The sequence below is a fragment of the Gossypium raimondii genome, chromosome 11 (assembly GCF_025698545.1).
Source record: "Gossypium raimondii isolate GPD5lz chromosome 11, ASM2569854v1, whole genome shotgun sequence".
In the NCBI taxonomy this organism is placed as follows: Eukaryota; Viridiplantae; Streptophyta; class Magnoliopsida; order Malvales; family Malvaceae; genus Gossypium; species Gossypium raimondii.
In genome coordinates, this window is record NC_068575.1 from 24,809,358 (window position 1) to 24,881,446 (window position 72,089).

The 72,089-nt window shown below is 34.1% G+C and overlaps 4 protein-coding genes across 12 annotated transcripts; all 4 read right to left on the minus strand.

Annotated features, from left to right (window-relative positions):
* Positions 1 to 18,932: 18,932 nt before the first annotated feature.
* LOC105785388 (uncharacterized) lies at positions 18,933 to 23,552 on the minus strand. The gene is made up of 3 exons (XM_012611466.2): positions 23,009 to 23,552; positions 20,801 to 22,313; positions 18,933 to 20,171 (listed from the first exon to the last, which is right to left on the minus strand). The coding sequence occupies exons 1-3, from the start codon at positions 23,388 to 23,390 to the stop codon at positions 19,046 to 19,048; spliced, it is 3,021 nt and encodes a 1,006-aa protein (XP_012466920.1). The 5' UTR covers positions 23,391 to 23,552; the 3' UTR covers positions 18,933 to 19,045.
* A 1,230-nt stretch (positions 23,553 to 24,782) lies between these two features.
* Positions 24,783 to 38,431, minus strand: LOC105785385 (uncharacterized). 3 transcript variants are annotated; one of them, XR_008190702.1, is made up of 8 exons: positions 38,357 to 38,431; positions 38,145 to 38,206; positions 28,571 to 28,597; positions 28,017 to 28,114; positions 26,032 to 26,155; positions 25,567 to 25,883; positions 25,384 to 25,438; positions 24,783 to 25,208 (listed from the first exon to the last, which is right to left on the minus strand). XR_008190702.1 is itself a non-coding variant. In XM_052623261.1 (6 exons), the coding sequence occupies exons 4-6, from the start codon at positions 28,028 to 28,030 to the stop codon at positions 25,641 to 25,643; spliced, it is 381 nt and encodes a 126-aa protein (XP_052479221.1). In that variant the 5' UTR covers positions 28,031 to 28,114; positions 28,571 to 28,597; positions 38,109 to 38,206; positions 38,357 to 38,431; the 3' UTR covers positions 25,632 to 25,640. The 3 variants fall into 3 exon arrangements, 1 of the variants encoding a protein (XP_052479221.1); XR_008190701.1 differs by lacking the exons at positions 38,145 to 38,206; positions 38,357 to 38,431 and adding an exon at positions 29,077 to 29,628; XM_052623261.1 differs by lacking the exons at positions 24,783 to 25,208; positions 25,384 to 25,438 and having other exon boundaries at positions 25,632 to 25,883; positions 38,109 to 38,206.
* A 544-nt stretch (positions 38,432 to 38,975) lies between these two features.
* Positions 38,976 to 41,517, minus strand: LOC105785386 (EH domain-containing protein 1-like). 7 transcript variants are annotated; one of them, XM_052623178.1, is made up of 8 exons: positions 41,399 to 41,517; positions 40,530 to 41,278; positions 40,387 to 40,442; positions 40,254 to 40,296; positions 40,106 to 40,167; positions 39,705 to 39,818; positions 39,489 to 39,591; positions 38,981 to 39,386 (listed from the first exon to the last, which is right to left on the minus strand). In XM_052623178.1, exons 3-8 carry the CDS (start codon positions 40,411 to 40,413, stop codon positions 39,274 to 39,276), a joined length of 462 nt encoding a protein of 153 aa, XP_052479138.1. In that variant the 5' UTR covers positions 40,414 to 40,442; positions 40,530 to 41,278; positions 41,399 to 41,517; the 3' UTR covers positions 38,981 to 39,273. The 7 variants fall into 7 exon arrangements, with proteins under 7 accessions (XP_052479142.1, XP_052479138.1, XP_052479139.1 ...); XM_052623179.1 differs by having other exon boundaries at positions 41,460 to 41,481; XM_052623177.1 differs by lacking the exon at positions 41,399 to 41,517 and having other exon boundaries at positions 40,530 to 40,659; positions 40,931 to 41,392.
* A 10,329-nt stretch (positions 41,518 to 51,846) lies between these two features.
* Positions 51,847 to 53,794, minus strand: LOC105785387 (ATP synthase subunit delta', mitochondrial). Its single transcript, XM_012611465.2, has 2 exons — positions 53,351 to 53,794; positions 51,847 to 52,160 (listed from the first exon to the last, which is right to left on the minus strand). The coding sequence occupies exons 1-2, from the start codon at positions 53,609 to 53,611 to the stop codon at positions 52,110 to 52,112; spliced, it is 312 nt and encodes a 103-aa protein (XP_012466919.1). The 5' UTR covers positions 53,612 to 53,794; the 3' UTR covers positions 51,847 to 52,109.
* Positions 53,795 to 72,089: the final 18,295 nt, after the last annotated feature.

Genomic DNA, 72,089 nt, shown 5'->3' on the forward strand with positions numbered 1-72,089 from the left:
CGTTAATTAAGCTCAGGGACTAAATTACAGAAGTCCAATCGCTATTGAGTTTTAATTGAGAAAATGCTTGGAGACCTAGATATAAATCATCCAAAGGGCCAAAATGGAACCAATTATTAATATGAGATAGTGGAGGATGATGATGGTTTCAAATTAATCTTACAAATAAATAAATAAACCTTAATTAATAAACTAATCATGATTAACTAAGTTAATTAAATGTTAATAAAACTATAAATAGCCAAATTAGGGGATGGAAAGATGACATTATTGTCCTCCTTCCGAAGACGTAATCCATTAAAGAAAAAAAAAAGAAAAACCTTAAGTTCCAAGCACATTCGAACAACCATTTTCCATAGTTAAGCAAGTTATTTTCTTCAATTTTTTATAGATTATTAATCATGGGAGCTTGATTTAGATAACCCATATAACATTTTCTTCAATTGTTAGATATTTAGCAAGTTGTCATTAGAGAAATTGGTGAATTAGGTCTAAAATTAAATAAAATGCAAAATATGCTTGATTATGTGTTTGAATGTAAATTTGATGTAGATTAATAATTTTTTTGTAGTTGAACTATCAAATATAGATAAAGACAACATCGAACCATCTCAAGGGAAAGGAAAAGCGAGAATCGTAGATGAGTGACAATTTTGATTTGTACTCTTATGATTTGAGTTCAATATATATATATGATTGTTGCATACTAGATATTGAGGTAAGATTGTCATTTGTCTCATGAATTGATTTGTGTTTGATGATATTAAATGCCAAGAATTGAATTGAAATAGAATATCATGATTGAGCATGACATTAGACTATGAATTGTGATTACAGACATGTAAATTATATGAGATTGGAGTACCTTATTAACTGTTCAGGCAGAGTCAGATATAGTTAGCATGCCATAGGATTAGATTCTGTACGAGTTTATTCTTCAGTTATATTTCGATAATGCACTATGTGTCAGTATAATTACTTTGGTCTGATGTACTATATGCCAGTATGATTACTTTGGTCCTTCTGATGATGCATTCTGGTGCCAGATTGATGTATTGGTTGGATTTCCATGTATTCGTCTTGAATTTGAGTCCGGTTAATAAGGATTATAAAACATGAACTTGAAAAAAATTATATTTGAATTGAAATAATTATATGAAATGGTACTATTTGTACATAAATGTGAAATGTGACTAAAGACAGCATGTGAAAGATCATGTGAATTGGTTAAAAATGAGCCCCGGGGTGAAACCGAATATGAATGAGTCAATAGACTCGAGAGAGAATGAGATTGTAATATGATGACCAATTTCCATTGAATGAATATGAGATTGAACATCATATTGGTATATACATGTATGCATAAATGATGTATTGAATTGGTATGAACTATAATAAGAATGACTGTATATTTTGGTTAATAGAAAGTATGGCATGAAATGTTTATATTGATTACCAATTGACATGGTATATGAAATTGGTATATGATTCATGAACATGTGAATTGAAATAGTTTAAACTTAATCATACATTGATTGAAATATCATTATGGTTATGCTCATTTTATGACTTGAATCATGAAGGTACCAGTGAGCTTTATCACTTAACATACAGTTGGTTTATTTTGTGTACATGTAATAGTAGAACTCAAATACTCGAGGAGTGACCCGGTATCTGATCCACAACTCTCGACTCAAGAATGTTTGTATAGTTCCTTTATGTTTCGATATATAACATGTACCTAAGTTTTGAGTCAATTTTGTATCTTGGATGGTCATTTTGAAAATTTGGATAATTGATAACAACTTGAACTTAAGCATATGGTTTGTTAAATACGTATGTAAATGGTACAATGTTGGAATGGTTGAAATGATGCATTCAGTCTTTTATTTTATGTGTTGTGAATTCGTACTATATGAACATTTTGAAAACAGTAAGTGATGTTGTGATGTCAGACCCTTAACGTTGTGACGAGAAATCGATAGAGAGTGGCATCGCGATCACAGACCTCCGATGTCGTGACATTAGCTCGATAACTTTGATATTTTACATTCTAGTTTTCAATTGACCTCAGGTTATCGAAAGAGCTTTTGTAAGCTCATTTAAACCCCAGAATTGATCATATAACATGTCGGGATTGCATATTGAACATTGTAACATGTATAAATAGTTGAGTGAAATTGAATTGAGACCATAGTTTCTCCGAGAATGAATGTGGTATTCCGTAACTAGGACTTGTTGGTTGGGTTAGGTATCAAGTGTTACATTCAGTCGGTACCAAAGTTATAGGTTTAATCGATTCTCAGACTAAATCGAGCTTAGAATTGAGTCTAGATTTCATGCCAAGGTAAAGTCAAGTTTGAGTTAAGATTTGGATGCTAATTATGAAATTTTCTATTTTATAGCAAAAAATTTCTTAAGAATCGAGAAATCTTGTTGAAGAAAAAATTAAAAGCAACAATCACTCAGTAGAGGGTGAGAATTGAGTTGAGATCGAAACACAAGATATCGATCAAGCCAGTGCTAAATGAAATAACGCTAATAGGCCTCGTCGTGAGGGTCAAGGTGATGAGAATTTACTCTACACAATAGCAGATGTACTCAAAAGAGTAGCGGGAGCTATTCCTCAAGCTACACTGACAACTGGAGCCTGGCGGCCCTGATAAAAAAGTTGTGAAAGTATATAGCAATGGAATTGAAAGGATAGAAAGGCGTTGATCCTTCCTCGGTTGAAATATGGTTGATTTCAATTGAGCGAGTTCTCCAACAGTTAGAATGTTCATCGCCCGAGCGTGTTACGTGTGCAGTATCTCTTCTAAAGAATGGGCATATCAATGGTGGTTAACAGTCACCCAGGATGCGTTAGCTAATCAAGTTACTTGGATGTTCTTCTAGTTTGAGTTTCGAAAGAAATATGTCAGCAAACTATATATGGAAGATAGAAAGCAAGAATTAATGATCCAAGCCAATGATGCATGATGAAATTGCCTAATTGTCAGTAAGGTATTTTATCTCCAAAATGGATTTGGTTGAACCCCTTGGTGAAATTAGCAAGGGGTTTCTTTTACCGCTATCTTACTTCCAAGAGACTTTATGTGGATTTGAGGGTTGTTTTATTGGCTAAGAAATGGCTCACAAAAATCTTGGCTTGCTCATCGAAATTGTTTATAGACCTTGGTTGCAGTGTGTTATACCTACTTATAGCCTGTCCTCAGAGTGTAAATGAGAATACAATGCATTTCAACTCGTTAGAGGCCCCTAATATCTCCATATAAATCTTGAACTACGAGAGGTGGTTTGTGGAGTCTTTTCCCCCATTGAATCTCACTTTGGGGATTTTGAAATTTGCAAGATATCTTGTAATGATTATGTGAAGAGTTAGGGGATCCTTTTCCTCAAACGTTCATTCAATGTAGTCGAGCTGTTTGGTCGGTAAATCTTACATTTCCTTATGCAGAGCTCTGCCTCATTTTTCCACACTACTTCTCTACCTAAAACATATTGAAGGACATATTTTGGGTCCCTCTATCATGGCATTGTTCTATTGGTCTCTATGTTTACCTATATACCTTCTCATTGGGGCACGTCACGATTTTAACCATGGTTCTACTCTTGAGAAATAGAAGAAGCCTCTATTTTTCAAGGCTAAGGGTTTATATACCCTTAGCTATGATCCCAATATGCCATGTGTCATCTTTCCATAGTTGAGCCCAAAGCATGTTGGGTAAGTGATCTCTGACCATATTTCTAGGTAGAGTGGTGATTGAACATTAATAATTATTTGTAACACCCCCGACCTGGCCTAGGAGTTTCAGCTAAGTCAAAGGCATTACATTCAATCACCGAAGTGATCCCGTAAAGCCATTCTTTTTACTTAGGTCCATTTGATTGAAAATCACTCTTTAGTTTTTAGGAAAAACATTCTTTAGTTTGAACTGAATTTATTTAGTAATTCAATTACAATAATATTAATGTGAGGATTTAAATAAAACGATGAAAAAGCTTTCAAAAAAAGTATTATATATACTTTGAGTATTTTATAAAGCAGCGGGAAGCAAATAATATTTTTTTAAACTGAATGGCATGCAAATACTAGTAGCAATATTTAAATGTCATGCATAAAATAAATAACTAAAAATTCCAAAAATAATTGATTAAGGGCAATTTTAAAGAAAACTTAATAGTAGAACTTAATAAAAAAAAAGACTTGCTAATTCGAGGGTCATCCGATGCCGATTTGAATCATATTTTATGCATTACCTGAGAGGTAAAGAAAAGGGGGGATGAGCTTGCAACGGCTCAGTGTGAGACTAATATTAAATCATTATATATATAATAATTTAGGCATAATAAGAGGAACATATAATAAATCAATACATATATAGAATATATTATGATGCATATTTATGTATTAATTTAATGTTTTAATTTCCCACTCGTCCATCCAAACTGCCTTCGAGCATTGCTCGACACACTATCCCACATAACACATAACAATAATTGACCATCCCGGATTTGATTTTCGATGGTGGTCATTCACTGGTCACTGTGACGATGACTATTACTACCACCCCGGTTTGGTCCAATTTTCATGGTGTTTTAAAATGACCATCTCGTCCTGTTCGATTTAGATGGTTTTACACATAAACTATCGTTCAGATTGGCCTAGTTTGGAGGCTTTTTAGCCTAACATTCTAGCTTATCCATTTTGGATGACATTGCCGCCTACTTCATGTAGTATTGACTTTCGGTGTGGACTTAATTGCCACTGTCTCCAACGGAACTCCTCCGTCCTCTATTCCCAATTTCACGTAATATGCATGTATACTCATCATATCATACTCATTATCAAAATTTGATACTATGCTTATTTAGCACATTTACTATCACAACTTATCATCAAATGACATGTAATCACGCATTCAATCAATCTCACATATAAACACATATATTTGGTGCGCGTAAAAAGAATAACAATAACAGATATACAAGGGTTCATAGCATACATAGAGTTCACACATAGCATGTATAGTGTTTGCATCACTAAATATGTATAACTCACCTATTAAGCAGTTAAAGATCGTATATAATTTTTATTGGTTCACATATAATCTCTATGTGCTCACGTTACAATTCCTACAGTGTTCGCATGATATCTCCTCTAGGTTCGCATATTATACAGTTCACATAACAACTCTTTTAATTTCCTAACACTACAATTAATCACAGATAATGTTTTAAGTTTAGATCTCACACCTGAATTGAAGACTTAAAAACCTTATCTTTGGAGAGACTGATGATCTACTCGAGAAAAGAGGGATGATTTTGAAGATTTTGAATTCCTTAATTGAAAATTGATTTTAAAATGGAAGAGAAAAACAAAGAACCCAAGAATTTAGAAGAATTTTGCAATATGAGTTTTGAAGAAAAATAGAGAATAAATAGAGGGAATGAGGAAAATTCTATTAGGATTTGAAAAGCAGTAATTTGAATTCTAATTAGGATAAGAAGATAAAAAAATATAGATTATTTCTATTTGAATTTATTTAAAAATATATATATAATTTCAAATTAGGATAAAAAGATAAAAAGAAAATGGAATTTTAATTTTAAACAATGCTAATATATGAATTCTAGTTGAGATTGGATTGGTGTGAATTCCTAAGGTTTACAAAAGTTTGGGGCATTACTATAAATTTTTCAAAGTTTGAGGCGTGACTGTAATTTTCCAAAGTTTGCCGAATTAAAAAGAGAGCAAAAGTAGAAGACAGAACTTGAACACAAGTCTGATGAGAAGGTTAGCACCTTAACCAATAAGATATTGGCCAATTCTTGTACGCTTAATTATTGTTATTCCTTCTTGCTGAAGGATTGTCTATTTTTCAAAACAAAATGTAAGAATAGGATTTGAACCTATGACCACAAGAGAAAGACAAGACTTCTTTAACACTTGCACTATATCTTATTTCTTGATTTTTTAGTCAATGTATATATTTATTTGGGGCTCAACTTACCTATTCCCTATTACCTTATATAATTACTCAATTTTTCTAGTTCGTTTAACTATTATAGTTTGTTTTAATACCCCCTATTTTAGTTCATATATAATTACTAATACACATAGTCAAGACTCACTATTAATATTTTATTATACCTCTTTTTCAATTAGATCCTAACTCAATTAATATTCACTATTTCCAAATAGTGATCAGATGAGCAACCATATACACATTGAAACCTACAGGAGGATTGCAGTTCTCAAAATCCCACCATACCGAAACCTTTACGTGCCATGAAACCTCCTCATGGCTCCATCACGAAGAATAGGAATGCAAAGGCTGGTTATGGGAAGCGGAGAAATGAGAAATGAAGATTGAGAATGAATATAGAGATGGAGAAGGAAGAGAAGGTGAAAAGGAAATGAGGGTTCTAAGATGGACACCCTGTAGTTCATTAGAGAAATTTACAGATATCAACCTTGAATCTAGTAATATCACTTACGAACCACAAAAAATAGATAAGTAACTTGGAGAATTGTAAGCATTAGTATTAATCAAGAAAATTGCAACTACGAGAAAGTAAAGATAATCATAATGTATCTATCCCCTTCACATTGTGGAACACCCCAGTTTTATTGATTTTGTGAGAACTCTTCAACCCCAATTCCATATGATAAGTTTCAACACTATTCAAGGAGATTGTGTCGCTATGTACTTGAAAGAGAAGTAGAGCCTTATCAATTTTATCAACAAAATTCCAGGAAGGGTCAGCCTTACATTAGATGTGTGGATTTCAAATCAAATTGTGGGCAATGTTTCCCTAACAGGACTATTTGTTGATACTGAATGGGATTTGCATTGCTGCCATCTTAATGTAGTTAGTGTACCTTTTCGTTTTTGGGTGTTATTTTCTATTTGGTTGTTAGAAAAATGAATGGGAAAGGTTGAGTTTGATTTAGCGCCAGGTGATGGTTTTTTTTTTATTTGAAAGAAAAGTTTAAAAAACTTTTGTTTTGTTTTCGAGAAAATGAGGAAATTTCATTGAAATTTTGACGGCATTGGAGTTATAGTACGTGACCATGAAGGTTTGCTCCATTAATTAATGTCCTGGTCCTGAAATTTTCAATTATGAAATTATGAAAATTTTAACTTTACTAATATTTAAGAATTTTTTACAATTATGAAATTTTTTATTAGCTTGCACTCATCAAGAATAAATCTAGACAAATATTTGTCCATATTCAAATGAACCTGAACAACCATTTTTCAAGGTTCATTCCAGACGTATATTTTTTTTATTAATTTTTATTTTTTAAATTTTTTTGTTGATATGGCATGCCATGTTAATTTCATTTGCCACGTTAGCACAGTTAATGGTCAAACTGATGAACTGATGATTTTCGTTAACAAAAGGGCTTAGTTGATTTTTTTTATTTTTTTTATTTTTTAAAAGGGGCATGTTTTACCGTTAAGCCAAAATGAAAAGTATGTGTCTCTAGCCTTTACTTTTCAACTAAGGCAACTTTGGTATGATTTTGTAGTGGCATATTTGAGATACAACATCTATACTACTAATAAAATTCTTGACTAAGTTGGTGTCACGGGTTAACCGAGTGCCAACTCGATTAAAAAATTACTAATATACCATTTTACTAAATGACTACTATTATTATTTTTATAGCCTTTTGTCTTTTCATACTTTTATATAGTTTTTAAATAAAAGAACTAAAAGTAACATGTTTAAGGATTGAACTCATATTTAATAAATTTATAAACAAATTCTTTATCATTATACCAATAAGTTTATGGCCTTCCGTATGTTTTAAATCCGTGATTTTTACATGCATACGCATGTGTCAGGGTTTCTAATATAAATAAATCCCAAGTAACTAGCCTTTGATCCAATTGTTCGGGATACCAAAACTTATATAATGTCAGACTCAGATTTTAATATTCAAGCTATTATTATTTATGAGAAAAAATATTATTTACAGAATCTATTGATAATAAATTAGTAATAACAATATTTAATAAAAAAACCAATATTTAATGATAGAGCAAATAAATTGACCATGTTCGAAGTTTTTGGAGGTATGTGATTTTGCTATTTCAACAACCAATTTACCTAAAATTCAAGTTATAGTAAAGGAATTAAAGTAGGAGAAAAAATATTAGGGTTTAAGATTTTGTATAAAATAAAAAAAAAAGAAAATGGAGTACATATAAGATGAGACGTCGATACTAATGAATATCAAAATCTCGGCTAGACCCACCACTACACCAGCACAGGATTTTAGTGGCGTTTTTTAGGCCTTTAGCGGCGCTTCTTAACGCCACTAAATCCATTTCCGGCGCTTGAAGAAGCGCCACAAAAAATGCCGCTAACGACAACGTCGCTAACTTTTGCGGGGCTTACAGAAAAAACGCCACTAAAGATCATGTTCTTTAGCGGCGCTAAAAAAATACACGCCAGTAAAGATCATGTTCTTTAGCGGCGCTTTGGAAGAAAACGCCTGTAAAAGTAGTGTTCTTTAGCGGCGCTTGTTTCACAAACGCCACTGTTTTGATATGACTTTTAGCGGCGCTTTTTTAAAAAACGCCACTAATTTTGGGATTTTTTTAAAATAAAATATTTTGTTTTTTTCAGCCCTCCTGCAACAACAAATCAAAAGCAACCAGATCTAAACTAACCAAAAACAATAAATTTATATAATATTTCAAATTAAATGAATAAAATAATATTAATTGATATAAATAAAAGTGAATTTCAGACTTTTCTTTACAAAAACGTTAAAAGTATTTATGCAACATACACTATGATTGGCGGAAGTCTGATCTTTGAAACATCTTCATCATAATCAAGTCTTTGTTGAAGTTCGTCGTACTTTTTTCTCTGCTCTGCTTCTCTCGATGCCGCATCTTTTTGAAGTCGTAGCTGTAGTTCTTCATATTTCTTTTGAACCTCTGCTTCTATCGCTGCTTCTCTCCATGCCGCCTGTGCTTTAAGTTGTTGCTGAAGTTCTTCATATTTCCTTTGAACCTCAAATGTGGTCGCTTGCATCTGAGTCATCTGGTCTTTTAACCTCTGAACTTCATCTTGAGATTGACTCCCCGAAGCCATGTATTGGTGCGAGCTGGATCCAAAATATTGGGTTGGGCTGATAAAAGATCCTTGAAATCGAACCCGACCATACTTTTCAGGACCCAAAACTTTAGTAATAATCCGGTTATCAATATCTTCAAGATGAACAGAACTATCACTAGAAGCAATCGCTTCATACCCCGTCTTTTTTTCCTTTAGTTTTTTTAATAAATAAATCACATAGTTAGGTACGCAATATATAGTAAAAAAAACAAATGCAATATAACAATAGTTGCATTACAAGCAATGAATTAAACCATTAGAAAATAAACACTATAAATAACTAAAACAAGTGAAATCGTATTAAGTAAACATACCATAATTTCACCAGCTTCAGGAGTCATAGCAGATCCATCTTTCTTCTTATGTGTAATTTCAAAAAGTTGAAGGCGTCCAACTTTTTGACCGGACGACTGTTCCTACAATATAGTAGTAAAAATATTATTTAATAGAAAGTTATACATATTTGAGAATTAAAAAATTAAAAATACCTCCGCCTCAGCTACACATGCAAAACTTCTCGACCCTACTGTGAGTGAATTTTTGTTCTTTGTCATTTTTTTTTCCAACTCGTTCACGATCCTCGTTATAAAATTTTTAGTACGTAAATAGTAAATACTATAAACCAAAATAATTACAGTAGTTTGGAAGTACGTCGTACCTCGCCTTTTAGAGAATGCCAAAATCTAACCGCATCTTCCCATTGGTACCTCAACATACTCGGCGGGACATTTTGCAATTTCTCATCGAGGGTTGTTTTTGTCTTATAATAATTTTTCTTCAAAGTACTTTTATTGTCTCTCCATATTTTTCCCAATGCCTTCTTTACATAAGCATCCGAGACCTCTAAAGCAAACCTCGCCTACAAAAAACACAAGTTAATAAAGTTAATAAAGTAAATATAAATATAAATTTCATTGAAATTTTGGCGGCATTGGAGTTATAGTACATGATCATGAAGGTTTTCTCCATTAATTAATGTCTTGGTCCTGAAATTTTCAATTATGAAATTACGAAATTTTTAACTTTACTAATATTTAAGAATTTGTACAATTATGCACTTTTTTATTGGTTTGCACTCATCAAGAATAAATCTGGACAAATATTTGTCCATATTCAAATGAACCTGAAAAACCATTTTTCAAGGTTCATTCCAAATGTATATATTTTTTTATTAATTTTTATTTTTTTAATTTTTTGTTGATATGGCATGCCATGTTAATGTCATTTGCCATGTTAGCACAGTTAATGGTCAAACTGATGAACTGATGATTTTCGTTAACAAAAGGGCTTAGTTAATTTTTTTTTTATATTGATGGCTCAATAGGGTAAACTTTTTTAAGGGCTTAATTGATTTTTTTTTTTTTAAAAAAGGGGCATCTCTAGCCTTTACTTTTCAACTAAGGCAACTTTGGTATGATTTTGCAGTGGCATATTTGAGATACAACATCTATACTACTAATAAAATTCTTGACTAAGTTGGTGTCACGGGTTAACCGAGTGCCAACTCGATTAGAAAATTACTAATATACCCTTTTACTAAATGACTACTATTATTGTTTTTATAGCCTTTTGTCTTTTCATACTTTTATATAGTTTTTAAATAAAAGAACTAAAAGTAACATGTTTAAGGATTGAACTCATATTTAATAAATTTATAAACAAATCCTTTATCATTATACCAATAAGTTTATGGCCTTCTGTATGTTTGAAATCCGTGATTTTTACATGCATACGCATGTGTTAGGGTTTCTAATATAAATAAATCCCAAGTAACTAGCCTTTGATCCAATTGTTCCGGATACCAAAACTCATATAATGTCGGACTTAGATTTTAATATTCAAGCTATTAGTATTTATGAGAAAAAATATTAGTTACAGAATCTATTGATGATAAATTAGTAATAACAATATTTAATAAAAAACCAAAATTTAATGATAGAGCAAGTAAATTTACAATGTTTGAAGTTTTTGGAGGTATGTGATTTTGCTATTTCAACAACCAATTTACCTAAAATTCAAGTTATAGTAAAGGAATTAAAGTAGGAGAAAAATATTAGGGTTTAAGATTTTGTATAAAATAAAAAAAAGAAAATGGAGTACATATAAGATGAGACGTCAATACTAATGAATATCAAAATCTCGGCTAGACCCACGAGTAATAAATGACTAAATCAGTGTCTTTAGCTTAACGTCAATGCTCAGGGCTAATGAAATCATACCAAACACATTGATTCAAGTAGTTGAGAAGTTTAATCATCCCAACTCTTCGTTTGTCTTTATCTCAAAAGACATGAATTCAATAAATAAGGGTAACATACTAATAAAAGTCAATTTTTTAAAAAATTTATTGAAATGGGCCCGGTAAATAATTAATTACCGGAATGACCCAATTCCCCGAAAGCACGTCCACGTTAACGCAATGTCAGGGGACGTGGTAGGAAAACTCTTCCTCAAGGGACAGCTTTGTCCACATGGACAAAAAGCGCGCCCTCAAGGACGTGTTTTCCTGCCACATTGCGCTCCCTTGGGGACGCGTTTTGCCCGCGCGTGAATAGTAGCAACGGCTACTTTTTTGACCGTTGGTGACCCCTCCAACGGTAAAAAAAATTATAAAAACCCCCTTCATTTTTTTCACAACGAAATCCTTTCTCTCAATTTCTCTCTAATATTCTCTCAAATTCCTCTCAAATTCCTATTTAAAAAATCTTTAATTTTTTAATTATTTTTAAAAAAGTTTTAAATTTTATTTTTTTGAATTTTTTTTTAAATCGTAAAAATTTGATCGTGTTAGAAATGGCCGGAGAATTAATTCGTCTTGATGACAAGCACATACCCGTCAAACAAATGAAAATGGTAAGTGTTAAATTTAATTTTTAAATATTATTTAAGATATTTTTTATTTATGCAATTTTAAATAATTATTATTTTATTATTTGTTATAAAAGTCTGTAGATCGGATATTGCAATGCTATATCCGTAATATGCATGGTCCTCCATCACCGTTGGTAGAGAATTACTTGCGGGAAGCGGGTTTTTGGCACGTGGCGACGGTAGGCCGGAGATGCAAGTTGGACCCGAAACTCATCAGTGCGTTGATTGAGAGGTGGAGACCCGAGACGCACACATTCCATCTTCTATGTGGAGAGTGTACTATCACTTTGGAAGATGTCAATTTGCAGTTGGGATTGCTTGGTGGGCACGCATCCATAAGTCTGCTTCAATCTGGTGATTGGGGAGCGGTATGTTACGAGATTTTGGGTGCTATTTCGGAGAATATTAACGGATGTCGGATCGAGATGGGCTGGTTACGAGACACATTCTCGGAGCCGAATGATGGTTCTACCGAAGTAGAAAGAATCTGATATGCTCGGGCGTACATTCTTCAGATAATTGGAGGTTATCTCATGCCGGACTTGTTACGGAACCTTGTACATCTAAGATGGCTGCTGAAACTCGTTGATTTTAGAGAAGCTGGTGAATTCAGTTGGGGGTCTGCCGTTTTGGCCACATTGTATCGGGAGATGTGCGGGGCGACGCGACCGAATAAAGTAAAAATCAAAGGTTGCCTGTCACTACTGCAGTTATGGGCACGGTTTTGCTTTCCATTTTTACGTCCTCGAGTGGACCACCCATATACATTCCCACTCATAACGAGGTAAATTTTATATTAGATTTTACAATTATTACGTAGATTTAAAATATAATAGTATGCTAAAAATTTATTTAATTAGGTGGAACCATTCAGCAAGTTATGCTCGATTACCTACCTCTCTTGAAGATATACGGCTTCTATTAGACCAACAGTCGAAAGCACAAGTAAGTATTAAATAAAATAGATATTTCCATCACGAGCTAGTCGATTGGTATTTAGTATTTAGTAATTAGTATTTAGTATTTAGTATTTAGTATTTAGTATTTAGTATTTAGTATTTAGTATTTAGTATTTAGTATTATGTATTATGTATATAACTAATATTTCCATCATGTTCATATAGTTTCAATGGACACCATATGAGGATCCGGCAATTCGGGCAGTAATTCCGGATGAGTACTTCTAAAATCCAAACGCTTGGCATGTGAAAGCCGCAGTGGTCAACTATGCGACCGTGGAGATGCACCAGTTGGACTGAGTATTACGGTAATTTGGATTTTGACAACCGATCCCCGTGGTACCTAAAGTATTGGATGATCATCACAAAATCAACCTATGACAATTGCATACGGATTGGCCGAGATTCTGGTCATACTACATCCAAATGTGGGAAGATCGGTATGATTATATACCTACTTAGGAACCGATCATCGTTCCAGAGTTAGCATGCGTGCCGGAATACATGCCATGATTTAGGATCCATGGTAAGACGTATTTACTGTCAGTAGAGGAGAGGCAACGACAATTGCGTGTCCAAAGGGAACGACGTGGCCCTTTAAATCCAATAAGAAGAGACGACGATGCAGGTTTATCAACGAGGCCCAGACAATCACCCAACCCATCATCAGCACCCATACAATCACCAGGCCCAGCAACAGCACCAACACAGTCACCCGACCCAGCAGTTCAACCGACAATACCCACGACACAGCCTTTTCAGATGATGCCAGGTGCGTATCCTAGCCCTTTTATGTATCCTAACCCTTATATGTTTCCTTTTTTTAGTCTCATGGCAGGATGGATTCCATGGCCCGGTTCATCTCTATTTTCGATTACGCCGAGTGGACCGCAGATGTATAGGTCAGCGTCGCACGAGGGATCGTAAGAGGGTCGTCGGGGAGCTCTTTTTTTTACCAATCTCCATCACCGTATGGGTTTCAAACAGCTTCGCCGTTAGTGATGCAAACACCTCCACAGTCACTATTCTATCAAGGTGGCTCATCGTCCCAACATCGACAACCAGATCCCCTACCGGAAGAACTAGAATCCCCGCTGGAGCAACCACAACCCCCGCCGAAAGCTGGACAAAGAAGGAATCCAGTGCATAATCGTCGACGACCACCATGTGGCACTGAATTCGGCGGGCATGAAGATTGATTTTTATTTTAATATATTTGTACAAACATTTCGAATATTTTGATATTATTTGATGTAATAAAATAGAAATTCTTCTATATTATTACATGTCATAAAATAGAAATTTACTTTTACATTTTTAATATAATAGAAATTCTTTTAAATAAGGCAATATGTTGAATATTTCTATATTATTTCATTTAATAAAATAAAACGTTATTTTGAATAAAGTAATTGTAATTTACTTTAATATTTTTAATGAAATAGATTTTCTTTAAAATAAGTCAATATTCTGAATATTTGTACCAATTTTTTTATTTTAAAAATATAAATAATACAAAATTTCTTACAATAATGTTCAACTATTACGATTTGGGGATGGTCGGCTTGTATGGCCTGGGTTCCTACACCATCCACACAACTTCTGTTGGCTGGTTGTTTCTCGGATATCTATATTGTTACGTATTCTAGTAGAGCAAGGTCGACCCTTTGGTTTGCAACGTAATTCTCTATCCGATAATAGCTTAAAGGGAGCAAGCGATATAGACGGCCACTTACGTTCATCTGGGACCGGTGGGAATACGTGTCTCTAGACGTTATACATGTTTTCTAATTTGTACACTTCGTCGACATAGCTCATCGGATCCAGACGGAGATTATGACAAGCTACAATTATGTGAGCACACGGATAACGAAGTGCGTCAAACATCCCACAGTCGCAAGTCCTATTTGCCCGCCAAGAACACTTTGGTGCGGTCTGTCAAACTCTATCACGCGAAACCATAAGTTGTCTCGATCGTGACAGACTGTGTGCATGGTGTTCTCCCGCGCCTTGGCCTTGTTAATTTCTTGCACTACCTTACTGCACCATACATGGCCTCCCTTCATCTGGCCTACATAACTCCCTGCTCGCTTTGGAAATAGCGCCGCTAAACGAAAATATGTCTCTCGCACAACTGATGTTATCGGGTAGATGGCGCGTTCCTTTTAGAACAGAATTTATGTATTAAGCCAGGTTTGAGGTCATATGACCATATCGTAGGTCGCCATCGTATGCTTGTGACCATTGTTCGAAAGGTATGTTACAAAGGTAGTCCGCGCCTTCGCCATTAATTGAATGCAAAACTGCCAACATCTCATGAAAACGATCTTTATTTATTTCATACCCTGCCAATATAAGTTCATAGCGAATATTACATATCACTCTTTCAATTAGAATAAATTTAAAATGACAAACGAAATTATATTAATAGAGACTAAATACTCATGTTGGTCACTTGTCGTCGTTCACTCGTAGATGGATATTATCTGTAGTAGTTGGAAGCAACATGCCTTTAGGTAATACCGATGGTGTGTGCACTGCCATAAGCTTCCCTGTCGATCAATTGCAGCTAGTATGCCGGTGCTTCGATCCGAAATAACACAGATATCAGGTTGGGTGCACACATGCCTCCTTAACCTAGATAGAAAGAAATCTCAGTCATCAGCTGACTCCCCTGGTGTTATTGTAAACGTAATTAGAATAATTCTCCCACTGCCATCCTGTGCCACTGCTAGCAATAGTCGATGGGTATATCTACCAAACATAAAGGTACCGTCAATTTGTACCAATGGCTTGCAGTATGGAAATGGGTCTCGACATTGCTTAAAAGTCCAAAACAGGCGTTTGAACACTTGACATCCACGTAGCAATCGGCTGTTGTAGTATGCATGTTCCGTTTCAAGGTCTGTTATGCAACCTAGGACGTATCTCTATAGCACTTGACACCACTGTCATATTTCATTATATGAAGCATCCCACCTCCTATGCATCTTCTCCAACGCCTTCTGCTTAGCTATCCAAGCCTTGCGGTAAGAGGGCGTGTACCCCATTTGGCAACGAATATTGGTAATTAAAATTGGCACTGAAGTCTTGGGATCTGCCTTCACCGTGGGTAGTATCAAGCTAGCTAACATAGCTGAATCCATCTTCGGATGATCTTGTGAAATACCTATAAACGGAGTACATTAAATAATGCAACATTACATAATAATAGTATTTTTCAGAAACCCTAAATACTCTACCTACAGTACATGTATGTGGACCTTTGTACTTTTTTATCTCCACAACCCTGTCTTTTTCCTTAACGAGGCGTAGATTTTCCATGAACATGTACCGTCTTGCACTGCACACTTCGCCTCAAACTCATCAACTTTGGACTTAACGACGTGGTAGTTAACACCGTTATTGATGCTATGTTGTTTCAAAGCACCAATAAAACTATCATTGTTGGAAAACTGATTACCAACTTCAAATTCACCCAAATCTAGTACCGAACTCGTACGATCACGCAATAGGTGTGGTAGATATAGAAACTCCAATGTATCATCTGTAGACAGATCGACATTATGCATGTGGGCTGGAGGTGAGTATGCTTTGAATCGTGAATCTTCTTCTTCATCTGAACCCCCTTCAACATCTTTAGGTTCGGTTGGAATAGGCTCCGTTTCAGAAAATAATACAACTTCTGCACCATCGGGCCTCTGGCTCTCGAGGTGGATCTACATCAGAGTCATCTTCTAACCCACCATCATCTGCAATGTACGAGGTCCCCTCACCGGTGGACGTCGTAAGGAGTACATCATCTCTTCTTCTGGGCGTTTCATAACGTCCCCAATTGGATGTAGATTGCCAACCACTAGATGATGTCGTTCCCCAGTACGTATTTCCAGCATCAAACATCGACCCACCGAGGTGCATGTCCCATCCACCGACAGAGTGTCGTGCAGGGGATGTGTATTCTATACCGCTACCAAACATGAACTGTTCCGTGTTTTGTAACCCACTAACCGAGTGTCGGGCAGGGGTCGCGTATACCTCTCAAACACCAGTCGCAAGTGCATCATTTGGCGATGTAAATTGTACATATAACTCAATATAGGGTGCTCCACTAGCGAGATGGGTCTGCACCATTGCCTCCAAGCTACGAGCACCTTTTATGTCAAACGAGTCATATGTTACTAGATCAACAGAAGAACAAAATCGATACGTAATAGACAGAACTTTCATTGGCGTCATTCTGAATATTTTACGCCTAATTCTTTTACAAAGTTCTGTCAAATCTATGTTCTGGTTAAAAACCAATTGTACTATATTCTCCGATAAAAAAACAACACCGTTCTCGGTGTGGCAAACATCACCATCATAGTAAATAACAGCACTAATACGTTCACTCATCTTCAATTTCTATCTTTCTTAGCCTCTCTAAATTTTTTTTGCTGTAACTTACGCAATCTGAGAAAAAATTTTGTCTCATTTATAACCTCAGGCCAAACATGCGCTACTGTAGCAAAAGCGCGTCCACGTGGAGCTTCTTTCAATACTTCTGCTGACAAAGCATCCTGCTTAAAGTGTTTTTGACACCATTTGCTCAAAAACGTCTACTCGAAATTATTTTTTCTGGAGCTACTGTAGCAAAAGCGCGTCCACGTGGGAGCTTTTTTCAGTACTATTGCTGACAAAGCATCTTGTTTAAAGCGTTTTTGACACTATTTGCTCAGAAACGTCTATACGAAATTATTTTTTCAGGAACTACTGTAGTAAAAGCGCGTCCACGTGAGAGCTTCTTTAAGTACTATTGCTGACAAAGCATCTTGCTTAAAGCGTTTTTGACACTATTTACTCAGAAACGTCAACTCGAAATTATATTTTTAGGAGCTACTGTAGCAAAAGCGCGTCCACGTGAGAGCTTTTTTAAATTAACAAATAATTTAATTAACCTTAAACCTCAAACCCTAATTTATTTGAGTTTTTACTTAAAAACACTAAACACTAAACCCTAATCTAATTTTTTAAAAATTTATAATTAATTTATTCAAGTAATCCTGAACCCTAATTTATTTGATTTTTCCTTAAAAATCCTAACTCTAAACCCTAATCTAATTTTAAAAAAAATTAATTAAATTACTCAAGTAACCCTAAACCTTAATTTAATTGATTTTTCTTAAAAAACAATAAACACGAAACCTAATCCAATTTTGAAAAATTTATAATTAATTTAATTAACAAACCCTAAACTCTAAGCCCTTATTTATTTAATTTTTTCTCTAAAACCCTAAACCTAAAAACACCAAAACCCTAACCCTAACCTTAAACCAATAACCCAAAACCCTAACGGGCAAAAAGCGTCCTTGAGGAAGTGTTTTGCCTACTTGGACATAAAGCGCACCCATAAGGGAGCGATTTTTGTCCACGTAGGCAAAACGCTTCCTCAAGAACGCATTTTCCTGCTTCGTCACCTGACAACGCGCTGACATGAACGCGCTTTCAGGGAAATAGGGTCATTCTGGTAAATAATTATTTATCGGGCCCATTTCGGTAAATTTTTTAAAATATGAACTTTTATATGTAATTTGCCCAATAAATAAATAACATTATGAAAAAAAAATAAGTATTTTAGAAAGTATTAAAATAAAATATAATACCTATATAAAAACCTCAAATAATAAACTTCATTAAGAAAGGCTTTCATACATAAAAGGGAAACAGGTGTTCAAGAAAGGACACTTTGTAACGTCCTAAAAGAAGATTTGATGAAAAGAGCAATATTTTACTGTGTTCTAAATTTCTAATACTAATTTATCAAGTAGAAATCAAAGACAAATTTCTGTGAAAGAATAAATGATTATATTTTATCTTATTCGTGTGATATTGATGGTTGTGTTTTACTGGAGCATCACCTAATAGAATGCACTATTATCATAGCTGTACCATTGACCATTATTTGTAACCATGAACTACTTGTAGGCCCAAAAATTTCCACTATAGCTAGAATGTAGTATGAAAGCTAACACAAGTAAGAAATAATAGCAAAATACATGAAGATTGATACCGTCAAAACCAGCCATAACCATTCACGCCTTCATTCTCGACTCACTTATTTTTTTCAAACTACCTAACATTACATTAATCAACTTATCTCTGTCATTCCCCACTGGGTCTGCAACAAAAGAATACTTCTTTTGCATCCTTTGCTTCTTTCCATAGCCCTCCAAACATTTTCCGGTCTTCGTGCTTTCTCCAGCAGCACCAGACGGCTTGACATCATATTCAGAACAATCGACCAAACCCTCAGAGTTCTCTGAATTATCTGTTTTATCCTTACCTTCCTTACTACTGTACCATGAATCAAGGATTTGCAGCAAAGAGCTGTCTTCCTCATCTACTCCAGGCTTCTGTTGTAGCCCAGATCGCTCTGCACTGGAGATTTCCCTTTCGGAATCAGAAAATTCATCATCTGAGAGAGGACAGTCGGGATATGTTGCCTTTGTGCCCATTCTTTTGCTCCCTAATCCTGATTGCGATTCGTTTCTGGTTGAAGTCGTGTTGGACACAGGTCCTAGTTCATCCCATGTTGTGTCTAAAGCATCACCTTTTGTTGTTGCATCATCAGGCAATTCACCTAATGCATGGCTGGCATTTTCTTGAATGTTTGCAGGAAGTATGTAGGTGGACTCTATTTTAATTCCAGGCACGTTCTTTAGCACAGATACTAACTTTTTGCAACCAAGCCTTTGTATATCAAGAGGATAACCGTACCTCTCAAGGAACAGTTTTCTGAAGTTGGCCACATTATGTCCTTCAGGGTGTTCCTTTAGTATATCTTTCACAAGATTTTGACAGTCGGACAATACTTGAAATCTAGAACGATCTGAAGAGTTCTTATCAAGGATGGTAGATGAAACCCCAGAATGAGGAATATTCTGCAACTTTTTCTCTCCTTCATGTTCTGTCTGCAAGTTTGCCTGCGATGGAGTGCGCATAAAGATCGATCTCAACCCATTTGAAGCATGAGAATGACCCAAACTGGGACTCTTCCCAGCAGCCTTAGTGATCTTGAAAGGTGATGCTTGGGAGGGGCATTCTTCTATCCATTTCTTATCAGATATTAACAAATCGACCAAATGAAGAAGATCGGTATTACTGAGAGATCTAAGAACAAATGGCCCTTCCTTCAGCAGATTTTCAGCCATCTCTTCCCTGCAAAAGTTTGACAACCGCTAAGACATGATTTTGTTAAAACTACTTCACCGTTTATAGTTGGAAAACAAATTTCCAATTCAATATATTCATTCAGAAACAGCAGATTGCTTCCAACAGGTACTAACATTTGAACAAAACGCAGTGTTTGATAATCTTACATATTCAATCATGATAATTATTAACACATTAGAACAGAGAAAACAGATGAAAGGTTGCTCTTTCTACTATCTCTGCATGTAAACAAACACACCCTCTTCCATCGACACATAAAAATGCAAGTACAGGATGCTCGAAACCACAAGGACGGTAAACAGATGCCCCTGTAGAACAGAACTAAAAGCTGAAACGAAAACTTGACAAGTTCATAAGTCCAGATATTTATTTTACTTTCTGTCAAATAAACGTTGGCATGTGCAAAATACAAAGATCTAAAGAAAGCAACCGCAATATATTACAAGAGTCAGCAAATATGTGTGAATATTTAACAAAGTGTAAATGCCATTCTAGATTCCATTACGAAAGGGGGAGTATATAAAAATTTGCAAGCTAAAGACGAGAACAAGCAAACTAGCAGATTTTTGTCAGCAAGGCACGCAGTAAAAACTAGAGGGTGAGAATTAACAAACCTGGTCCTAGACTGTGTGACAAAAAGTGATCCCCTAATTGAGTCTATTAAGATTTCCATGTCTTCCCAGAAGGATCCTTGTTTAAAAACCTCATGCTTTAAAATGTTCGTGTTTGTTTGGTTTAGCTTTTCATAGGATTGATCACTTGATACCCCAGAGTCTTTGCTACTTCTCCAAAACTTACACCGGCTGGCAATCCAGTTAAATAAACCTGCCCTCTTCCCGGAGGGATTTTCACTTGCTTCATCAGTTGCTTTAGTGTCAAAAGTCGAGTCATTACTTGATGAAGAAATGGTTAAGGAATATGGAACTACATGTGACTTCTCCTCACATTCTACCTTCATTCCTTCCCTATCAGAGCTGACCTCAATGCATTTTTTCAGAGGATTGTTATTTTGTTTCTCAGTGATATCTGCAGAATCACCAGGCTTTCCTGGAAGGTGATAATCTTTTCCCGCAAGATTGTCATGATCTTTTCCTGCACGTGTGTAATCACTACCACCAAACCATCTTTGCCAAACCTTCCTTATGAAGCTACCTTTAGATGCAGAATCTTGTTCCAGTACATGATTATGAAGACTCTCAGGTACCTGATCATTAGATGCTTCAGTAGTCTTCTGATCAACTGGAAGGGGCTGTTGGACTTCCTCCTGTGGCTTCTCTGCATTTACTTTAACAAGATTACCATTTGCTGAAGGGGTTTGTTGTATCTTTCCAGGAGCAACTTCCGAATTAACCTCAGGGAAATGATGCAACCTGGACTTTTCATTTAAACCACTATCTACTCTCCTGCCATCACCACTCGACCTAGAAGAAACAGTGAGCTCATCTCCAGTTCTACAGACAGGTCTGGTAGATAAACAAGGACTAGTCTTAGATGGTTCACCAGCTTTCGGGAAAATTCCATGTATAAGATAATTACCATCACGTTCTGACTGAAGCCTCAAAATGTGTGGCATGGACGAAAGAAAGCAGGAGAACTTTTTATACCCATAGAAGTTTTTATCAAGGCTAACATTACTTTTCTTCAGCTCAGAACGAAGGTCCATTATAGAAATTCCATTTGGGTATGAGTTCAAAATCTGTCGTATATGCTTTATGACTGCCTTTGGAACTGTTCGAGGCACAGAATCTGAACAACTCTCAGAAAATTCTTCAGTTTGTGTACATGCTGGTTGTTCAACTAAAAATGGATCATCAAGAGGCCCCTTGCAATGGCCATACCAAGAACCATAAGGACCATCAGGAGGATGGTTATAGTGCTTTCCAGTCAGGTTCTCTCCTTTGAGCAGTGCATTCCAATTCCACATGATACTGGCAGCACCGCAAAGAACACTAGGAGCTGAATCTGATGTAGCAAGCAGAATATTGTAGTTGCTCATCCGTAATCTATGCAATACGCTGGCAAAGTCCCTGTCACCAGAGATTAAAAAAAGATGGGCTGGAGGAGGATTTTGAGAAACCCAATACAAAAGATCAACCAGAAGTGATCTATCAGCACTGTTTTTTCCACCTGCATTGATGGAGAGTTTGCATGGTAAAATAACATGAAGAGAATACAAATTAGGAAAGAAAGGAAAAAAAACCGGTAAGACCTGAAATGCATGTTCTCTCACAAAAATCATTTGTGCAATGATGACACTTCATAACAGTGTTCCACCCTACCTCTTCCCAGCTAGGTCTTTCAGCAGAAAAAGAAAAGTGTCTTTCTAAGTTAAACCATGATTTAAAAATTTAGACAGATGTAGCACACTTGAGATGCTAGGATTCTAGAATCGTGCAAGGCGTTCTTTTTGCTGATCAGGAAGAGGGGTTATTAGATTAAAGAAAGTAAGTGGTAAAAATTTGTGTCTCTACTCCACATAAGCAAAACCCTTCAGCAGTCATAGTCTGTTCAGGAATCAACAGACATCCCTAAATTCTCTGCTCACCGCCGGCACTAAAAGATAGCAACACCTTCCCTGCCGGCACCATGCTCTAACAATAAAAATTATATTTAAACAGTTGCTAAATTCATTTTATTTTCTCCTTTTTTAATCAAATATATTTTGATTAACTAAAGTTTCCAGAAACCAATAAATTACTCCAGGGGAAGCCTAATACAGCACTAAAATCTTGGGTGCAAACAATCAATAATTTCTAAATAATAATAATAATAATAAAACAAAGAAAATCCCACTTGCCAACTAAAGAAACAAAATGGCATACCCTGGGGAACGTGAGCAAGATTAACCCCGGTAGAAGAAAGCGCCTCCTGGTTTGTTCTAGAGAGTTGCAAAATATCTCCAAAAGCAGTTATCTGAACAGGACCCTTAATTCCATTGGCCCTGACAGCGGAAGTGATCATATGAGCAATCTTATACACATTGAAACCTACAGGAGGATTGCAGTTCTCAAAATCCCACCAAACCGAAACCTTTACGTGCCGTGAAACCTCCTCATGGCGCCACGACAAAGAATAGGAATGTAAAGGCTGGTTATGGGAAGTGGAGAAATGAGAAATGAAGATTGAGAATGAATATAGAGATGGAGAAGGAGGAGAAGGTGAAAAGGAAAGGAGGGTCCTAAGATGGACGTGTTTAAGTTTCATAGTTGATAAAATGGGGGGGTTTTGCGATTCCAAAGATATTGAGACGGTGGAGATCGGTGAGGATTGAGGAGCGACAAGCTACGGTTTTAAGTGGAGATCGGGGGCATAGCGAAAACCCAATGCCTCAGCGAGCTTTGAATAAACACTACAAGCCCAAACAAACCCACATATTGCACAGAATCATTTCTATTTTTCAGAAACTGACGTGTTATGAGATATAGTAAAATAATTACCAAAATAATGTGATATGAAAAATTGTACAAAAATTATTAATTTTTTAAAATTGGTTGTAAAAATAAAAAATATTAACTTGAAAAAAAAATTTTAAATTTGTAAAATAAAAAATTTATATATTTTAAGTAATTTAATTAAAGTTAAATTAAGTTGAAAAATATAGATAAGTGTATAATAATACTATGTTATCTTTAAAATTTAATGACATGTCACTATTTTATTAATCCCTGTAGTTCGTTAGAGAAATTTATAGATATTAACCTTGAATCTAGTAATATCACTTACGAACCACAAAAAATAGATAAGTAACTTGGAGAATTGTAAGCATTAGTTTTAATCAAGAAAATTACAACTACGAGATAATAAAGATGATCATAATGTATCTATCTCCTCCACATTGTGGAACACCCCGATTTTATTGATTTTGTGAGAACTCTTCAACCCCAGTTCCATATGATAAGTTTCAACACCATTCAAGGAGATTGTGTCGCTATGTACTTAAAAGAGAAGAGCCTTATCAATTTTATCAACGAAATTCCAAGAAGGATCAACCTTACATTAGATGTGTGGATTTCAAATCAAATTGTGGGCTATGTTTCCCTAACAGGACTATTTGTTAATACTGAATGGGATTTGCGTCGCTGCTATGTTAATGTAGTTAGTATACCTTTTCGTTTTTGGGTGTTATTTTCTATTTGGTTGTTAGAAAAATGAATGGGAAAGGTCGAGTTTGATTTAGTGCCAGGTGACGGTTTTTTTTTTTTATTTGAAAGAAAAGTTTAAAAACTTTGGTTTTGTTTTCAAGAAAATGAGGAAATTTCATTGAAATTTTGGCGGCATTGGAGTTATAGTACGTGATCATGAAGGTTTGCTCCATTAATTAATGTCCTGGTCCTGAATATAGCTGAAGCTCTGGCAGCACCCAAGACTCTGGAATTTGCTTATCATATGGGGTTTCAATCTGCTATTTTGGAAGAAGGTTCCAAGCAAATACTATTGATTGGTCATACACGGGTAGCTGGATTATGACGCGGCAAATGAAGCTTAAATCAAGAAACTACATGGGTAGATTTGTATAATTCAAAGCTATATAATAATATTGGCAAAGAAACATACCAAGACCCAAAAAACAAAAAAAAAGCAAGATAAAGGAGAGTATTACTAAATCAGAATGTAATTACTTTTTTTGGAGTTTTAGCCACAAAATAATGGACCATTGTCAATTGTTGGGCCGAACAAATTTTTTGACAATTTGACTATGGGTGGGTTTGGATGGGCGATTGGGTGCAGTGCGGTGCGTTTAGTTTACTTTTTGTCTCACGCTACAGTATCGCTACAGTATCTAATCTCACCGCCACCGTTATTTTAACACTAACCGCAAGTAAACGCACCGCCCATCCAAACTCACCCTATGATTATGACAATCAGAATAAAATAGAACAGATTCAATTATACCTCTTAGCTATTATTCTCCGAGACCACTTACTTGGTTGGAGCAATGTAACCTCCTAAGGCTTAGGATAGAGCATGGCATAATGATTTGTACGCCTCTACACACATCTTAAATTTCTCTTCAGCCATCTCCTGCATAAATGTATAGATGTTACGTCACTACAAAAAAATAAAAAGAAACCATGACGGGATCCGCTTCACTACAGAAACACAACAAATTTGATAAACCAGAAATTAAAATCCAAAAAAATTTCGTTTGGAATTAGATGAGCAGCCAAAAACAAAATTTTTGCAAATTCTAACTAACCTGTGAAGGACCTTGATGCTTATCAGGATGCCACTTCAAAGCTGATACGCGAAAGCTGAATGGCAATTTTAATGAACTTTAGAATACATGCGTATAAAAAGAATTGGAGCAAGGGAAAACTCAAATATGTAATGTCCAATCTTCAAGATGACAGGCCTCTCAAATATTAAGTTGAGTACTTACGCATTCTTAACGTCTTCAATCTTTATGGGGCCTGCTCTGAGGCAAACCAAGGATTTCTCTATCAGAACATGATCCTACATCATACGACTTCTCCTCCTCCGACTCAGACTCAGACTCAGAGTCACTAGTACTTTCCCACTCCTTCGTTCTTTGATTTGTCCAGCCTGATTTTCCTCTCCACTCAAATCCAGATTCTGGATTCTTGAAAGACTTATCTCCACCAGAAGACCAAGTATACCATTTGTTCCCAAATTTAGCTTGAAAGATTCTCTCAGGATGATCAAAGTCGTCAGAGAAACTCTCTCTTTTAAACTTTCCTGCACCATGTAACAAAAAGGACAATGAGCGTCAAATATGAGAGCTAGTTCTGCTAAAAATAGTGCATAGAGGCTTCTTTTTTTCTTTTTAGTTGTGTTTCAATAAACAATAAGAGGAAATGAATGAAAAAAGAAAGAGGAAGCTCACGTTTAACTTTTTTGCAGTTAGATTTCCCAGCATGTCGTCCAGAATACCTTGACCACCACTTCTTATCAGAACCATCTGAATCCCAGCCTTCCGCCCCATCAAATTTCCATGTTCGAACTTCATCCTAGATAAAAGCCAAAGGCAAGGTTTATATTTTAATTTCAGGTACTAATGAAAACTGTAAACTCAATCTTTTGGTACAATGTAAAGCAGAAGGAAGATAAAAGGCATTCATGTTTTAGATACATTCCGGTCCAATGGTTTCTTGGTAAATAAATAACATTCAAGCTCTACATGCATGTCAAGTCCACTGGATTTTTAAAAAACCAACTTATCATCGTCCGTCGAAAACGAACAGCAACCTCAGTCTTTCAACGGCCTAACTGAAATCATAGGCTTCTTCTATGCTCGGACCCTAGATGCACATTTTATGGGATGTTGTATGAACCGTAAATTTAACAATTTTGGTTACATAAAAACGACAGCAATGCCAATAATGAAGAAACTAAAACTAATTTGAAGGCTTGAACCTATGTTTGTTCAGGAACACTAACTCGTTTTATGTTACAACTTGTAATGCAATGTAAACATGCTTCATAGAGGTTTTTTGTGGGAGATAATTAAATGGCAATAACAAACCGGGAAATGAGGTTTTATGAGCCTACAATGTAGGCAGATCGGATAGATCTTTCATGAATTATTGGCTCCTCCAAATAAAACAATTTAAACTTGGTCCTATCATAATAAAATAATTTGCCTAGGAAGTGGAAAGATCCTTTAAAGTTCATAAATCCCGCTTATTGAATACGAAAGTAATTTTATCGATGAATTGTCACAATAACCCATGCTAAAACCCATTTAATTTTGCAGTGGAATTACTGAACAATTGCATGGTTTAATAGAATCTATCGTCTTTGGATAAGATAAGTTTTGGAAATAGTACAGTAAACAAATTTAAAATTCTGCCTCTCAAGCGGCCAGTTACATCATTAACAAAAATGGAAATTATCGGCATTGGGATCCATTATACGAGAGCCTTCATCTCTTCAACAACTTAAGTATTACTAAAATTCTCTAAACCCTTTCAATTACATGTTCTTATTCACCCTAGTGGTTTAACATATCCGAAAAATAAAAATTAGCAGAAAAAGAGGCATAAAAAACTTTGGTTAGCAAACATGAAGAAATATGCTGGTAACAAACAAAAATCAATGGTATTTCTTAGGGTGCTCTCTCTCCAAAGATTTCAGAAAAAGATAACTGGGTGCCATGATTCTCACTCTATAAATTAGTCCTCAGGATCCAACCTTCTACCATGAGATTGCACTATCAACATGTCCAAACATTTACAATTCGGCCAACTTGTAGTCCATTTGGTTAGATGACACCTAAACAGTTCTAATACTTTCAGCATGACCAAAATTAAACTCAGATAAAACTATATAAATTGGATTCGTTCAATTGAAACTCCAAAGCATTGGGAAGACTGTTGGTCCATTATTTGTAAAATAATTGAAAAACTCCTTAATACATCAGAATAAGCAAATAAAATTGGAAAGAAACTATGGGTGTCAACCAGGAAAGTTTAGTCGGGTTTGGGTCAGGTAACTTCAGTGCATAAAAAAAATTGGGTTTCGCTCAGTTCAAGTCATTTCAGGTTCAAATTGTTTAGTTTCAAGTTAAAACCAGTTTAATACAAGGTTAGGATCTTGGTTTATTCAGGTCTGGATCATCTCTGAATTCGACAATTTTAGGTTCAGATAATTTCAATTTTGGTTGGATTGTAGATGGTCAAATCAAGTTAGGTCAACTTCTGATGCAGACAACTGGGTGGCTCATACAGGTTAGCGTAAGTTTCAATAATAGATTTTATCGCAATCTAATTACGCCATAACTATAACATAAATAGTGCATAAAAAATATTGAAGTTCACGTCTTGAATAAGATCAAGGTTCTAAACCAAATAGGAGTCCAGAAAAGTTTACCTGGAATGAAACATTTGAGCAACCACTATTATAGAGCAGGTTTTTTAGAGCACTCTTTGTTCAGCACGCTTTTGACGTACTGTATACCTTATGTGATTCTGCATTAATATTTGAAATGTCAGAAAATTTCTATTTTTTATGAACATATAAAGTAAGAAATAAAATGCCAGAAGAAGACAAAAGGTTCATAACAAAGCTACTTGGGAAGGATGAAATTAACAAATAGCAACATCTTAATCTGTTACTAGATGACACCCATCACCCGGTCAATGTGAACATTAAAATTAATCATGGGGAATCCTTTTGTGAGATGCATTAGAATTTATTTGCACTAAAAGATTGCTAGGAATGTTCCCAGTCCAAGATGAATAAGATAGCTGTTTTAGCAATCAAGCATGGTTATCCTCGGCATACAAACTTGAACTGGAATTCGGTCTGCTAAGTTTTCAGAAAATTACCAATCTAAAAACGTGCCTATATGATATACTAGGAACAAGATGATTAAAAGATGCATGCAGATAATTACATAAATAGAGGCTGCCAAAGCTATATACCTTAGTTGGTTGTTGTGTTCTTTCCTCCTGCAAAAATATGGTTAATTGTTAAATTTTCTCATCAAAAGCAATGCATACAGATTTATCCGAATTCCTAAACCAAAATTTTCATGCATTACAAACATCTGAAGCTCAATTCTATGCAACTGATGGTGGCCAGAGGAGGGAACAAGTAGGCGTACTTATTCACATAGAAGATGAAGAACTTTGATGAGAACCAGGAACAGACAATATGGGAAGCTAAAAATAATGAATATAGAATAAATCTCAACGGTAGCATCTATAACAATCAGCAAGCAGAAACTTTTTAGCATAAGCATTGAAGCTCAAATTTCTGAATTTAATTTTGACGTTAAAGATCAATTTACATAGCATTCAGAGAACAAGACTATTTCTTTCATCGAAGAAATGCCACAAATTAGAGCTATTCAAGGGTTTGAAATTTCAGAAACCCTATCTACAGCCATTCAAATAAAAATAGAAATTCAAGCTCTCCCCAAACTCACAAAATCCCATTTGCTCTTCCATTTTTCACAGGTAATAGGCGTAGAATGAAACGAAGCAACGTGGGTTGTTGCAACAGTAGCCGTTGCTTTTGAAGATAAGAAAGGTGGAACCAATGAACTCTTCAGAAGAAATACGTTTCGCCATCTAGGTATATGCATAACCGATAAAATCAAGACAAAACAGACTCTCTTCAAAATTAGCAGCACCAATAGAGGAAGCTTTGGGTTTTCTTTTTGGTGGTAAAAAGAATTGGCTCTAAGTAACAAAAGGGTTAAATCTTTTCCAGGTAGAGGATGATAGGAGAACCTTATGTTTCTCAGTTGATTTGGATGTCTGAAAGTTTAGCTAATGATGAAACTGAAGCAGAAAGTCGAACCGAAACATGTTCAAATTAAGGGTTTTGGGGTTGGATACTAGGATCGGATGGATCCTTTCATTGTTCTCAGGCAATTGCAGAGACCTGAATCGGTAAACTCCCAAGGGAGCTAAACGTAGGCCCAGCTGAATAAGAGTTGGTTAAAGATTAACTTAGAGCCGAAAACTTTTATATCTTTGTCACTCAACTATATCATATAAAAGATTACACTTGGATTAGTCACTATCAGGATTTTTTTTTTCAGCCAGTAGTTAAATAGTTAACAGAAGGATAATGTCAACTTTTAAAATTTATATATTATCTTAATTTTATCTTAATTTTTCATTTTCAATATTTACATGTGTCGGTGTTGTGGTGATCCTAAAAGATTTTAAAATATTATAGTAAGTTTAAAAAATACATAAAATTTCTTAGTAGTATTGTTTGATTGAGTCTTAATTTTATTGATATTGGTATTGTTGCCAGTACAGGAGGGTGTGATTTCGAATACATTGAAATGCATTATCCTCCTATTTAAGGGTTGAGAAGAGAAGATATAATAAAATAAATATTTTTTTAAAAAATCATTAGTAGTATTTGATGTGATCCCGATCGCATCATGTAATGACACAACCCACTGCCGTCGAGATTGGCCTAAACACGAGGGCCCCGAGTGCAAGATGAAGCTCATTTTTAGCTCAATCGAACTTCTTTTCATGTGGTTCAGCTCACTTGAGCTCAAGTCAGCTCATTCGAGCTCAATTCAGCTCGTTATTAGCTCTTTAGCTCATTTAATTTAATTTGCTGGAATAAATTAATTGGTTGAGTTAGTTATTTTAGCTCAAATAATTACTAAGTATTTAATTAAGAAATCTGGACATTTTAAATTATGTTTGTTTAATGCATTTTTTAATTTGTTTTAATTATTACATAGCATAAATGTGTTTGTCTTATTACAATTAATTAATGTGTCTTATTGCTGATTTATTATGCCCAAGTTCAGCCGAATTTATGAGCAGGTTAATTGTTTGGTTGTTGCTGGTTTTTAATGTGTTATAATTCATCTTTACTTGCTGAATGTGCATTAATTTAATTCCATTCATCTTTTGTGTAGGTGAGCCGAATTTGGAAGAGACATTAAGCAAGGTGCATCCACCTCAGATTCAATGAACTTGATGATACATACATGGATCTTCAAGTGAATGTTCAGCTGACCAAATTCATTCCCCAAATCAGCATAATGCCGTTCACATATGGTGTTCACACCAATGACCATTCAGCTGAACGTGTTCACACCTAGAAGACTCTTCAAGACTGATTTTTCACACTCATTCGGCTGTTCAAAGACCACCTTTAACGCTCATCACCATTCAGCCAAAAGATACCAATTTAAGGAGTCATTCAAGACTATGGCCGAATCTAGACATGTCTATTGGTCTCCTGATGCATTCATATTTTTAAGTACATTTACTTAAGTTTTAAGCTGTCCATTCAAGCTCACATTTAGCTGAATTTTGTTAGCCTCATTAAATAGATTCATTTGTTTAGTTTTTAAGGATGCAAGTGGCTGTTCGGCTAGCTTAGTCTTTAGCTATAAATAGTTTGCTTTGTAATCGTTTTGGGGTTAGACAATATACTTATGAATCTTTTATGAATTTTATGTGCTTTGTGAGTTTGTTTTCAACTCTCATTGTTCTCCAAGGACTGGTTAGACTTATCAAGTAACCCTTGTGGCATCAACCTGTTTTTGTATTTCGAACTTATCACTTTGTCCCCAAAGTGTGGCGTTCAAGTTATACCGAGGTTCCTATCAATATTGATAGTGGGTCAAGGTTGCCATTCTATCACCTACCTTCCAACCGTTATTATCTCAACCTAAGCATTCATATAAGTTTCGGCTTAACACACTTATATTGTGTTAGTTCAACTTGAATACTTGGTTTTCGTTCACCTATCAACCCCAATACATTCCATAACCTCTTTTGAACTAATTCGAGCCTTTATCTCTTCTTTCTTAACCTATTTCGGCCAGCCTCAAGTATTACACCAATTCACGATCGGGCACATCAACGACTCAACTCTCATCACCGAGCCGGATCGTATCAGTATTCCCATCCAAATATTCTTGCGCTTTTAGACCTCACAAATCACAATAATAATAAAAAGGCAAGTTTTGGAGAAACAATTTGTAGCTTTCTTAAATATTGGTAATGTCTCGGATGGGTTACTGATATCTATTAGATCTCTTTTATCAAGATGCTTAAAGATTTTAAATTTGATTAAACTATACCTGGAGGCTTTAAACTTAATATATATAATTGTGTTATAAATTTTATTATTAAGTGAATGTTCATCGATATCAAGATAAATTTGATGTATTTTATGACTTTAATATTCATTAGAAGTACAATTTTATTTCATGTATATAAATATAAACTTTGGAAAAATATTGTAAACATCTCAATTGATCAATAAAAATACGTACTTTTCTTTTGCTCTTTTATTTCTTGTTCTTTTACTCTCTTTTATCTTTATTTTCATAACACATTATCAAAACTTTTCTTCTTAAATTATCTCTCATAACCCAAACAAAATTTATAACGCACCAAACCCGATTCGATAATTGGATCCAAATATGATGTGTCACAACTTAAAATTAGACTAATTCTTAAATAAATCATTCAATGGAAGCTTATAAAGCTTTACAAATTTATGAGTATAAAACATGTGATGGCTATTATTTTATAAAGGTTTCAATGTACACCATTGGTGTTTTAAAATAGGGTTCAATTCATTTGGCAGATAAGTTCAAATAAATAGGTTCATGAACAAATTATAATAATTCAAATCCAAGCATTGAAAGTTAAGAAGTTTCTCATAAAACGACAGTGTCTTAACAAAATAATAGATCGTTATATAGATTAGTTTCAAAAATACATTTACACGCCACCTCCAAAGATCATGCATGATATAGGACAAAATAGATTGCTCACAATAGCGACAGTGCTCTGGCGTAGTCCCTTCAACAGAAAGCTTTCCTTTAAACTACGTCTAAGAAGGAAAAGATAATAGAGTAAGTTCATACGAATTTAGTGAATACGTGTGGGCATATAGTAACCGTCGTGGCGATACGTGAAGACTCTGTTTCAGGTTATACTGCTATGTAAAGAGAAATATCTTATTAAAGTAAAAAGGTAATCAAGGTATAAGTTACCGCTTAAGGTATACTATGCCTTGTTTGTCTGAAGTACTGTGCTAGTTCGGTTTAAAGTGACTTAGTTAGGGACAAACAAGATTGATTTGTCAAATATCATTATTTCAGGATTTTCATTTATGTTTTTTCTCAAAAACGATAGGCCTTTATGAGAGACAAATTATGGATTTAAGCGACACTTGTTAAGCTCCAATAAGTTAAGTGAGTTATATATATGGGTGAGAAGGATTTAAAAGGAAGTTTTTCTTCCTTCAATATTACTCTCTGTTCCTTTTCTAAATCTAAATGTGATTTTTTTCTCTTCGAGCTGGAAGGTAAGATTTTTGGATTTATTAGTGGTTGTTCCACCTTCTGGTAAGTATTACAGCTTTACATGTTAAGTTTTTGAAAGAGTAAGTCTAGGAAAGGTGTATGAATAGTAAGTTGTAAGAACAAGGCTTTTCATGGGGGTTATCAGCGGTTAAGATAGTAATTTATATGTAATAAAGTTTTAACAATAATCATATGTTCTTTAAGCAGTTGTTGCTGTCGGTTCGTGAAGGATGTTTAAGTCTGGAACTTCGAACTACAGTGGGTGAGTATCAGGTGAGTCTCTATCCTGACTTTTATATGTGGACTGTTCAAGTAGAAGTATATATATAAAGGATGATGATATCTATAATAATTGGTAAGTGTATGAGTAAAGTAAGGATAAGATATGTGTTATATGTATAAATTTCTGTTGATTGGTAAGAATGCACGTAAAGTTTGATATACGTAAAGTATGAGTCAGTTAGGAATGCAAACAATTCTAAGTAAGTGAATGTTGAGCAATGTCCATCTATGAAGCCTCTGGTAGGACAATTATATTGCTAACCAAATTAGCAGATAACGATAAGAAAACAAGTGTAAGACCATGAAGCTATGACTCATGGCATCTTAATATGATATGAAAATACTCATTGTGTAGCCTTCTATAACCCTAAAAATCTGGCCTAGATGTTATGACGAAATTTAAGAAGCCACATTAAAACCATTAGAAACCATTTACTTGTTGAATGTAGCTAGGTTTCGATTGTTTTTACGAAAACTCAAAAAGATTAAATATCGATCAATTTTGTTTTCAGAAAACACTTATCAAAACATGAACATTTGAGAAGTTCATTATTATATCAAGATATCTTCTTAAATCATTTAAGCAAATGTTTTGTAATAATTTTAATTGTTCCTTTAAAATGATTTTGATATAAATCTTTTGCAGCAGGCCTTTGAAAATAATTAGAAAATCACAATTTTATAAGCTTGTTTAAAATCAAGTAAAAATCATAAATAATTTAAAATATTTCAATAATTTAAAATATTTGTAAACTCATCAAGCATACATGTATGGTAGTTTAAAGTTGTAAAATAAAGAAACAACCCAATAAAAAGTTCAATGTCCAAAGTCCAAAATAACATCCAAAATAGTTTTTAAACTCATTATTAAAAATCCATCCGAGAAGCTCCTTCGAATGCCAAATCCAAACCCTAAGTTCATGTATCACCTGAAAGGTTATGAAACTAAATGGGTGAGCTTTTAGTGGTATCAGAGTTAAGTTTAGGGTGTTACAATTTTACTGTCATTAGAGTATTACTTTAGCCGATCCTTAGGACATAGGATTTTGAAAGTTAGTCTTTGTATGCATGTTACTCAATTCTAACTTAGTTCCTCGAACTGTTATTAATGTGATGTGTATTGTAGAGTTAAGTCTTGTTGGTGAATAGTTTGTACAAAATGGAAGAGAAAGTAAGCAAGGAAAGTAAGCAATCATGAAAGTCAAAAGAAGTTACTTCTACAGGAGCTGGGCTAGTTATCTCGGGTTCTTGGGGGAAGAAGAGTTTACTTGACTCATTCCATTCTTTCTAGAATTCGTCCCATTCTTCGCATAAAGGGTTGAGAACTTCAAAGATGAGATCCCAATTGGTATGTTTTCGTATGCAGTTGAAGTCCATTTGACTCGCGCCAAAAAGACCCACGGTGACTTGGGCACGTAGCATAAGGTTGGATCTCAACTTGGGAAGATATTCTTTCATCTTGCCCTTGGTATCTGTTTTGTAGTTCTTAAAGGCCTCGTTGCTTTCATTCTGTAACTACTCAAGATCTACAAGGTATTACCCCTCAAGAGCTTTCATCTTCCCCTCCCATTCAGCTTCCTTGGCTTTATATTGGCAGACCATCTCTTCCAACCTTTTCTCATTGGCCTTCAATGATTTATACTCAGTCTCCCAAGTGGAACAGAGTCAATGAGTTCTTGGTTGTGATGGATCGTGGCCTCGAGTAGTTAGCAAAGTTGGGCAAGTATTTGTTCACCAAAATGAATGGCCTTCTCAATTTCTGCCAGTTTTGCCTTGTGTTCATTACAGGCTTCTTGGAGGGCCTAGCCAATAAGTCTGCACTCCACTGCTACCATATGATATGGACCCACCAATTTCGCTAGCGAAGGTTTATGAACATCAAAGAAAAAGGAAGAAAGGTATATAAACTCTTTAAATCCTTAAGGCAATTTATCATCTTACTTTTGTTTGACAACAGATGGAGACAAAGGATATTGACCCGCATGAAGGTGATTCTGTCAAGAGAAGAATGTATTCACCTCGCCAAAAGAAGAAGTCAATTGCATGGTGCCAAAATGAGGAGCTAGTTGTACCAAAACCTAGCTCCATAGGAAGTGGCAAGTAGTGAGAATAGTGGATTTTGTCTAAGACTCAAGAACTTGCGAGACACCAAGAGGAGTGATTCCTCCCTTAGATGTAACTGGTTCTTTTCCTTGTCTACGATGAATCAACATCTTCCCACTACTATCTCCAATGTTATGGAACCCTTCCTCCACCCTTGGCCTATTGCTGGCCTTTGCTTTGGGAGTAATCACTTCTTTATCCTCTTATAAATTGTCCATCAGAGCTTCCACGTCCATATTCTGTTGATAACTAAAAGAACTAGAAGAATTGGAAGAGCTTGTTGTAGTAGCAACAGCAGTGTCAGTCCTACTGAGAACTAGAGCTCTATTGGAGACTCACATCTATCACCCGTTGGAGAAGAAGACCAGCGGCAGGAATGCATGTTACTGACTATGTAAAAGAAGTTGGTAGGTTTCCTTCTCTTCCCTATCAACGCCAAAGCTAAATCATTATTGGCCCTTAAAGCTACGCTTCATTGGTGGATTGTACTCTTTGAGGATCCACACCCAACATCAAGTCTACTACCTGAAAGCCATTGGGGTTTTTCCAATCTAAACAGTGTTGAAAGTTGTTCCTAACTTTTAGAAGCTTCTCAAGCTTTAGTGTACAACCAAATTTCAACCGCCTGTATTTCTCCATGAAAATTTTTGAATCAAATATTTACCGCTGGAGACAGGTGGATTCTCGAGGGATGGACCACTTAATGTAGAAGTCAAAACCACTTTCAAGTATTCTCCTTACTCGGATGTACTTGTAGCAATTCAAATGGAGATTTGAAGCCCAATTCTAGACAATGGGTTTGCAGCCCATGCGAGCACTAAAGTGGACTATTCTAGCCGAGTCCCCTTGGATGATGACCTTTAGCGGATAAATGTGTTGGAATATGCCAATAAAGGGTGATTGTAACATTCCGTTTTCAGTAAAATTAGAACAGTGGTTTTGGGACCAGAAATCTGATGTATAAATACTTATTTTATTATTATTTTAATGTCTACAACATGTTAGTATTGTCATTTGCATGCTTAATTTAATAAAAAGAACTAAATTGCAAAAGGTGTAAAACTAGAGTTCTATAGGCTAAAGGTATTAAATAGCTATAGAATCTTAATGTAAGGGTCCTTATAAGGTAATTGGACCATTTAAATGGATAGTGGACATCCATGACATGGTTTTATGGAAATTTTAATAAATCATTAAGGTTAATTTTGTAATTAAGTAAAATAAGTTAAATTAATAAAAGAAAAAGATGAAATTAAAACATCTTCTTCAAATTACCTTAGAGAAAATCGACCACCATTGTTAAACTAAGGAGGAAGTTTCAGCTAACCAATTTTCTTGCATTGTAAGTGATTTTTGTCTCGTTTTTAATGGTTTCTATGTCTTCGGGGTCATTGTAGCTTAATCTAGCTAGCTCGGGGACTAATTTGTAAAACTGTTAAAAGGTTAGTGTTGTGCCATGAATGAATATAGGTTGTTTTGATTTTTGATGGAAGAGAAAGGATAGTTGTTGTTAGATAAACGAATTTTGTTAAGTGATTTTCATTTTACAAACTTAATGACTAAATTGTAAAGAAATCAAAATATTAGGGGTAAAAGTATAATTTTCCAAGAATGTGAATTTGGATTGAATTGAATAGAATAGTTATTAAATTGGTTGAATTTATTTATTTAGATCTCAACCAAATTTAAATCGAGGGAAGACGAAAGTTGCGAATTAGCCGATCGTCCCCTAGCGCTAGTTGTCGAAGTTCATAGTATTAAATTGTATAATTAAATTTTCATATGTATTGGTATTTTATAATTAAGTGGTTAATTGTTATGTAATTATACCCGATGCACATACGTGCCCCTGTTGTACTTTAGTACCCCTGATGCACATACCTGTTGTACTTTAGTGCCCCTATTGTACTTCAGTACCCCTGATGCACATACGTGCCTCTCACAACACTAAAACAGGTTTTTAGCAGCGCTTTTTTAGGCCGCCGCTAAGCGCTGCAAAAAACGCCGCTATTGAACGCGTCGCTAACTTTTGCGGCGTTTTTAGAAATAAACGCCGCTAAAGGTCATGACCTTTAGCGACGCTTTTCCTACAAACGCCGCTATATAACGGCGCTTTTCCACAAACGCCGCTATAGAGACCTTTAGCGGCGCTTTTCCCACAAACGCGGCTATAGACCATGACCTTTAGCGGTGCTTTTACCACAAACGCCGCTATAGACCAAGATCTTTAGCGGCGCTTTTTCTACAAACGCCGCTATAGATCTAGACCTTTAGCGGCGCTTTCCTACAAACACCGCTATAGATCAAGACCTTTAGCGGCGCTTTTCGACAAACGCCGCTATAGATCAGGATCTTTAGCGGCACTTTTTCACAAAAGCCGCTATAGAACAAACCTTTAGCGGCTCTTCTCGCTAAAACGCCACTAAAAACATAACATTTAAAAAAACTATTTTAATCAAATAATATTTATTTTTATGATAAATATTATATTATGTTTTATTTTTTAAATTTGAACTTTAAATATACTTTCAAGGATAAATAAAAATATATTATTTAAATTAAATTTTCTATGAAAATTTTAACTTTAAAACTAATATAAAATTAATGAATTTAGTTTTAGAATTTAAAATAATAAATTAATAACACAATTAAAATCCAAAAGTTAGAACTCAAGTTGTCGTAAATATTAAAGTAAAAATAAAAATTTAGAATCAAAACTAAAATAAATAATACATATGAGAAACAGAATGACTAGTTGAACTTGCCTATGACTATACACATTGCACGGTAATAAAACATACAATGCAGTCTGCTGCACCATCTTTGCTCTGCAAGTTTCATTGAAGGCATTCCAAACTATATCCTGCAATATAAACATGCATTATTCATAAGAAAGATAAAATGTACAAACCACACATGTAGGGAGAGGAAAAGTGAAAGAAAACAGAAATTTATGCGTGTAAATACAAAATGCTTCAAACACAACCTAATTGTGATTCATAATAAATATTACCTCCACGTCCATTGAAGAGTACGCTAGATCCAAGTTCTAAAAGCAGAACAAGTTTTCCAAACTCGTGTGCATCCATAAACTTTCTTCCCAAGGTGAAACAATGTAGGAAGTAGTTTAAGATCGACTTAAAGAATGTAGACTAATTTTCCCACAAATAACACAATCAAAGTAGGTCATATTCAGTTTACAAACAATAGAACAAACAAGTTATGAAAATTTTACAAATGAACACCTAAAATTCCAATCAATCCAATCAATAAAAGCAACTATAGAACTCCGAGAATAAAATTTTAATTACATGCGTAGCTAAGATCTTTAACCAATCAAATATTCCAAAATGAGCCAAGATAAGAACACAACCTCATCTTGAGATGGTAGCGTGGAATTTTGGACTCTGTACAATTTGCTTTTGGCATTCTCCATGCCCGACGTAGCTCCTTGTAAACCCCACCAATAGCACCTAAGATAGCACACAAGTAATTTGAATAAAAACTTCACTAATGCTAGAAGTTCGACAAATTAGGCAAAGACGAAAAAAAACTAGGTAGAAAACAAAATATAAAATCTTTGTAAACACAAGGCAAACATCATAAAAAGGCTATGATGCAAGTAAAAAAATTCTCGGAGAATATCCATATCTACTCAATACCAATTCGTAACATAAAAAGCCCCAAATAATTACTAAAGGAGTTTACCAAAATTCAAGAAAAAATTGAACAAAAATTATAGGCAGTATTTATTCAACCTATTAATGACTTTTCAGGCTTAAAATACAAGTATCCCATCCCTAAATATTTACTTGCTGAAACATATATGTTCGGCATCAAAACCAATAATATAATTGCAGTAACAATGATAACAAACAAAGCAGTATAGACAGTATACAGAAAATTAAGATTCAATTTCCATAATTGATTTTAAAACCACCAAGTAATGGAAACTCTCCAAGCTAGATCTGCAGAACAACAATTCTGAATTACCATAACAACAACAAATCTGTTGGTCATTGGTTCAAGTCCAATGTGAGCTCCTGAAAATAATAACAAAAATATATGAATGAAAAAGGAGGGGGGCTTCCAAATTAGTGATTTGTCTGAGTCAGAGTGAGAGTGAGAGGGAGAGGATCACTTGCCTAGATAACTAGTCTTAAGCAAATGTTTAATGAAGGTTGTTTTCCTAGTGGAATATTGACCCAAAAGCATAATCATTGGTTTGGCATCAAAATCACTATTTTTCTGCAATAAACAAAAATCAGAACCAGCTGATTAGCTTTACAGAGCTGTTAAATAGAACTTTTAGCACATAGTCAAGGATAGTTAAAACTGAGTTGGATCTACAACTCACTCACCAACAATGGGGATACAAAATCATTAAAATGATATGAAACTTCTAAAGGCTTCAACTTCTGAAGGTACAATCTCTTTAAGCCATCTATAATTGAAGTCACAGAGGACAAAGATATCTATTCTACACAAGAAAGGATTAGTTACACATGCTAAGGATGCAGATAAATAAAAACACACTAAAAAAGGATCAAGTAAAGGAATTAGACAGATATTAACATCATTAACAACACAAATACCAAAGCTAAAAAACGTAAGTGTTATGGAAGTAAAATAAAGAGACAAATATGAATTTGATATAAATAAAGGAATTATTTATAACCTTAAACCCTATACCTAGACTAAAATGTTAGTAACAAGAGCGTTAGCAGCAAAGGAAGATCAACTATAAAATGACAAAACAAACCTTCTTTGATGATTTTGAAGAAAACCATTGAGATGCAGGTGATGTTTGATTTGAAGAACTACCTGCAAGCCCCCAACTTGTAAAAATAACATATGATAGTGAAATCGGAGTAAACTAATCATCAAAGGTTACAACAAGAAAGTCATACCATTGCCTTCAAGTCTACTTGACTTTGAAGATTGTTTCTTTCTCTGAATAAATCAAGAAAAATGATAAGAAATTCCAGACACTAAGCATATGGAACATAGAGTTTAAGAAGGTAAAAGTAAGAAGCCACATACCATGATTAATGTATCTAAGCCTTCCATTACAGGAGGTCTAATATTCTCAAAGTCTACTGCAATATATCAGCATACCTTAACATTAGAAATATTAAAAAATTGTAAAATGAAAATTTGAACAAAAAGTAAAGCTAAAATCGTACCTGAATCAGCGAAGTTGAACTTCAACGAAAAGAAGTTGAACTTCCACGACTTTGATCTGCTTCTGAACTAGCACTACCCGTACTCCGCTTCTTCTCTCCGGTCATCCACCTCTTCCACCACCGTAGAAGACTGTAAATGTAACCGCAACAAAACACGACAAATAGCCCAATACCACCAACAACCATAGCAATCAACAAAATCAGCTTCCTCTGTTTCTTTTTTCTCACATTTTTACAGTCATTATTCAATGGCTTACCACATAAATTTTCATTCATTGAAAATATAGAACTATCATTGAATAAAGAACCTAATCCACTTGGAATCTCACCTTCAAGATTATTTCTAGATAAATTCAAGTACTTCAAATTAGACATGTTTGAAAATGAATCTGGAATGTTACCTGTAAGGAGATTTCCATCTAAAATGCGATTTCTTCTGGGATTTCATCATTTAACTTGTTAGAACCCAAATCAAGCTCTTTTAAACGAGACAACCGAGAGAAATCCGCCGTTACATTACTGATCAATCGATTCGAACGAAGCTGAATCACTTGAAGCTGAGAATAATTACCGAGCTCCGATGGCTTCGACAAAAGAGAAGCTGGCTTCAAAACAGTGGAGAGAGAAAGAAAATAAGTAAAAAAAATCGAACAAAACTGAGAAAGGAAAATGAAAATACACTACTGAAAAAGGAATTCCATAGATCAATCCCTGTGGTCTTTTGGTATAGATCGGAAAACCCTTTTGTCCTGATTCAGAGAGAAACAAAACCCCAAATCAATGAATCATTTGTTATATGCATATATATATATATATATATAAATTCATGGAGAGAAAAAGAAAAGGTTTAGGGATTTGAACGGTATTACGAGATGTTGGGCAAAGGAACTCATGGAATTTTGAGATTAAAAGGGAAAAAGAATTAAGTACATGAGAAGAAGAGGGAGTAACGAGCGGGTATCCAAAAATCTTTTTTTTGGGAGTGAGCGGGAATTTGAATTTCTTTTGTGGCGTTTTTATAAAAAACGCCGCTATTGTTTATTTTTTGCTGCGTTTTTTACAGAAACGCCGCAAAAAATTATTTAATTTTGTACAAAACGCCGTTTTGCTATGGTAAATTTTTTTTATTTCGTCTTCTAAAATTTATTTTAAAGTAAAATTTTTTTTCGTGGCTTTTTTATAAAAACACCGCTATTGCTTACCTTTTGCGGCTTTTTTCATAAAAATGCCGTAAAAAATAATTTCATTTAAGTTATTTTATAAAACATTTATTATTATTTTTTATAAATTGAATTTTTTAAAAATTCAAGAACTCTCAAAAAATATCGTATATTTTAATAACAAAAAGTGATTAAATGGTTGTAATTAATTATTAAGTTAGAATTATCCAATGTAAGCAATTAATCTCTTATATATCAAATTTCTATTAAAGATTGAGACATTAATCATGACTTTATATTATTCAATTCCTATCCATATCAATCGATACATTAATTTATCACGACCAAACATAAAACCCTTTAAACCAAAAAGAATTTAAATTTTGAACACAACCTATGATGCAATTTTGCTCAATCTATCATTTTCTCATATTATATCGACATACAATGTATTGTATTAGGGTTATAAAATAAAAGGATTTTTTACAATTTTATTTATTATGATAAGAAAGTGATATTAGTTTAGTTCAGTAGTATGTGGGTCTTCAAAACCTATCGTCCAAGGTTCAAATCCTATAGAGTATGATTCACTCTTATTAAATAAAAATTATATCAAAACAATAATTGAATTTGACCTCTTTAGATTAAATTATAAAATTATAAAATTAAAATTAAAGGAGTCAACAAAACAAGAGATGTTAGTAAATAAAAAATTTATGTTAATTAATTAAAGGTCTAATCGATCACCACGTCTATATTATAAATATAGGGTTATGAATAATTCAAAGATAGTTGAATTTTGTTAAAATATGGTTTTTAAATAGGGTACGAGTTTTATTATGGAAATTTAAGAAAAGGGTTAATGACTTCGCTAAATGAGGTTGTCTTTCTTATTAATCCGTAATGAGGGTCTTCGTTATGAATCCATTGATATGTTTCGTAAAGTATGAATTCGCGTAATTGGGTCTAAAACATGAATCCACAAGGATCGTACTACGAATCTGAGTCTGTTAGGGCAAGCTACTAATAACAGTTCACAACAGGAACTATTCGTCAAGATCTATCTTATTTGGTTATATGTATTTATTTGTGCAAGACGTGCAATGGGAATTATCTATGGGTTTTCCTTCATAAGTCTGCAAGTAAGAATCCACAAGGATTTTCTCTCAAAGAATTAGATGCATAAAAGTTCGCAAAGGCAACTAGTGAAGGTAGAATCCACAAGAAGGATAATCTGCTAAGAGGCCAAACATTTATAAACTTGTATTCTGATATTACACCTATGAAATCTCATCAGTGGAAGCTTTATGTGTGCAAGGCTTTGTATAGTCAAATGTGGACATATGACATTTTAGAAACAGGGGTCACATGGCCATATGACAGCCGAGACCATGTGGACATTCGAATTTTGGACACACGACCGTGTCCCTGCACATGCAGTATTCAAAATAGGGCCACATGGCTATGTCGTAGGCTGTGTCTTAAACCGTGTAGCATACTAACTTGAAAAACACACGACCATGGGGCAACCTATGTCCCAAGTTGTGTGCAAGATAAGTTGCCCCTAAAATATGCTAAAACATTACCCTTTTCTTGCACAACAAACCAAACCATTTCCAATCATTTTCACATGACCAAAACACTTTCAGCCATACCAAATCAACCATCCTATAAACTTAACTAATATGCCACCAAAAGGCACCACAATTCATACACCAAAATCAATCCAACCAACATCTCAAGTTCATTAATTAAGCGCATATCAAATATACCAAATTCATTTCAAACATACATGTCATTCAACCATGATTTACCTATCAAAACAAGTAATGCATAAGTATTCAACAACTTATCAATTTATACCATCCATTAACTATAAACATTAAGGCATACATAACCTTAGCACCACTCAAACATACCAAATTGCCAAAACACACATAAATCATTTAATCTAAATGTTTATCCAATGTACCCTCATTGGTACCATAAGTTAACATCCAAATCAACTTAAACTCAATACCATAAATTCATATTTTAAACTACATCACACATTGATAAAAAGCATAAAATAAACTCCTATTACATGCCATTTATAACCGTTAACCAAAACTACCAATATGACGAATGGATAGTATGATGGTACTTCGACAAGATTCCAACTGATTGAGCTTTCCAATGATTTACAAAATAAAGAAAAACAACTGTTAAAGCAACTAATGCTTAATAAACTCGTATAAAGGAAACTTAAACTTACCGAACAATTTAAGTTAAACAACCAAACATAATTTCATTATGTCATAAGCCAATTTTCCTTTCCTATACACACCATCTTACAAAGTTAGTGAGTGTAACATTGCATATATAAATCCAATCAAAGCATGACATAAAAATCATATCCAAGATTTCATTTTCGTAATTCATTACTCATACATATACACTAAACCATCTTTACCTTTCAATTACACATTTCATCACAATCCATATCATTACTCAAAATCATGATTCATTTCATGTAATCATATACTATTTAAAACTTTATTTTCTCGTTGAGCTAAATAGAATATCATCGTATACTTGGAAAAATACTCATATAACTATTTAATTCTCTAAACACACAACATAACTAGATAACATATTTATAGACATATGAAACATATATTTACCAAGGCATTAATATTTATTATCAACTATACTAATCAAAGCATTCATCTCATATTCATACTTATGATATATATCTCACCTGAAACATATTACCTAAATAACGAATGATTAAAGGATGAGATACCGACCTTTTCGGATAACATCTTTTTCAACCTTTTCGTTGATTCGGAAATACCGAATGTAATGCCATGGTATCTTTCAACCATGGTCTTTTTTTCTTTTTGAGAATAATATCATGATGTATTTTAGTCACGGTTTTTTCCTTTTCTCAATCAAGGCTATTCCAAACACCAATTCATTGATACATATGTAAAGATATCAATTAATCTTATAAATTCATATGTAATACTTTAAAATTATATAGAAACTTACCTAGACGAAAACAGTTGTAAAACCGAAGTCGACGACTAATCTGATGCTTTAGCTTTTCTACGATTTAAAACTAATTGGCCAATTTCTTGATCTAAATAATAATTTCATTCAATTAATATAATTCCAACACTTAAATAAACAATTTTATTCAATTAAGTACTTCCATCATCATTTTATAAAATTACGGCAACATTTTACCTTTTATACAATTTAATCCTTAAACTTGAAACTCACAAATTAAGCACAATTAAAGAAAACCCATGCTAGTCGATTTTTACTTACTCCCTACTCAGCCCACTTTTATCAAAATTTCACTAAAATTCCATTAAGTTTTACTATTTTCACAAAAAAATCTTTAAACATTAAAATTACAAAAATCATTTAACAAAATGCTTTTATTTAACAACCAAACTTAATAATCTATCAACTAAACCTAAAACACATTCAATCTATTTATGGTAAGTCCTTATAATTTTTAAAAATTTCACAAATGGTTAGTTAGATTAAGCTAAAACGATCTCAAAAACATAAAAATTACTAAAAACTGACTTAAATATCACACCATGCAAGGGGAAATAGCTTGGCCAAACCTTGGTGTTCTTCAACCATGGTGTATCGATGGTAGATAAATAAGAAAGAAGAAGATGAATTTGTGATGCACGATTACTGCCTGAAGAGGAACTAGTATGAGAGTTCTACGCCAACTTAATTGTGGCAGATGCTTGTAAAGTTCTTGTTCGCAAAAAGAAGGTACCCCTTGCTTCTAAATCCATTAATGATTTGTTTAATCTACCTGATATTGAAGAATATGAGTATTTTTCCATGATGACAAATATCAATTAGGATTTTCTTCAACAAGTACTTAATGTCGTTACAAACCCGAGATCCCAATGGATTATAAGAAAGTATGGTAGTCATTCTTGCTGAAGGGAATACTTAAAACTAGTGGCGAATGTATGGTTCTACTTTGTTCGATATAACTTCATGTTTATCTCACATAGTTCCACCATCTCGATGGAACGAATGCCTTTGTTATATGCAATTATGACAGAAACGTCTATCAATGTTGGGAAAATTATTCTCAAAGAAATCCAAGATTGTGCTATGAAAAAGGGAGGAAGTGCCTACTTTCCATTATTGATTATTTTACTTTGCTTGAGGAAGTGCTATGACTCAGTAAATGAAATGGATGAAGCAAAATTTGAAGGAGAACCAAACAGTCTTGAACCGAGAGTGGAACCAAATAGCCCTAAACCGAGAGTGGAGCCAAACATTGCTAAACTAGTTGAACCAAGTGTTAATCTCGAGTTGACCATTCCTATGCCCACTTCTTTAAACACTATGAAGAAATTGAAATTTTCAACTATGATAGATATGTGGAAATTTATACATAACCAACAACAAGCTTACTAGAAATATACGAAAATTCGAGATGATTCCATAAGGAATACTTTTAAGAATATCTCTAACAATTTTATTCCTGGTATCCCAGATCATATCTTCAAGTCATGGACAAAAGAGAATGAGAATATAAATGAGAATGAGAAGGCAAATGAGCAAGATAAGCGGGATAATTTAGATTAATAAAAAGGGGGAATTCTTTTTTCTTAGTATTACTTTTAAGACATTTTATTTATTTGAGGAATATTTTATTTATTGCATAATAAAGTTGAATAATTTGCTTTCTATGAATAAACTAACCTAATACCTTTCATTAATTTTGTTCTCTAGTAAAAAGCATAGTAATGTGGCAATGTGAATGTACATGTCTAAGGATTGAATTTTTCAAGAAAGACTTGGTACTTAAGTAGTCTTCATGACTCACCCCTCTTTTTTGGGTCCTACCTAGTGTACAGTTTTCATTCACTACTTTGTTATTTTGCAATGAGGACATTGCATCTTTTTAAAGGGGGTAAGGGCCAATCTTTTATGAATTTCAATTTTTTCACATAAGTATGTTGAAATAAAATGATGTTTAGAAATAATTTTTGTTAATAAGTTAGCTCATATGCAAATATAATTTCTAATATTATTTAAGTTCTTGTTATGTGCTAGCTTAGTTATAATATGTTTGTATTTTCATTAGTTTTATATAGTCTATGCCATGAAAACTTACTCTCCTTAAAAATAGACATGCATGAAGGTTTAAATCTTTAGAATTGTCTTAGTAACTTTCTTGATGCGAAATCCTAGGAGACATAAGAATCTAAATATGATTTAGGCACAATTTTGTTTGGATCATTTCAGTCTTTCAAGCTTACCATGCAAATTTAACCTTTGAAAAATTAGTTTGAGCCATATAGCCTATTTTATTTACCCAATAAACCACCATATTTCCATATTTTAAATTTTTATCCTATTTTACACCTATCCTAACTATACTTGTCTTGGTAAGAAAATTTCGGGGAAAAATACAAAAAGATGTATATATTTGAAAAAAAATATGCTCAGTTGATGAAATGTATTGTTGAGCATAAGTCTCAAATTAAGTTTGGGGGTGTTAAAACCCATTATTAGAAAGGTAGTACCCCAAAAGATCCAAGACAAAGTTAAGGTTAAGATGATCGAACCTAAAAAAATCACTTCTCTTAATCCCTACCTTACACCTAGGCCGATTACAACCTTATTAAAGACATATTGATTTTGATGATTATGCCAACTGCATTAGTGAAGAGAAATTACTAAGTGCAACATATGAAGGCCAATAATTAATCCTTATGATTGCTTTGTCTAATTAGATAAGGAAAATTTGTTGAATGGTGAATTTTATATACAACTTTGAGATGCATGCAAATTATGACTTATGATAGCATTTTCTTTTACTTAACAAAAGATTATGAAATGATATCTACATGTGAGCAATTTATTAGTAAGAAGAGTTTGTGAGTATAAAGTTGTTGATGCATGATTATGTGAAAAGTTGATTCTATGGAAATATTATGCAAGATTGCCCTAAATTTTTCTTTGCATTAATCGGGACGTGTGATACATAATTTTATTCATAAATTAAGTTTGGGGTGTGATACATTTAAATTATATAGGTTTTATTAACCCATTTTTATTCATAATTTATGCAAATTTTGAGCATATGGGTAGCTAATTGAGTTATTTTAATTCATATTAAGACATTAAACATAAATTAAGTGAAGTTTGCAATTTTATATAAAATAGTATTAATTTTGCATTATTTTATTATTTTATGTTGGATGTTAATTTTTTACTCAAAAAGTTGCAGATGGACCATCGAATTAATAAAATAAGGGAGCTAATTAATATCACACATGAGCACAAGTTAAATTGTACTTCATGTGGACGACAAGCTCATCAAATTGGACCCAAAGATTCCATTCAACCAAACTTGGAAGATGGTTGTTCAAAAGGATAAAGTTTGCTCTTAGTTGGGTGTCAAAAACCGTCTAATAAGGGGAAAATGACCCAAATTCGGCAAAGGCATATGAGTAGCCCAAAATTAACTTTTGGAAGAATTATTTGGAGGCCCCTGCAGTTGTGAAAAAAATCAGAAATCAGCCTCCAACTAATACCCAGGAGATCATCCAACCCTTTGCATGATTCATGTATGAAATCAAGCATGAATCAAGCAACCACCAACCTCTTCCTCTACATTTCATGGCTGACCAAGAAAGGGAGCATTTCAAGGGATCTCCATGCTATTTTTAGCAAACTCCTTAACCATCCCTCTACTATAAATACCACCTTTCATTCCCATTTCCATCATCCTTCATCATTCATTCATCTCTTATTTTTCCTTCTCTTTGTTTCTCTCTTCACGCACAAGACATTCCCATTCCCATTTTATTTAGCTAGTCTTTCCCTTAAGGAAAATCACTCTTGGTTAGCCACCTTGAGGAGCATTTTGCGAAGGAGTAATCACGAGAATCAGAGGAAGCCTCCACAATCAGTCTTCGGAGAATCACCAAAATCATCAAGAGTTTTTTCTTTCTTCTTTCTTATTCTTTAATTTTTTTTAGTTATTCAACATGTTTTCAAATTGTTGTGATGTTTTTCCATTGACAATATTGACTTAATTTTGTTTAGTTAGAATAATTACAATTACTGGATAAAATTCATTTAATTCATGTTTATATTGTTCGTGCATTAATTGTTCATACTTCCAATTAAAATCATTATGTATTTCATACATTAAAATATGTTTGAATGCATTAGAATTAGTTAGTCAATCCTAATCGATGCTAACTAATGGACACACTAATTGGAATGCATGCTTAACTTATATCCTAATCGAAATAAATTAGGGGTTCATAATAGACTAATAGAACTTATTACCTTGCATAACTTTAGGTTTATGTGATTAAATTGTTTCAAACCTAATCTATCTCATTACTTCATATAAATTCTAATGAATCCTTAGTTAAATTATGACATTGATTTATGCATATTTTCTAAGTATAAGATTCGTTGAACTTATATAAGATTCCCGATTAATGAACAATCGAGTTGCCATGAAATATTTTCTAAACATTGTTAAACATGATGAAAATGAATTGAGTCAAGTGTTGTAATTATTCTAGCTTATTCATGTTATTATTGTTGAACTTCTGAAATTGCTGCTAAACCATCACCCTACATTTTATTTTATCTCATTTACATTTAGGTTAATTTGCATCTAGTTAATCAATTTAATTTTAACATCCACCACTTCAAAATTATTTTGTTTTCTTTACCAACTTGTAAATTCGTAATTTTGTAATTATTTGATTAACATATACAGTCCTTGTGGAGACGATAATTCTTTTACTTACTTATTACTTGAAACGATTGTATACACTCGCACAAACTTACGCGTTACAAGTTTTTGGCACCGTTGCCGAGGATTATTGCCTTAATCATATTTTTTGTGAAAATTTTCTTTGCAATTTGGTTTTTAAACGCTAAGGGGAAAAGAAAAGAAAAATTGAAGAAGAGGAGAGGAGAGGAAGGGGCGGCTAAGGTGGAGAAAGATTGATTAAAGGCTGATCAAATTAATTAAAAGTAGTATTTATACCTAGGTTTTACTAGGTATGGACGGCACATATAAAAGAAAGAGAGATTTTTGCAAAATTAAATTATTTTGCAAGGGAAAGGAATCAAACCTGGAACCTTAATCTAATTTCCATGCTTTCATATTTTCCTTTTAACCACTGGGTTATTTCCTCATTTTTGAAATAATTTTGCATTCCTATTAAGCTAAAATTCTAGATGTTACAAATACATATTCTATATTGTAACACAAGTATATAAACAATTACATATGAAGGTATGAAAGTATCAAGGGCAAACCAATTCAACTATCATGGCAAAAGAATGATCAAATCTAATTATATATACCAAAACCCATCTTAAGGCCTTTAGCTATGAATACCAATGCACAATTTAAAACATTTATAATCTATTCATTATAACATTCAATATCAAGTTTATTTCATATAAAAATTTGTTTAACATATCGTCGAATCTCTTTGAGTCTATCGACTCATTCATATTCATTTCAATACTATATTCTATTATTAGTCTATTCCACTACCTTTTCAAGTTTTTCAATTTCAATTATAATGTTACGCTCAATGGAAACCTAGTAAAACAGACCTGGATACACAAGTAAACTGCACCACATCAGATAGCTCGTAAGTGCTTAAACTATTCCACACTAGAGCATCGAAGTGCAAAGCCCGTAGGCATCAAATGCATTCTCATATGCATATACATCCTTCCACCACACCAAGGTCTTCATAGAGACATATAATAATCGATGATCCGCAACAAATGCTAGATCTCGATATAGTCTGTAATGATCTACGTATAATCACATATCCCATACAAGCGTGCATATTGTCACGTCCCGAGATCGGGGCTGGAAGTTTTGGTCGTACATTGTAAAGGTTAGCCAAGATTCAGACGAGTTGGGTGTTCACTAAGAGAGTTTCAATAAGGGGAGCTCGCCAGCAGTAGTGTACATCAAATGAAATGGTAAGCGGTTCACCAGTTTCACTGTGAGGCAGGTTCGCTAATGTGTTGGTCAGCTGGGGGTTTGCCAATATATGTGGTGAATTAGATTCGCTAGGTAAGTTGCGAACTGGGTTCACCAATTGAGTTGCAAACTGGGTTTGCCGGTCAAAGATACAATTAGACTCAAATTAGGAAAAAGTGATTTAGTGTATCTAGGAATACTTTACATGCAAGTAACAACTTTCCTAAGTCAGATAGGGTATCCAAAGATATCTAGGACTTTAGGTTTATAAAGACGACCATTAATTCTATGTAATTCTTCACTGAAAATTCTGCCATCAAAGTCTCTATTCTAGTTTCTGTTAGTAGCAATCCTGGTAAGTCTCCGTCTTGTTAAAGTTGATCGTCCGAAAAGCTAGGTTCGCTTGCATGTGTGAAATTTCTATGCTCTGTTAGTAATCTGTTTGTTTGTTACGACCAGTTCGACCATCTTCTAGCAAGGACAAAGGCAAAGCCAAACTCTTTTAAGTTTCTTCGTTTTCAGTAAGTGATAGGTAATTGTCAGATTATTGCTAACCGCTATGGCTTTCAAAAGTGTAAGTGGCCTGAAATTATTCTAATTGTGTTCAAAAACTATGGGCCCGTTTGTTTGATTGAAAATAATTTCTGAAACATGACTTACTTTTCTGAAAATCTTGATATTTTTTTGTGTTTGAATGAATCTGTGTAAAATATTTTCTATTGTTTGGTATGTTTCCTGAAAATATTTTATAAAAACTAATTTAAATTAAACATACATTTGAGAATTTATTATTTTTTCATTGTTTAATTGAGCTTATTTTATATCTATTAAATTTATATTTTACATTATTTTTACATATATTGCAATGATTTATTTATAAATATTCATTTTCATACAACAATACTCAAAATCTTGGAATCACAATATCATATTTGTAACATTTGCATAACTAAACTCAACAAATCAAAACATCTCCACTTTTAAACATCCTATCCTATTAAATTATTAATTACCAATGGAGGAACATATTTCTAGTAACACAAGAAGCTGATAATAACCAAGCTAATTCATAAAAGACTATATTATCCATTATTTTCCTTCATACACTCTACGTTTTTCCTACTTGGCAAAGGCACCATGAAAAGTTGCATTCTTATTTCAATTTTCATAGGCAAACCCATACCAAAACACAAAGAGTAGAACATAAATAAACACTAGTGGAGTGACAAAGGATTTAATATCAAGTCTTCAGTTGACATTGGTCTCAAGTTTGATCTCTGAATTAATCTCTTACCCCTTTCCCCTTAAAAATAAAAAGTGTATTTATGCAAAAAAACCTTCAACAATTAACTTTGTCACTTGAGTGACCTGTTTAAAAGGAAGGGATAGATATCGCTAGAATTACATTTTGAGAATATTAGGAGATTTCTTAGTGGCCTTTGGTGTTGGAACCTATCAAAAGAAATAAAGAAAGAATGGAAGAAAAATGTTTGAATAGTGGAATCAAATCATAGCAAGGATTGGCAAACTTGATCAAGTATCAGTATTATCATCATCCTTCAAGGAACAAATCTAAGTGATAGATAGACAGTAGTTTTGGTAGTTAGGTGCAATCCTTTAGAATTACATCTTTTCCCTCATTACCAATCTATGCCCATGAGCTGAAATTAATTATCTTTGTGCAAAATTATGAGGTTCCATTCGATGTCCAAAATTCAGAGCAAGGCAAATGCTTTTGAAAATTAAATAAAAATATATAAAGCATAATAAGGAATATTGTGGAACTAAAATATGAACACATAAGTTTTTTATAAGCAAATCCAACTTTCCAACACAAATGCTCCAGGTTTCCGAGTGAATGCTTAGAAATATCATGACGGCAAGGCGTGCAAGTGCATGAAGTAAAGTAGGATAGCAAATGCTAATAAAAATACAACCCTCACTCTCTATTTGTCTACTCAAGGATTTTAAGGACACTAGTTATCAATGTCACTGCATTTTTAAGTGCATTCCCAATGAACTCACAATCAAATAATCCTGATATGGCCATTAACTTTTTCATCTAAAAGGAGTAGCAGAATTGGCATTGACAAGAAATAGACAACAAATATGAAAACAAATCTTTCTTTTGGGATAAATGAGCTGCAGCTAAAAGCCTAAAAGATATCCTATAATCAGTTTCTGAATATGAAAATCAGTAAAGGTAATACGAATACACTCTAAATTGCAGTGCAATACCACAGTTGGTTGTCTTGTCTTTCAGGGAATTTAATTTTGTTTCAGAATTTGTAACCCGATTTAAAGACTGCATTGAATGGTATCATTATCAAATAAATTCATCAATAGGAGTTGTATAGGGTAAATGTTTGAAATCAACAGTAATGCCGTACAATTATAGACCCATTCAGACAATCACCATTACAAACAGAGAAGACAAAATAAAAGTAATTGGCATTGCATTCTATCGAAAAAACAACTAACATAATTTTAGCAAAAATAAAAAATAAAGGTTTGACATTTTGCCTTGTACCAGATAATAGCATGAAAATATTCATTTCCACAATCCTAATCCCAGAAAACAGAATTGAAGACAAATCGGAAATATCCCAAATAGAATTTAAAGAAAAAAACCCAAATGTTACCTCTATGGTGGCCAACTCAGAAGCATAAGGAAGGACGAAATGGACAGTGAGTTTGGAAGGAATGGAGGAAGGAGTGGGAGGATGAGGTTGCATGAAAGAGAGAGGAGTTTTAGGAGGTTCCATATTGGGGATCACTTTAGAACACGCCTCCGTAAACGTGGCATCCGCAAAGGGAGCCGCTGGCAGATCAGTGGAGAACGATCGAGCCCTTGCTGCCAAAATGGGTCGACGGGCCAATAGCATTGATGCTGGACGCAACATTCTGGGAGGGAGTTGGTGGTGATCGCTCGGCTATTGCAAGGTCAGAGACAGCGTCTGAGAAGAGGGGTCGTTCAGTCTCTTTCTTCACTCTTTTTTGTTTTGGTACTTTGTATTTTTGAAACCGCTGCGGGCTAACGGCAAGCAGTAGATCAGGGTGACAAGGATGGGGGAAGGGGGAAGGGGGAAGGGGGAAGGGGGAAGGGAAGAGGCATCAGGTTAAGTTTACTGGTGAAGGGAAAATCTTTGAAAAAGGTCTTACCAAAATAAAATTTGTAAACATTTTCGTAAAATAAACATTTATTTTTCCATGTTTTGTAAAAGGTTTAGGATGGGAAACTATTTTTAGCCAAACAAACCTTAAAAAAGGCCCTTTTATTTTTACAAGTAAACAAACACAATCTATATTAATTGTTTTGGTTTTTTCAAAAGAAACTTTATTTTTGAAACCAAAAGTAAGTTTTCTGAAAAAGATTTGTTTTAATCTACGAAACTCTGTTTTCAAAACACGATTTTGAAAAGATTATTTTAAAACATAGTTTTATGTGAGCCAATGTTTTAGGTATGTTTTGAAAGAATGGTTTTTAAATTGTGTTTTAAAGGCACTTAATGTCCAAGCTTTTTATAAGCAAATGTTTCAGCTTTGCTTCGTGCGTGCTCTTTGTTAAGTTCGCTTTGTATGAGCTACCTGTTTAGCTTTGCTTTAGTGCGAGCTTTTTGTTCTGTGAGCTCTTTTGTGAGCCTTTTGATTGGTATACCAAAGATTGTGAGTGCTCATCAGCTTGTTAGTAAGCATGCTTTAACCGAACCGGTCTTGTGACCTAAGGTAGACCCTATTCATGTTTTTTGTTTGACGAATCGTCGTGCGACCTAAGGCCGACTCTGTTATGATATATGTGAACTGGTATTTGTCGCGTGTGAATATGATATGCGAATTGTGCAATTGTGCATGTTGAATCAAGTAATAAAGTGATGAGTGAGTATCATTCCCACGAGGATTGGATGAGTGCTCTTTGTCTATGTTATCACAATTGAATAGAAAAGATAAATGTATCGAATGATGTTTAATGAAATTAAAATGGGATTAACACATTAGAAATGAGAGTAATGAAGTATACTAACAGAGATTACCATTGCAACAAATCAAACAAGAGTACTAAGGACTATAGCAAGGTTGGAATATTGGTCGTGAAGGCTGGGATTACTAAGGGATCTGTTCTAACCTGTGAATGTCGTGGCAAACTATAGCAAACTTACTATTCGATTAGGCACTAATGTGGTTTACCTCTGTCGAAAGCAAGACCTAGAGTTACTCACCCCTAAGACACTATATGTCTATAGGCTCGGGATTAACAACTATTACTAAAACTCAACCTTCTAAATTGTATAAGGTAGGGCTCTATGTCTAGAGTTTACACTAGTATTTCATTCAACACTCACTTATATTACCCAACTTCAGTCTAAGTAACCTAATCCGTCGGTGTCAAGCTACCTTAAGACTTATTGAGCATTCATCAACACTTTCTTAAGCTTTTAAACAAAAACAACCATTGAGTAAAGCAGAGACATGAACCATATTAATCCATAAATATTAATCAAAGTTAAAACATCATCTAAAGCAAACCCCAACCGTATTAAGTTAGCTCATGGCTTGGCTACACATCAATATCCCAAAATATCATTTTAGAATAAAATAATTGAAACAAAATGTAAAAGAAGAAATCTGGGTTTCAAAACTCCAACCCTCCCAACTCGATATCTTGTTGCTCGCCTTCACCAAAGTTCACAGTCAGCTCAACTTGCCCTTCTTGCCACAATGAGACCTCTGTCCAAGCTCCGAAAACATCTCATGTCTCACTCCTTTCCTTGCCTTTTATATTGGGTTGTCCTCTAGGGTAAAAGCTGTCAGCCAATGATTTTTTTTCCCTAATTTTAAGCTGAATATTCTCTATTACACGTGCATGTAGGGGACCAAATACTGAGTGCCCTCATTGCTGACTGGGTGTTTGTCATTTTCTTCACCAGCATTGCCATGTCAATCTCTCATAATGCCTCGGCAAACCTCCATCCTCTACTATCATTCTCCCTCAAACATGTCATTCCACCACAACAAGACATTTCCAAAAGCAATTAAAAGTAAAGATGCAATAAAGTAATCACCATCGCAAGTTCTTAGATGCACTACTCGATTGAATAGAAATGATCATGCAATTACCTAAAATGAAGCTAATTTTACTTAAGCACAAGCAATTAATTAAGTTTAAAAATTATGAATTATAACTCATTTCAAGAGTTATCAGTCTTGCGACCTAAGGCAGACCTTATTCAAAGTTTTCTAAAAACGATAAGCGAGTTGGTTTCGCGACCTAAGGCGAACCTAGTCTTAGGTTTTTAAATGATTTTGAAAGTATTGGCCTCATGATTTCAAAACGAGCCTTTTTAAAGCAAGTTTTTAAAGAAAGGATTAATAAGCATTCTTTAGCAAGTTTTTAAAGAAAGGATTAATAAGCATTCTTTTTAACACTGTTTTCACAAAATATGTTTTCCTATGCGAACTAGGTCTCGCAACCTCACATGCGAACCCAATACGCAAAATGTTTTCAAACTAAAGTTTTCTACTATTTTCAAATACTATCTTTAAGTATAACCTAATGGTTTTTGATCATTCATTGAGTTTTCAATGAACTCACCCACTCCTCTCTTACTTCTCAGGTAAGTAGGTTGCAGATAACATTGGCGAGGTCGACGATCTGGTGAGGCACTTGACTGATATGGGCAAACCATAAGGATGGGCGATGGGTTTATATTATGTGGATTAGAACATTATTTATATCATTGATTTGATTACTGAACAATTTACTCAAGTTTGAATTTAGAATGTTTTGCTTCAAGTTAAATTTTATTTCTACGAACCATGACTTGGAATTTAGTTTTTATTTATTACTAAATCAATGTTATTCATGCATGAACAATTTGTTGTTTTGCTGAGTATCGTGATTTGTGATCCATGTATGTTACATAAATTACTTGCGTACCCATATAGTGTTAGTTTATTCACATGCGAACCACTATTTACTGCGAATCATATTTACAAGCATACCCCTGTTGTGATAATTTTATGACATGCGAGACCCTAGGAATGTTTACCATATTTACATGCGTACCCTTAGCTTTGCGAACCCTTATGTATGTGCGAACCTATATTAAAATGCGAACTCATGTCTGTGTGTTGGTCTACGATCTCTTATGATAGTAAGATATACAACCTATGTTTGATTGCTCTGTGAGTGCCTAAGTGTAATGCGAACTTATAAATATTTCTAAGTAAATGGAATTATTGTTTTGCATGATTATATACTTTAATCTATCTTGCATGCGACCCTTTGTGTTTTATGAATGTATGATTTTTGCTGTTTTTTAAAGTTTAAAAGACTTATTTGCATGCTATCGGTACGTGGTGTGTTGGAGGTTAGGTTGGGAGTTAACAGAGATTCACTTAGGTGGCTAATGTGGTACGCCAGATTCAGGTCAAATCTTGTCAATCGGGTTTGGGGTGTTACACATATAACCTTATTAGCATGCTGTATCCTAACCTTTTACTAAGTTCACATGGGCATCAATTATACATATAAGCATTTCCATACTTGTAATAAACTTACTCACATACTCATACCTTATATTCGATCACATATGCATTTTCGTACCTTGTTCACTGTTCTATTGCATAACAATCATTTATCACATTTCGCTTTGCAATTTAGTATATATATCATTACTAGATCATAACCACAACTATAATCCAATTCATCATCAAATCACATGTACTACTTACCATACGGCATATTTTTATCCATTTACCATTTCATATAACATAATTCAAGTATTTCATGTTATTTTTCATTTTATTCATTTTAGTCCTATATTTCGATATCTCACATCAAACTCAATCAAAACAATTCATACTATCAGTATATACTTACCTCAATGATAAATCAATAAATTAACAAATATATACACAAACAATTAAATCTTTCCCGAATCATAAAAGTACAAATCGATGTTTTGTGCATCACTCGTCGACGATTTTCACTTTTTCTTTCCCTCTTGATGGTTTGGTGTCATCATTAGCTATGAATAATCACAAAACATATTATACAATAAAATTCCAACGAATTCATAACCAATTATCAAGTTACACACATTTTACAATTTATTCAATTTAGTCCCTAAAACCAGGACAAGCGAAACTTTCAATTTAAGGCTTTGGATTAAAATCTGATTTCACCATAAATCATTAGGGACCTTTTATTTTCTATCCCTACCAAATTTTCATGATAGTTTTACATTTTATTTAATTTGGTCCCTAATGTACAAAACCAATAATTAAACTTTACAATTTAGTCCTTTTCATATACTAAGCTTAATTTCTAACTATTTAGAAACTTTAATATTTTCACAAATTGGTACATGGGCTAGCTAAATCAAGCTCCCACGATCTCAAATTTATAAAAGTCAATGAAAAATGGCTAGGGACTTACTTGCAATTAAGGGTCAAATATTGAATAAAGTTTGAAAGCTTTCTCTTTTCTCCTAAAATGGTTTCTATTGTCTTTGGGAAGAAGATGGCAACTTTTTTCATCTTTTTCCCTCTTAATTTGCTTATATACTTAGGTTTGTTTTATTTAAACTTAGTTAATTAACTTAATTATTTGTTTATTTATTGCTCTTTTCCTTTCCCATCTCCATTTCTTCTTTATGCTAGCCAAATTGAAAAATAAAAAAAGTTTGAACACGTCTCATTAGCATGGGTAAGGACATATACAGTCCCTAATCATGTATTCACACTTATATTAGTTTTATAGATATGTAATAGATATTAGAAATGGTTGTTTGGTCTTTTAACTGGTTGTGGAGAAAGTTGGTGAAGTTACTTACGACTTAGCTCAATCTTATTGGAATGGTTTAGAAGAGCAATGATGCCCAGTTACACAGTCGTCATTCAATGGAGCAACTCACTTCTTCTGTGATCTTTAACAGCAATCTCCACAACACCATCAGTGAGGAATATGATTTGATACAATTACGTGCATTACACTGGCTATGATATACAATATGAATTAATTATGAAACTTATTATGCTGCCATAATTCATGATTAACAAAAATGCTCTCCTTTACAATTCTTAGATCCATATTTGGCACCAAAGAAGAAAAAAGGCAGCTAGATTCATTTCTTTATTACCAATTTATGTAGTTATTCTTGGGATGCCATGCAATTTCCAAATACTTTAATTGATGCATGTGTCTGTTAAGCTTTTTCCATCTAAGAAGGTTACAGGTTTTCCCTTTTCACTGTGTCAAGATTCTCCCACCCTACCCCCCAATAATACTTGTAACATCCTAAAAATCGGGGATTAGTATAATCAGATTTGTAAATTGAGAGAGAGTAGTCATGCCTTAATTTTTTAAAAGTATCTATGCATTTTTAGGAAATAAATGAGGTATTGGTTTGTTAGATAAGTGTTAGTGAAATGTACCTTGAAACCCAAGTTCAAATCCCTTCTCTCTCATCATTTTATTAATTTGCAAATTTTGCCTTAAACCTTAGTATGCGACATGCCTTGTTTTTAAGATAAATATTGAAAAATTATTTCAATAATGAGGAAAAAGCCTAATGGTTAAAAGAAATAAGAGAAAGCATGAAAATTAAAAGAGGTCCTGTTCGAATCCTTTCTCTTGCGAAATAATTTAATTTTTGGCAAAAATCCCTTGTTTTTAATGTGTGTGCCACCCAAGCCTTGTAACCCTAGGTATAAATGTTAATTTTTCACAAATAATCATCCTTTAACCCTCCTCCTCATTGCCTTAGTCGATCATTTCCTCCTCTCCCTCTCTTTGATTTTATTTTTTTTCCTTTCCTCTGTTAATGTCGTCGCCTACACCTCGCATTTTACAATCTCTTTCTTTTTCTTTTTGCGTCAAGATTGTGCACCATCTTCTTTATTATATTTCTTCCATTTATCCTCATTAAAATCAACCCCAAATATAAAATCTTGAACTCCAAGATCGATCCCAAACATTGCCAAGAAAGTGTCATTGTCGTTTCTCCCAACTAGCTTAGATAAGATCTCTTTTCTCTTCAATTTCTTGATTAATCTTTTCAATTAAAAACTGAAACTTCTAGATATGGAGTTTGGAGGATTTTAAATGAATTCAAAGGTATTTTTCCAGATTTTAATGAGATCTCAAATCATTTTAAAATTCAACCTTAATTTTGGCCACCATGGGTGGTGGTGCGTGCGCTTATGTGCAAGAAAGAGGACTGTTTTGTTTCTTGAATCTTGCCCAATTAATTCTAGCCTTAATTTGAGTTCTTGAACCCTCCTAATTAGCTTTTAAACCCATGTAAATTAAGGAAAAATGTTCTTGATCTATTGGTAATTCGAAACTCGCAAATCATGTAGCGTAAGTGCAATTAAGGATAACTAGTTTGTTATTTCGACGTAGTTTTTAGGTAAAGGTAATGAATTGATTAAGTGAAGAAATTTAATCACTAATTAGCTACTGATTTTCCAGTATATTATTGAATTAAGTGCTGACCCAAATGCCCAAAACCATTTGTAAAGGCGAAGAATGATTGTACGTACGGTTTGCATCGATACATTGTAAGGAATCTAACTAGTTTGGATTCATAAAATAGTTATAATTTCAATGATTGGTTTGAACTCATACGTGGGTGTTTGAGGGCTGGTTTAATGGTAAATTGATTGAATTTACAATGAATTTTGGTCTAGGTTCGTTGGCAGATTCGTTAGTGTGCTGCGAGGAAGGAAAAAATAAGGTGTGGGTCCTAAACTCATAAAATTGTTTGAAAATGTTAAATACCATGTTATATTTGATGAATTAGCTTTGCTGATTGGATTTGCTTAATATCCAAATTATTGATTTAGTGAGTGGTCGAACCAGGTATGTTTCGAGCCTTAAAAGATTGACATGTTGGCAAAATTGCTAGTTTGATAGTATGAATGTTTGATTGAGTTTGTAATTTCATATTTGAGTTATGAGATATGAGAATGTTTGACTAAATGATATAATGTGTTGTGATATTAAACTTATGTTTGATTTAAACACATGAGATATTTGTTATATTGTGTACTGAAAAGGGTGTTATTTATGCACAATGAAAATCCATAAAGTATGTGAAATTGAACGACATACATTGATACTAACACAATGGTAATTTAAAAGATTGGAATACTGTTTCCATTTGCAAAAAGTATGTGATTGTTGAGGACATGCTGAGCATGTCAAATGAATGTGATAAGTAATGAGATATGATTATGTATGAGATTGTGTAACATATTGCATATGCATTGGGTTGGGATTTTGTGGTTGACGGAGGAGTTCTGTGGAGTACCGACGGCATATTAAGTCCGCATTATTCGTAGTCAGTGCATCGCACCTAGAGTACCGAGGGGAATGGTGATTTATCGCATTTTTTTTGGCATCTTGTCTTCATTTTTATTGGCAAAGTTTTTTGCATATTGTCACCGGTGGTTTTAAACCCAACGGGCTTAAGCCCATAATGTTTTGGAGTTCGGATGATGGGTTTTGGGGAACTCGTGGTGTGTAATGAATGGTATGGGCAGGAACCTTTTTACATTGTATCATGTGTAATACATATTCGAATGTTATTGATTTATGCTACTATTGTATTTTGTTGTATTGAATGGTGTCAGGATTAATGATTGTTACTCGAATGAATGACGACCTATGCTCATACACCGTTTGACATCGATATTGATAATGACTATGTAATGATATGGAGTCGCGTGATGGTTTATGTAATGATATGGAGTTCCGGTGATGGTTCTGTGTTCTTCTCTTAATGCTAATATGTTTCCCTATATTTGATATTTTTGTCTATTTAAATAATTGTTCGACTCACACTGAGCTTTTCATAAGCTCACCCCCTAATAGTGTTTAACTTTTCAGGTAAACCTTGAAATTAGGATTAGACTCGGCATTTGGAGAATCACCTTAGGCCTCAGATTATTTTTCTTAATAAGTATTATTAAGTCTTTATTGGTTTTGTTTGTAACTTTTAATTATTTCTGGTCTGTGACTTGGTAACTTTTCTTTTGGGGATTCTTACATGCATGGATTACTCAAGCATAATAACCGGATAATGTTTTGATACTGTTCCCTAGTTTCCGCTGCATTGCAAATGAACCGTTTTAAAAAAAAAACAAATCAATAAGGCAGCCAAGTTTCCAAAATGACTTGAAAAATAGTTTTTCTGCTGCATTAGTTTAACATGGAGTTTTTTTTAAAGAAGAGTGACAAGCAAACGATTTTTCTAAAACAACACTATCAAAAATAAAATGAATCATAAGCATACACGACCTAATGAATGAATGCTTTTAAGCTAACTCAAAGTACAACTACGGTTTTCTCCAAAATGAATTTATTTAAAGTCTTCAAAAGTAACGTAAGTTAGCTTAGCCATTTTGGTCGCTAATGTAGCCTTCTCAATCTAGCCATAATGTCTAGGCTAGGCTTGGGACGTTACAGTACTATAAACATTTCAAGTAGAAGAAATGGTTAATGTAGTGGGATTTCTCCATCAATATTTTTCTTTTTTTTATACAGTTGGAGCCACCTGGATAAACATCTTCAAACACATATACGCTTCTTCTTCTTCTTCTAAATAAAGCCAATGGCATGCTAATGAATGTTGGATATAATTATAATGCTCGATAATGCTGCTGTGTTCTTGTTTGATTCAAACTCCATGGTTCGGATTTGGGTGCTAACCCAAAACAAATTGCATTTCCTTTTTCCACTCTGGGTTATTTTTACTTATTTATCATAAATAAAAGTCCTTTCCTTTTTCTTTAAACAAACTTATTCACACTTTTTTTATAAAATTAATAATTTTAATTAATTAATAAAATGTTTACAATCTCAGGATTAGTGTTTAAATAACAACTACCTAACTTTAAAAACAACCTACCTAAAATTGTGAATGAAATAATAACATTGCTTGTTGAGTAATTTTTCATTTTGTCCCATTAAAGGGGACAATCAAATATTTATACAGGTTGCCACTATTCATAAAAATGAATTTACTGTTCATAGAACTGACGTTCTGAGTGAACTCCTGGCATGTTAGACACATATAATGCTCTTTCTGTCATAATTCATAGTCCTCGCCTGTGAACTCCTTGGTACATGAGCGCTGGCGATGCAATCCACACTGGCGAGCTTGCTTGGCGAACTCTCTCCATAAGACCTGTAAACATTCCACCAGTAGGATCTCCGCGACCCGAACTCTATCCAGGTTTCGGGTCGACAGTCATTAATACATAACAATCTTGTCCCCCCAGCTGGATCTAAAAAGGGTTATAAAGTGACGTTTCTTAGAGCCATCAGCTCGTACTTGAAAGGCCTTGTTGGGAACGTTTCAAGTGTTGACACATGACGTTGGTTCTGCCACGTGTATGATTGGATTTTATCTATCTTCATCTGACCACTGGTGGCCCTTGGTTACTTGAATCGTCAAAACATGGGGGAGGAACTCTTTAAAAGGGGAAAATGTGAAAACCCAAAATTCACAACTCAATACTTCTGTAACTAGACTTAATTAAAGCTCTCTTTGCAAGGTAAAACTTATCTCTCTCTGCACTTTAAAAATTAGCTTTTTCTATCATTGAAATCCTGAGAATAACAAGAGGAGCTAGAGGTTAGGTAATTTCTAGTTACCTACCATGAGAATATTCTTCGAGAGTGCTTGTAAAAGCCACCTTCTTCTATTTCAGTACCAAAGGAGAAGAAATGATTTGAGTTTTCAGCGTACGAGGGATCCAAATTCCTAACTTTGCTTATGATTTCTCCATACATGAGGGGCTACACAGGCTCAACAACACAAGAAATGGCAGCTTCCTGCTCCCCTCCACGCCTTGGAGGCCAGATTTCACTGCCATTGTATTTATTTTTCTGCCATCTTCTTTAAGAATACCAGATAGCTCTGGGTCAAATTTGCTTGTTCTTCTAGTGGATCATGGTGGCTTACTTTATCGATTGCTTCTTTAAGAAGCACCATAGCTTGCAGTATTCCAGAGCTTATGTAACACCCCGACCCGTGTCCATCGACGGATTAAAGTTACGAGGCATTACCGATCAAAATTTAATATCATAAATCAAGCAATTATCCAAACATTTATGTCATTTCAATTTACTAACTATACTACATATAATACAAATATTATTTTCAAATTAGGCTTAACTATACTAATTTATAAAACTATTTACAAATATGCTAAACACATCACACTAACATATAAATAACCGAAATTTTTGCATAAGCTTAAACATCATAAATATATATATATATCAAATAGATCACAACCATAAAACCAAACTTAACCAAAATGAATAAGCCATTTTCGCATGGCTCAAATTCACACATCCCAAAATTAAACATATAAACTAGACTATACATGCCATAGGTTCGAATTTAAAATTTATAAAATACCAAAGGCAATCGATAGTGTGATAGACTATCTTGATGATCCTCGAGCTCAATGCTTGACTCCAAAATCTATAAAGCAGAGTAAACAAATACAAACACACATTAAGCTATTAAAGCTTAGTAAGTTATACAAAAAATTTCATTTATATATAAATGCATAATAATACTTATTCCATCATTAAGATAAAATAAACTAAATATCCTAATATTTCATACCATCTAACACTTTAAATAAAAAAAATCACATTGTATTTTCATATAAACAAACCATATGGCCAAATACACATAAATATTTAGCAAAGCCAAATATTCAATAAATCATTATGTCAAAACATGCTTATATTCAAATGGTAAACTCATACTATATATTTCATTTGAAACTATTATCAAATTATAACAATCAACTTACCTTAACACTAATTAAGCAAATGGCTAACACATACCGAATAATTTAGCTTTTACTATTACTCACATAAGATTTTTATAACATAGAGACTTGTATAAAACAAGCATAAAGCACACTAGGCACAAAGCCCGATACATTCCACCGGCACAAAGCACGCTAGACATAAGGTCGATACATTTCACCCAAGCACTAAGCACGCTGAACATAAAGTGCGAAGTAATTCACCGGCATCAAGCACGCTAGACGTAAAGTCTCGAAATAATTCACCTAAGCATCAAGCACGCTAGAGCGTAAAGTGCGAAATAATTCACCAAGCATCAAGCACGCTGAGCGTAAAGTCTGAAACATCTTATTTTCAAACTATATATATAATATATAAAATCCATGTATAGAGATTCACTCAAAATTCATTACTTATATTTTTAAAACACATGGATATATAAATCTCCATCACCAAATCTAACTTGATAATTCAATAATTCAATCAAAACATATTTGTATATATAACCTCATACTTTTGATTCTACTACTAATATCATAAGATTTAACTTATAATATACTATGTGTCTTTAACATTCAAACATATTAAAATAATCTAAGCTAATGATTCGTTCAGATTGACCATCTGTCTACGGATGGAAAGCTGTGCTAAAATGTAGTTTCGTACCTAAAGCATCTTGTAGTTTCTTCCAAAATCGCGATGTGAATCTCGGATCTCTGTCTGAAACAATAGAAATAGGTACACCATGCAACCTCACAATTTGTGAAATATACAATTTCGCAAGTTTATCGAGCAAAAAATTTGTACGAATCGGAATAAAATGTGTCGATTTTGTCAACCTATCAACAATAACCCAGATTGCATCTTTCTTGCTCGGTGTCAACGGTAAACCGGATACAAAATCCATCGTGACTCGATCCTATTTCCATTCAGGTATCATGATCGGCTGAAGCAACCCAGATGGTACCTGATGCTCGGCTTTAACTTGCTGACAAATTAAACATTTCGAAACAAAGTTAGAAATGTCTCGTTTCATACCTTGCCACCAATAGTGCTGTTTCAGATCGTTATACATTTTCGTGCTACCCGGATGAACAGAAAATCGACTACTATGAGCTTCCTTCAAAATCATCTGAATTAACTCTGAATTTTTCGGAACACATAATCGGTTTCTAAATCTCAAACAATCCTCAGCATCAACTAAAAACTCCGAATCAACATTTAAGTCGCACTGAGCTCGTTTTGCACTTAAATCATTATCGACTTTCTGAGCTTCACAAATCTGTTGGACAAATAACGGTTTTGCTTTCAACTCAGCTATTATCGCACCATTTTCAGACATAACCATATGTGCGTTCATTGCACGCAAAGCAAACAGTGATTTTCGACTTAGGGCATCAGCAACAACATTAGCCTTTCCCGGATGATAGTCAATCACCAGCTCGTAATCTTTCAGCAATTCTAACCATCGATTGTCTCAAATTCAAATCTTTACGAGTCATCAAATATTTCGGACTTTTGTGATCGGAATAAACATGACATCTTTCGCCAAGCAGATAGTGACGCCATATTTTTAACGCAAATACAATAGCGGCCAATTCCAAATCATCGTCGGATAGTTCTTTTCATGCGGCTTTAAGCGTCTCGAGGCATAGGCTACAACTTTGCCTTCTGCATCAAAACATTAAAACCATTTAAAGATGCATCACTATAGATAACAAACTCTTTACCCGATTCGGGTTGAACTAGGACTGGAGCTTCAATCAAAAGAACTTTCAACTGATCAAAGCTTTTCTGACACTTTTTTGACCACTCAAACTTAACGTTTTTTTGTAGTAGCTTTGTCATCGGGGTCGCAATCATAGAGAACCCTTTCACAAAACGTCTATAATAGCCAGCGAGCCCCAGAAAGCTTCGAACTTCTGAAACATTCCTCGGAGGTTTCTAATCAAGTATAGCTGAAATTTTACTCGGGTCAACCCAAATACCCGATGTTGATACAACATGGCCCAGAAAACTGACTTCACGTAACCAGAACTCACATTTACTAAACTTTGCATACAACTGCTTATCTCGCAAAGTTTGTAACAAAAATATCAGATGTTCGGCATGCTCATTTTCGTCACGAGAGTAGATCAAAATGTCATCAATAAATACTACCACAAACCGATCCAGATACTTCCTAAAGATCAGATTCATCAAATCCATGAAAATAGCAGGTGCATTAGTAAGTCCGAAAGGCATAACAAGAAACTCATAATGTCCGTACCTCGTTAGGAAGCGGTCTTTGGCACATCGAGTCTTTAACTCTGGCCGATAGTAGCACGATCTCGGATCTATCTTGAAAACACAGAGCCCTTTCAACCGATCGAACAAATCATCAATCCGTGGTAACGGATACTTATTCTTATAGTCACCTTATTGAGTTGCTTGGTAATCAATGCACATTCTCCTTGTTTCGTCTTTCTTTCTATAAATAGAACTGGTGCACCCAAGGAGAGAAACTTCGGTCGTGCAAAACCTTTATCGATCAACTCTTGCAAGCTGTACTTTCAATTCTTTTAATTCGGTAGGTGCCATACTGATGCGGAGCTATCGAGATTGGAGTCGTCCACGATACTAACTCAATACCAAACTCTACCTCTCGAATAGGTGGCAAACCCGGTAATTCTTCGGGAAACACGTCTAAATACTCACACACTCCTGGCACAGATTCAATCTTCTTTTCGGTCACTTTACTATCAAGAACAAATGCAAGGTAAGCTTCACAACCTTTTCTCACATACTTACGGTGACATCGAGGATATTATTGCTGGTAAACCATTCAGATCATTAGATTCAATCCGAATAATCTCATCATTCTGACACCGTAGATTAATAGTTTTCCGTTTGTAGTTTACTATAGCATCATGCAGAGTTAACCAATCCATACCCAGAATTATATCAAACTCGTCGAATGGTAGCAACATCAAATCAGCCGGAAAACATAAATCTCGAATCATCAACGGACAATTCTTGCACACTTTGTCAACCAAAACACACCGGCCCAGGGGGTTTGATACTTTAATTACAAACTCAGTAGACTCAACAGGCAAAGTCTTACTGAATACTAAAGTCTCACACACATAAGAATGAGTCGAACCAGGATCAATCAATGCAATAACATTAGTATCATAAAGAGTGAAAGTACCAGTAATAACATCTGGAGAAGAAGCCTCCTCCCGAGCACGGATGGCATATGCTCTGGCAGGTGCACGAGCCTCAGATCGAATTGTCGTGTCCTTTGTTCCTCTCTGACTACCACTTACATTACTCAATTGCCTCGGTGGTCTACCTCGTACTGGCACATTACTCGGTCTGGTATTCTGTACAGTGTTTTGCTCAGCTACCATCGGACACTCTCGAATGAAATGATCCTTTGAACCGCACTTAAAGCAAGACCGATCATGAAATCTGCAATCTCCAGGATGCCATTTCCCACAATGCTTGCACTCTGATCTATTTTGTCAAACACTACTAACGCTAGCAACTGAAGTAGCTTGTGAACTCACAGGGGGTCGACCTCGATCATACTTAGGAAACCCTGCAGTAGCTTTAGATCGGCTATGATCCTCTCTGGATTTCCTTGAGGTCGACTGAAATGATTTACTGAATGATCTTTTATGAGAATCTCAAGCTTCATAGTCAGCTTTCCTCTTCTCTTTCCCGAGCTCCTCAGCTTTACAAGCTCGTTCAACAAGTACTACGAACTCTTTTATCTCAAGTATACTAACTAACAGTTTAATATCTTCATTCAGCCCATCTTCAAATCTTTTACACATGATAGCTTCAGTCGAAATACATTCTCGAGCATATCTACTGAGTGACACAAATTTCTGCTCATATTCTGTCACTGTCATACGACCCTGTTTCAATTCAAGAAATTCCTTACGCTTCTGATCAATGAATCTCTGGCTGATATATTTCTTACGGAACTCAATCTGAAAGAATTCCCAGGTCACTCGCTCTTTCGGAACCACCGATACTAGTGTATTCCACCAATGATATGCAGTGTCCCGTAGCAAAGATATGGCACATTTCAAGCACTCATCAGAGGTGCAAGATAACTCATCAAACACTCGAATAGTATTATCAAGCTAGAATTCAGCTCGCTCAGCATCATCATCATCAGTAGCTCTGAACTCTTCGGCCCCGTGTTTTCGAATTTTGTCAACCGGAGGCTTAAGTAATCTCATCGGATCACTTACTTGAGGTATAACAGGAATCGAATGTGGATTAGTCGGGGGTGGAGGTTGTTGTGCAACCAGATTAGTTCGGACATATTGAGTAAACCAGTCATTCATCATTTGGTAGAAGGCTTGTTTAGCCTCTCCCTCCTGGTTACTCGAGGTCGGTCGAGAATCTCTGGCTCATCCCTTGTCTTGAGGCGGCGCTATACTCTCAACATCATCGGCTACGGCTTGATCGGGATCCATTACTATACGAAAACACATTTTTAGATGTCAGCAATCATCACACTATCTCGGTATAAAAATTATGGCATGTATAGCTAGACTCATACACACTACGTTAGTCCAAGAATCGACTAAACCGTAGCTCTGATACCAATAAAATGTAACACCCCGACCCGTGTCCATCGACGGATTAGAGTTACGAGGCATTACCGATCAAAATTTAATATCATAAATCAAGCAATTATCCAAACATTTATGTCATTTCAATTTACTAACTATACTACATATAATACAAATATTATTTTCAAATTAGGCTTAACTATACTAATTTATAAAACTATTTACAAATATGCTAAACACATCACACTAACATATAAATAACTGAAATTTTTGCATAAGCTTAAACATCATATATATCTATCAAATAGATCACAACCATAAAACCAAACTTAACCAAAATGAATAAGCCATTTTCGCATGGCTCAAATTCACACATCCCAAAATTAAACATATAAACTAGACTATACATGCTTGTTCAATTTAAAATTTATAAAATACCAAAGGCAATCGATAGTGTGATAGACTATCTTGATGATCCCAGAGCTCAATAACGACTCCAAAATCTATAAAACAGTAAACAAATACAAACACACATTAAGCTATTAAAGCTTAGTAAGTTATACAAAAAAATTCATTTATATATAAATGCATAATAATACTTATTCCATCATTAAGATAAAATAAACCAAATATCCTAATATTTCATACCATCTAACACTTTAAATAATAAAAAAATCACATTGTATTTTCATATAAACAAACCATATGGCCAAATACACATAAATATTTAGCAAAGCCAAATATTCAATAAATCATTATGTCAAAACATGCTTATATTCAAATGGTAAACTCATACTATATATTTCATTTGAAACTATTATCAAATTATAACAATCAACTTACCTTAACACTAATTAAGCAAATGGCTAACACATACCTGAATAATTTAGCTTTTACTATTACTCACATAAGATTTTTATAACATAGAGACTTGTATAAAACACCGGCATAAAGCCTGCTAGGCACAAAGCCCGATACATTCCACCGGCACAAAGCCTGCTAGACATAAGGTCTGATACATTTCACCCAGGCACTAAGCACGCTAGACATAAAGTCAAGTAATTCACCAGCATCAAGCACACTGAGCGTAAAGTGCAAAATAATTCACCAAGCATCAAGCCTACTAGACGTAAAGTCCGAAACATCTTATTTTCAAACTATATATATAGTATATAAAATCCATGTATAGAGATTCAGCTCAAAATTCATTACTTATATTTTTTAAAACACATGGATATATAAATCTCCATCACCAAATCTAACTTGATAATTCAATAATTCAACCAAAACATATTTGTATATATTACTCATACTTTTGATTCTACTACTAATATCATAAGATTTAACTTATAATATACTATGTGTCTTTAACATTCAAACATATTAAAATAATCTAAGCTAATAATTTTATACCATTTATTCAATACAAAACTTGTACATTTGCATATCGTTCACATTTGACTTCATGTATACATATATAATTCCAAACCTAATTTCAATTCAAGAAATTATACATGTACATTTATACATATTGAATCTACCATATAAATATATAAATTCATACTCAATTTCAAAACATAAACTTATACATATATATATGACATATCTAAATTCAATACACAACACATATATCTCGCATACTCATTCGAATCTATATATATACAATTATAACATACATATACCACAAATCAAATCCAAGAGTTTATATATAAATGTACTTATATAATCATTCAAACCTTATACATATATATATACATATGCCTTATACATATCTTTGACTAATCTAATAATTTATACATGTATATACTTATACATCGTTTATACTTGACTAAATTTAAAGGTTTATATAAGTATAAACCTATATATATATTCAAACATTAATAATACATGTATATCATTCATACTTTATTTTATTTCAATCAACATGCCTTTAAATTTAAGTTCAACAAAATACAATACATTTACATACCTATATATCGATTTAACAACATTAAATAGATATTAGACTTACCTCGGATATCAGCGGACACGATCGACTACTCGACTACTTTCGTTTTCCCCCGATCCAATTTCGTTTTCCTCGTTTCTTGATCTTAAATCAAGCATCAAAGATGGCCGAATAGCTTGGTTGTTCTTCTTTTATTTTCTTTTCTTAGTTTCGAATAGATGATAAGGAAATAAAAGATGATGGTGGTCTTTATTTGTTTAATTATAATATTATAATATACTATATATTATAACATTTATAATTAATATAAAAACTATATATATATTATACACATAATGCCGCCCATTATTCTTATTAATGGTTAAATTGCAAAACTAAACCTCCATATTAAAAGAACAACCACTATTCAGCCCCTTTTTAAAAATAAATATTAAATTTTTATTTTACGCGATTTAATCCTTTTTATTTAATCGGACACTCAAACGGCGAAATTAAAGCACGAAATTTTTACACTAGTAAATTCACACATAATAAACACAGAAAATAATATTAAAATATTTTTTTGGCTCAGACTTGTGGTCCCGAAACCACTATGTTCGATTAGAGTCAAAATCGGGTTGTTACAGCTTATACTTGCTAAAGGCCCAAAAGTGGGGAAATTCGGTGGGATTTTACTATTTCTCTCATTGCGACAAAGCTGAGACCATAATCGCAAACCAATGCACCAACCTTTTCCTTAATTGGGAAAAGTATATTAGGGTTAGATGCAATCTCGTCGATGGTTTTGGCTTTCCCATAGAGTGGTTCGCACTGAGCAAGGACATGTGTTCATTCAAACGCACCATTAGGATAGATAACAGTTTAGCCCAGCTTAAAAGGCTTCGTGTCGGGAGTCCTTTGGTCATTGAAGATATCATAACTGTGAGAAATGTATTTCAATACTGCTTGGAGGGCCTTAGCCCTAATAGGTACAGGCAAGGTGATAGTAAGGAGGTTGCTGAAGCGCTAGGTGCGGACTT

Coding starts and splice junctions, on each gene's coding strand:
- LOC105785388 (XM_012611466.2), bottom strand. CDS start 23,390: ATGAAACTTAAACACGTCCATCTTAGGACCCTCCTTTCCTTTTCACCT. Junction 22,314..23,008: donor TCTTGCTCACGTTCCCCAGG/GTATGCCATTTT, acceptor CCATCAATGCAG/GTGGAAAAAACAGTGCTGAT. Junction 20,172..20,800: donor GTCACACAGTCTAGGACCAG/GTTTGTTAATTC, acceptor AAACTTTTGCAG/GGAAGAGATGGCTGAAAATC.
- LOC105785385 (XM_052623261.1), bottom strand. Junction 25,884..26,031: donor TAACTGCAAAAAAGTTAAAC/GTGAGCTTCCTC, acceptor TACATGGTGCAG/GAAAGTTTAAAAGAGAGAGT.
- LOC105785386 (XM_052623182.1), bottom strand. CDS start 40,413: ATGGAAGGCTTAGATACATTAATCATG. Junction 40,168..40,253: donor AAGTAGACTTGAAGGCAATG/GTATGACTTTCT, acceptor GGGGGCTTGCAG/GTAGTTCTTCAAATCAAACA. Junction 39,592..39,704: donor ATTTTGTATCCCCATTGTTG/GTGAGTGAGTTG, acceptor TGTTTATTGCAG/AAAAATAGTGATTTTGATGC.
- LOC105785387 (XM_012611465.2), bottom strand. CDS start 53,611: ATGTTGCGTCCAGCATCAATGCTATTGGCCCGTCGACCCATTTTGGCA. Junction 52,161..53,350: donor CTGAGTTGGCCACCATAGAG/GTAACATTTGGG, acceptor TTCTTTTGATAG/GTTCCAACACCAAAGGCCAC.